This window comes from Gordionus sp. m RMFG-2023, chromosome 3, assembly GCF_954871325.1.
Source record: "Gordionus sp. m RMFG-2023 chromosome 3, tfGorSpeb1-WG-v2, whole genome shotgun sequence".
NCBI classification, from domain to species: domain Eukaryota; kingdom Metazoa; phylum Nematomorpha; class Gordioida; order Chordodea; family Parachordodidae; genus Gordionus; species Gordionus sp. m RMFG-2023.
In genome coordinates this window covers 32,847,549-32,919,637 of record NC_088777.1, presented here as the reverse complement: position 1 = coordinate 32,919,637, position 72,089 = coordinate 32,847,549, and the positions used below count along the sequence as shown (strand labels likewise).

The window sequence follows — 72,089 nt, the reverse complement described above, 5'->3', positions numbered from 1 at the left end:
TTCAAATAATAATTTTAAATTTGATCTATATTTTAGTAATGAAGTGATACTATCATACAAACTGTTCCACCTCGTTAGGTATGGAAACCTTTAGCTGATAACCACCTGTTATCTCCCTTATCTTTTCAAAAGATTTGGGCCTTCCACATGCATTCCATAATTTTGTACATTTCCCCATTACTCCATAATGAATCCTTCCAAGATTCTTTGGGCTCGATATTGATGAAATAATATCTTTAGTTGCTATTAAGGACAAAGTGTGGCAGGCACACCTGATGTGCCTGGGTAATATTATTTTGTTTATATCATCTAAAGATAAAGATTTTTAAAATATTTTAAAAAATTTGTACTAACCATCATTGATTTCATTAAACTCTAATAGATCATCCTCATCCTCAAAATCATTGTCAAGAACATTTAATTTCACACCATATTCATTAAATAACTTGACAAAATTGGATGCATTATCTGTGACGGTAGCAATTAGTTTATCAGAAATTCCATACTCTCTATAGACTTCTTCCAATAACTCAGCAATTTTATCAAATGAATGGGTGCCGGGCATTCTTCTACATGCCAAGGCTCTTGATTGTCTTTCAAGGATTTCTCGTGTTATCTTTAAAAATAATTTATTTAAAAAAATTAAATAAGATATTAATATTACCCAGTGAGCTGTTATTCCCATAAAACTAAGGGTTTTTGTAGACCACAAATCTGCCGTGGTGCATATATATGATTGAGCTTTTAAAGTACTTTTTAAAGTATGTACATGATTTTCAAAAATTTTCTTTATTCTTCTCTGCAAAGACCTCCTCGAAAAAATTTTAAATGATCCAATGTTACTAAGAATATCTAGAGTATCATATCAATATTTATCTATATATAAATTATCTATGTAACAAATTCAGGCTGTTCAACTAGGCTCAAAGGGTGTAAACCCTTGACAATAAATGCACATATCAATTTATCAATTTTATTTTGGGTAATTGTCGGTTTTATTTTATTAATTGCATTAAAGGATTCTGATATACTAGGTTGAATCATTTTTTTTATGATATTAGAATTTGCTGGTTTTTTTCTGTGCTGTTTTAAATATAGCTTGTATTCAGCATATATGCCTAAATGGCATCTCTAATAAAAAAAATATATATACTAGTTTAGTTTTATTTTATTCATTATCTTTAATAAGTATTTATCATTACTTGTTTGTGAATTATGATATTTATGTATTTTTTAAATTAGTTTTATTTTCTAATATATTATTCTGTGTTTGTAATATCATATTTAGTTAATTTATCATTTTATAAATATCATTTGAATCTCTTTCAGATTTTTTTAAAATATATCTTGCAAAATCATTACTACTTTATTATAATTATTTTATTAAGAGCCATTTAAAATTATCTAATGTTATATATCAATTGTTGCTTAAATATTTCCTATAATAAGAGAACTTTATGGTAGAATTTAACTTTATTAGTTACTTTTATTTATTTATAATATAAGTACAATTATATTACAGTATTTATTTACAAAATTTAATCAATTTAAAATGTATAAAAGAAAAATTGTTACGAGTAATATAATAATGTACACCATTTTACATATGGACTTAAGGAGGTATTATTACGTCAATAATTAAATTATATATAATAAAAAATATACCTACCTTAATGTGCTTAACAAAATTTGTTGAGGAATTTGTTGAGCCTTTTAAAAAATTTTTACTTGGGCAAATTTGGCATTCACCGTGAACCTTGTCCTTTTCCACTAGAATAACTTTAAAAAATTTTCCATCTAGAATTTTAAGATTCGGATTTGATTCAGGAGACCCTATTTCCATAATTTCATTTTCACTAACTTCTTCATGATTGTTATTGTTAATCATTCTACAAATTAAAAAATATTACATATAAAATATGTATTCTTTACTTATTTAGTTTTGGTGTTGTTATTTTTAATCTTTCTATCTTTGTGAACTGTAAAATTTCCAGCTAATTTTGGTTATCGATATATTTAAAATAAGCGGGAAAAAAATAAGGAAAATAATACATGATTCCACGAAGAAAATAAAGTTATATTCTGTGATATGTAAATGTTTTAAACATGAATATTAAAAAGAATCTGTATCTGTATCTTTTGTCAAGAAAATGAAAAAGATACAAGATTCTTTTCAAAATAAAGGATCTTAGATACAGATACTAGTATCTTATTAAAAATGTCAAAAAGATACTGAGTACAAGATACAAAAGGATCTTGTATCTTAGATACAAGTATTCGCGGTACTGCCCAACTCTGGTGGTAGTGGTATTAGAAGTATCATTTGGAGGCAACTGGGTAAATATGAAATAAACATATTGATATAAAACATTAAATTAAAAACAAAATAACCAACAGGGGAGTTAATATCAGGCATAGTTCCTTATTATTCTGGTTCCAGTAACTCTAAAACAGGTAAGGCGTTTGTTGAGAGACCATTTATTTCTTCGCTTATTTTTAATAATAGATTCATCATGTTTTGTAGCAATGTGAGAGATTAGGTTGGGTAAATAAAGAAATCAGGCAAAAATGTAAATGAATATTATTGAAATTAAACGAACATTAAAATACTGTACTGAACCTGTAGAGGGGTCAATATTAAATGCATATCTCTAGTAGTTGGGAGGGTAACATCAAAAAAATATTTTGTCTAGTTGGGGACTTATCAAGCCTATTATGTTCTTCTGAACTATTTTGTAGTTGTTCATTATTAATGGCAGATATATCAATATTTAAACAATTACAAGGAGAATATAAGATGGCGGCAGTTATCTAAAATAAAAGCAAAAGAAAATTTTTAAAAATATTAATGCGTTAAACCTGCGGAGGAGTCAATATTAGGTTTAACTCTCTAGAAATAGTTGGAATATTATCAATAGCTAAAATAGATGCAATCTAAAATATAAAAAAGTATAAGAAGAACATTTATGAACTTTTAGTATATATATAGATGACTAACCTTATGGCTTCACGATCTCTGGAACATATTTTGTTGATTTACCTGTCATCTTTTTCTTTTATCAATGATGGATAAATCAGTCATCTGTACAATTATGAGAGGTTAAGACTAGTGTTTTTAAATGGCTGAGCCAAGACGGCTTAGCCGAAAACTCAGCCAGGTTTTGAGCCGAAAAAAAAATTCGGCTCAGGCTCAAGCTGGCTCATTGAGCTGGCTGGCTCAGCCGTTGGCCCAAGCCGTTGGCACAAAACGTTAGCTCAAGCCGTTGGCTCACTCAAACCAATTATTGAGGCGAAATTTATTTATTTGAGATTAGTGTTAGTGTTGCTAAACGGCTGAGCCAAGCCGGCAAAATCCTAAACTCAGCCAGTTTTTGCGTCAAAATTGACGAAGGTTCAAGCCTCCTCATTGAGCCCCCTTTAGTTGGCTTGAGTCGGCTCAAGCCAGTTAATGAATTGCCTCAAGCCGCCTTTTAAGCCAAAATTTATTTATTTGTGATTAGTTTTGTATAACGGCTGAGCCAAGTCGGCTTGGCCCTAAACTCATTTAGTTTTTGAGCCGAAAATTGACTCAAGTCGGCTCTTTGAGCCAAATTAATCGGCTGGCTCGAGTTGGCTCCTGATTTGGCTCAAGCCGACTTTTGAGCCGAAATTTATTTAAAAACGTCTGAGCCAAGCCGGCTTAGCCTTAAATTCAGCTTGTTTTTGAGTCAAAAATTGACTATACTCATGCCAAAAGGAATATCCCATAATTAAAAAAGATCTACGGCACATATTGCACGGTATGGCAGACTCTTGTTTTTTTTCTACCCGCATTATGAAATTGCAAAATGTATATTGTATTCCTGACGATAATAAGTGTTATTTAGGCAAAACTCATTAACAAGTTGCTTAATCATTTTGAGTATAACACCTACTATTCATTTAAAAAAAAAAAATTATGGTGGATATTAAATAATCGGGATCAGCTATAAAAAAATAACATAAAAGAAGGGATATGATTACTTTTTTATATTTTTTATTTATTATTTAACTTTATTATTTATTCATCATTAAATTACAGAAGATTAAAAAATATATATTAAAATGGATATATTAAAAATTAAATATAAAAAAAATAAATATATAATATATATATAATCTATGAAGACATTAAAAAGGACTATAAAAAATATATATATTTTTTAAAAAAAAGGGGGGGGGGTATATATCATACAAGAGAAGAGTGAATACTTAAAAAATTAGACCGGCAAATTTCCAGGGAAATCTGCTGGCGAAGATAAAATCCTTCATTGGGGTCCAGATCTGTCTCATTTTTTTCCTATGATTTTAATGAAATTGAGGGCCTCGTTTCCAAACATGCCTAGGGTATTGGTAACGATAGGAATTTGTTTAATGTAATTTTATAAATTATTATTTAATATTATTTATTCTTATACCCATGCTATAAATGGAAAAAAACACAAATTTAGAATTTTTATATAAATTATACCCCTCATATATATTTTTTAATAATATTTTATTTTTTTGTTTTTAAATATTATTTGTACATGTTATTTTATTTTATAGGTATATAAATTAAAATATAAATCATTTTTTTCTTTTAAGCTAAAGATACTTTGATAAATAATCTTTCATTAAATCAACATTTTATTTCTTTATTTTTTCATAGAATTTGATGTAAATAATAATTAATTTTTTTATTAAACTATTTTAAAAGTGGTTTTTATTAAGTATTGTTTATGAATTTTTAAATGTGGTTTTTTTAAATATTAATATCAGATAGCTGCAGAGATAATTTACATGGTCTGAATTTTTGAAATAGGAAAATTTCGTCCAGGATCCTATTTTAAAAAAAAAAAATAGGCCTGGCTAGAATTTTTTAAAAATATTTAGACATAGTCTGTGATTTATATACTCAGGGCCGACCCGTCCCGTAATTTTTTAATGTTATTTTTGGTCTAACCACCATCTTTCAATCGTTTAAGTTGTTATTGATATTTCTATCTTCAATATCAACAAAGATTTTAACTTATAATATATATAATATATACTTGTTGTACATATTTTGATTTGATAAGAATTTTCTTTGTAAATAAATCATTTTTGAGTAATTCTCTTGAGAATTATATTATAAATAAACAATCTTTTAGCTAAATCTTTTATAGTTTTTTTTTAGCATCTTTGTAAAATTATTTATTTTTTTTAGTATATTAAAAGATGTGGTTTTTTCTAAATAATTTTTTTTAAAATATTTATATCTTTTTTATGTTATTTTATATGATCTTTTTAACGAAAATTTTTTAATGTGACAATTGTAATATTCGTTATTTGATGCAAATGGGTATACATATAAGTTGTAACATGTTAAATTAAAATTTCAGTGAAGATGTACTATAGATAAGTGACAATTGTCATAATCGTTGTTTTTTGAATTTTTTTAACCCAAATGGGTAAAAATATATATTGTAAACATGTTAAATTAAAATTTCATGAAGATGTAGCATATAAAAGCGACAATTCTCATAATTGTTATTTTTAAAGTTTTTGTGAATTTTTTTGACTTATGGGTTAATATATAGATTGCAAACATATTAAATTAAAATTTCATGAAGATGTACCATGGAGAAATGACAATTGTCATATTCGTTATTTTAAATTTTTGGATTTTTTTGACCCAAATGGGCAAAAATATAGATTGCGTACATGTTAAAATGAAACTTCAGTGAGATGTATAGATAAGTAGCAATTGTCATAATCGTTATTTTTAAAGTTTTTTAAATTTTTTGACCCAAATGAATTAAAATTTATTGTAAAAATGTCAAATTTAAATTTCATGAAGATATAGGAAAGTGACATATGTCATAATCGTTATTTTTTAACATTTTTGAAATTTTTTGACTCAAAGGGGTAAATATAATATTTATATTATAAAGATGTTTAATCATAAATTCAATAATGAAGATGTTCATTGGAAAAATGACAATTATTATAATCGGTATTTTTAAAAATATTAGATTTTTTTGACGTTAATGGATAAAAATATGTATTTTTAACAAGTTAAATTAAAATTTCAATTAAGATGTAACATATAAAAGTAACAATGCCATAATCGTTATTTTTAAAGTTTTTAAAATTTTTTTGATGTAAATAGCTAAAATAAATATTGCAAATATGTTTAAATAAAATATTAGTGAAGATGTACCCTAGATTAGAGACAATTGTCATAATCGTTATTTTTGAAGTTTATTGAATTTTTTTGACCAAATGGGTATAAATATAGGTTGTAAATTGTCACATTCCTACATCTTCATGAAATTTAAATTTGACATTTTACAATATATTTTAACCCATTTTGGTCAAAAATATTCAAAAGACTTTAAAAATAACGATTATGACAATTGCTTCTTATCTATACATCTTCACTGAACTTTTATTTTAACATGCACGCAATCTATATTTTTGCCCATTTGCGTCAAAAAAATTCAAAAAACTAAATAACGATTATGACAATTGTTACTTTTCCATGGTACATCTTCATGAAATTTTAATTTAATAAGTTTACAATCTATATTTTAACACATTCGTCAAAAAATTCACAAAAACTTTAAAAATGACAATTAATACAATTGTCATTTTTATATGCTACATTAGCATGAAATTTTAATTTAACCATTTTTCAACCTATATTTATACCCATTTGCATCAAAAAAAATTAAATAAACTTCAAAAATAACGATTATGACAATTGTCACTTATCTAGGATACATCTACACTGAAGTTTTATTCAAACATGTTAGCAATACTTATTTTAGCCCAATTACATTGAAAAATATTCAAAAACTTTAAAAATAACGATTATGACTATTGTCACTTATCTATAGTACATCTTCATGAAATTTTAATTTTATATATTTACAATATATATTTTTATCATTTGCGTTAATTTGCCTATTTGCGATAAAAAATTCAAAATATTTAAAAAATAACGATTATGACAATTGTCACTTATCTATAGTACATCTTCACTGAACTTTTAATTTGTTGAAATAAATTTTAAAAAAATTTTCAATGAAGGGCCACAATATTAAAATGATCTCTTTAAATATAAGATCCATGACAAATTAACTAAACTTAGGCAAGTCATGAATGATCAACATTATGATATCCTCCTTTTACAAGAAACCCACCTTAAAGTAATTGAAGTAAGGAACCTCTTAGATTATACCTTATATTGCAGCTCGAACCCTGAACACGTATGGGCTGGGATGGCGATTTTAATACATAATAAATTAATAAAATTCGTAAGCTTCAACCCAATCTCCAGTCGAATATGCTGCCTTACCTTAAACTTAGGATACAAAAAAATTCCTTTGTTTAACGTATACGCACCTCACAATGATAGTATTTTTTATATGGAATTGGAAAATATCTTAAACTACCATGTCGGGATGGTATCATCTTAGCAGGCGATTTCAATGCTTCGGTAGGCGCATTTTTAAGATTGTTTTATATATATCATTTTATTCTTTTATTAAAACCTTAAGTCTTTTAAAACTCGGATCTAGAATTAAGCCTACTGTAGTGACTGCATAATAATCTTTTAAATGAAATCTTGTTCTGTATTTTAAGGTTTTGATTATTATTGTATCACGTTCAGAAGGACAAAATTTTATTAATTTTTGCTTTCATAGACCTACTTCATTTATTGTGGAACGAGAATCTGCTCTTAGATTATCCGAGCATTCCTTAAATATTGATAAAAATTTATCTAACTCGCGTATGATGCTGTTATCAATTATGGCTAATCTATTTAATTCTTGCTTTCTAAACAAGTACACCTGTATTTCAGAATATGATTTTAAGAAACTCTGTATCATGATATATACAGAGTTCCATCTCGTTATTCTCGCTATTACATATTGTTTAAGGGTGTGGCTTAGTTTGTTATTAGCTGTGTTTGAAATATTATACTATTTTTTTACACCATATATATTTAAGGCTATTTCAGTTAAACGATTGTCTAAAATATAATGCATAATATTATTTAGTATATGGTAGTGTTGTTAAAAAGCCGAGTTTTATCGGCTCCGACCTCGAGGTCGTAGCCAAAAAATTCGCTCAGGCTCAAGCCGGCTCATTGAGCCGGCTGAGTTGGCTTGCTCGAGTCGGCTCAGGAGTTGGCTCAAGCCGGCTCAGGAGTTGGCTCAAGCCGGCTCAGGAGTTGGCTCAAGCCGGCTCAGGAGTTGGCTCAAGCCGGCTCAGGAGTTGGCTCAAGCCGGCTCAGGAGTTGGCTCAAGCCGGCTCAGTAGTTGGCTCAAGCCGGATCAGGAGTTGGCTCAAGCCGGCTCAGGAGTTGGCTCAAGCCATTAGCTCAAGCCGTAGGCTCAAGCCGTTAGCTCAAGCCGAAATTTATTTATTTGTGATTAGTCTTGTTAAACGGCTGATCCAAACCCGCTTCTTAGCTTACTAATGTTGTTAAACGGCTGAGCCAAGCCGGCTTCTTGGCTACCATGCCGGCTTATCCCTAAACTCAGTCAAATTTTGAATCGAAAATTTGTAACTCAAGCCTACTTTTAAGCCAATAATTAATTTATTTGTGATTAGTGTTGTTAAACGGTTGACCCAAGCTGGCTTCTTGGCTTATTAGTGTTGCTAAACGGTTTGGCCGTAATTTGAAGCCTTTCATTGATTTTAAATCAGTGATGTAATAATATTACTGTAAGGTATTGAATGTTTTTCCTAGGACCCTTGCAATTTATTTTACTATCTCACAGCCAATATTAACTTTAGAAATAAAATATTATGTAAAAAAAAATAATAGCATAATTTAGGATTTGATATAGAAAACTGTTTTACGCAGGCGCACCCTACCTAAGTAATAATTACACAAATTTATACAAAATAGATTATTATTTTTTATAAAATAATCATTCCTTAAATAAAATTCTTTATAAAAAATTCTCTATAAAATCATTCTCTGTAAAATAAATCTCTATAAACGACATTCTCTATAATTGTTTTCTCTGTAAAAGTTTCTCTAGAATTGTTTTCTCTGTAATGGTTTCTCTGTAATTACGCGATACCAAATATTTTCAATTATTATTTTATAAATGAAAAAAATAAATTAAACATAAAATTACAAATAAAAAGAATATTAAGTATTGTTTATAAATTTTTAAATGTGGTTTATTTTAATATTAATTATTATATCCGATAGCTGCAGAGCCGTTTGTTGGCCAGTATTTCTTAAAAAATATTTAGATATACATATAGTCCGTGCTTTGTATATTCAGATTTTAGTTTTTAAATATTATATATTTTAAGAAAATATTAAAAACAAAAAATATCTAAGATTTTTTTTTCTTTAATGCCGCTTCATCTATTTTACTTAAATACTTTTTATGTAATTTATTCAGGTAAAGAATGCATATATTTATATATTATAAATATAATAAGAAAGCAGCAGTTATAAACCTGGCAAGGGCAACCCATACATCATTAGTTTATCTCAAGTTAATAAAAATAGGAGGCTGACATGTTTGATATAAATAATTAATTTTCTCCTTTAAAATCATAAACTAATATAATAAATTATATTTATAGTCAACCCTTAGTAATATAGGAAGGGAGAGGGTTGGGAAGAAATTTAAATAAATAAATATTTTTGTAATTAAAATCAAGGGAAAAAAATGAGACAGATATCAGGTCACCCCAATGAAGGATTTTACCTTCGTCAGCAGATTTCCCTGGAAGGAAATCTGCAGGTCCAATTTTATAAATATTCAAGCTTCTCTCAGATGATATGTACCCGCTTTTTTTAAAATACTTTCTCAGTTCTTTTTTATGTATTAAATTTTTTTTTTCCAATTCATTTTTTTAATATATATTTTTAATTATGTTGTGTATATTTCTCATTGCGATTTAATATACAAAAAATTGTTTTATTATATTTTTAAAATTCTTGGTTAAATCTTTTCCATTTTTACTTATATACTTAATTTGATATCCAATTTTAAAAAAAAAATTTTTTGATAAAGTAAAAAATAAAATGAAGGATAAATAAAAAATTTAAAGAATAAAAATTTTTGCTAAGTATTATTTTAAATTTTCCAACCCTCCTCCCCCCACCCCACCCTAATTTCTCTTGTTTTCTTGTTCTTTAATATTATTATTTTTTAAAATTTACCAACCCCCCCTAATTTCGATTGTTCATAATTATACTCCTCTTTTTTTTTAAATTTTGAACTTTTTTCCCCCCATTTTTCTTGTTATAATTTTATCTAACTTTTTATGAGCCATATTAAGCGAAAATAATGGGGGGAGAAATTTGTTTATAAAAGAAAATATTTCTTTACACAATTACTAAAAATAAATACTTCCGATTTTTTATAAAATTATTATATGAATATTTCTAAATATAATATTTATGTAATGTGTTATTTGAATAAATATAATTATTTAACCCTTAAATACATAGGTGAAAAAAACTCCCGCGGTTACATAGGTGGGGTCTATTTTACCCCAAATTTTAAATAGCTATATCTCAGAAAATAATAAAATTTAAGAACTAAAATTTTATATACTTATTGTAAAAATATTAGAGATAATAAATACAAAATTTCTAGATTTACATTTATTTCTAAATAAAGTTATGATATATTTACTAAAGCTGCTCAAAAAAAAATCTTTTTTTTGGAACTTTCCTTAATCATGATATGACCAAAAATAAATGAATGGAAGCAAATTTGATTATATATTTTATTAATTCAATATTTTATAGTAATAATTAAATAAATTTTATAATAAAACATCAGATATTAAAAAAAATATTTGATATTAAAGTTCATGCATTTTTTTTAAAAAAACATTCACGACATGTTACATACATATGATCTTTGCATATAAATTTGAACAAATAAATGAGGATTTCTTGTTCCTAACCCTTGGACAAGAGGAGCACCTTCCTTTTTGTTTGGTTGAAATAGGTTTTAATTCCTCTATATTTAGCATGTTCCCAATATTATCCCTTAGTAGTTTATTAACATGTGGGTTTTCATATCTATTACTCATTAATAGAGTTATTAGCTCCATTGCTAATAATTTTATAAACTTTGATCTATTAATCTCCTTTAAATTATTGGATTTATAAATTATTAAAGAATTTATGCAAGATATATTCAACAAATTATAAAAAATTGTCATAGGCCATCTATTTGTTATTCTGGATATTGAATAATTTGAACATAGCTGATCCACAACATCAACACCCGTTTTGGTAAGATTGTAAAATGTGATAATTTCTGGTTTTTTCAAATCCCCAGTTGATGTATCAATATTGTTATCATAGTGAAGGGTAGAAAGCATCATGCTTATACTTTTTTGGTACATATGATACTAATGTCATATTATCTTAGCAGGCAAATAAACTTGAACAAATATCTTTCTTTTTAAAATTAAATGATGTTGGAAACTGCTATTTATTTTTTCTTAAAGTTCCTACTATTGTTAATGAATGGGAATTTAATAAATGTATAGCAAGTTCATAACTGGTAAACCAGTTATCTGTGGTGACATTCCTATTACTCTTAGAAATGGGCTGAATTAACCTTTCAACCACATCAAAAGGCTTATTTCTCAATTTATAAGGTCCTTCAGGCTGATTGCCAGCATATAATTCTATTTTCAAAGTATAAAATGTCACTAGAATAATTGAAATTAAAAATCATATGTTAAATTTATGATTTTTAACTACACCGAAAAAATAAATAATATAAAATTTTCAAATTTAAAGTCATATATATCAAAAAATAGATATAATTATATTTTTTTCAATTATATTTATTAACCTGACATACATAAATATAATTAGTAACAAAAAAAATTGGATTTTAAAAAAAAATTACATCATTACATAGGTGGGGTATATTTTACACCAAGCTCAACAAATAGCATATATCTCAAAAACTATCAAATCAATAATCATGAAATTTGGAAGTTGTATTCCTTGTTACAAAATATTAAACTACTGAAAAAATCAGGTCGGAATATCTTCTAGCTTTTGTATTACAAAGATTATAAAAGTTGTGGGGTCCTCTTTACCCCACCTTTGTAGTGAAGGGTTAAATGAAATTCGTTAAATCGATCACGATTTGGCCGACCCCTTTTCAACAGGGTTTTGAACCATTAAGTATAGAGGTTCGGTTCGTTACGGTTTTTAGTTTAAAATTTTATAAAGGTTTTGTTCCATTTCGGTTTTTTTTTGAAAAAATTTAAATCGGTTCGGTTTATAATTTATAACGGTTCTTTTCGGTTTGTTCCGGTTCTTATAAATTTGATTTAAAAAAAATTTAATAATAAACCATATATATTAATATTAGAGAAAAATCTTTTTATAATTTCTTATTTAATTTAACCATGCTGAGATATAGCTATTTAAAATTTGGGGTAAAATAGACCCCACCTATGTAACCGCGGGAGTTTTTTTCACCTATGTAGTGAAGGGTTAAATAATTATATTTATTCAAATAACACATTACATAAATATTATATTTAGAAATATTCATATAACAATTTTATAAAAAATCGGAAGTATTTATTTTTAGTAATTGTGTAAAGAAATATTTTCTTTTATAAACAAATTTCTCCCCCCCCATTATTTTCGCTTAATATGGCTCATAAAAAGTTAGATAAAATTATAACAAGAAAAATGGGGGGAAAAAAGTTCAAAATTTAAAAAAAAAAGAGGAGTATAATTATGAACAATCGAAATTAGGGGGGGTTGGTAAATTTTAAAAAATAATAATATTAAAGAACAAGAAAACAAGAGAAATTAGGGTGGGGTGGGGAGGAGGGTTGGAAAACTTAAAATAATACTTAGCAAAAATTTTTATTCTTTAAATTTTTTATTTATCCTTCATTTTATTTTTTACTTTATCAAAAAAATTTTTTCCCATATTTTTTTAAAATAAATAAACAAAAAATTTTTTAAAATAAATTTTATGGATTCAACAAGTTTTGATTTACCATCTACATCTACCTCAATAGAAGTACTACAATATTTCTATTTATATGTTCAAATATTAGCTAATCGTTTAGCTAAAATCGTTCTTGACTTCTCAATAGAAGTTTTTTAAGAAGACTTATTTTACTACTAATGATAATTATATTTTTGATCTGAATTTTAATCAATTTTTTCGTTTAGCCGAAATCTTCACTACGCAATATAAGTTTTTTTTAAGAAGAATAATTCACTAATTATAATTATATTTTTGATCTGATTTCTAATCAATTTTTAAAATAAGATAAGGTATTTTTTTTATTATTAATTACATCTTTACTTAATCGAAAACGTTGAACTTTATCTACGCAATAAAACACGAAAAGAAGGAGTGGCTTTAGGGTAGATAAATCTTCTTTCGAATTCCATTTATTTGAGGGAAATGGAATATAAAACAAATTAAAATTAGATATACAAATTGTTTTTTAAGATTTCGAATGAGAGTCATCTTCGGAAATTCCTATCATCCAAACTAACTAAAAGATACTTTTTAATTTTAAATATGATTAATCTAAATCGATTTCTTTTGTCCAATAGCTAATATATAGGAGTCCATAATCTTCGTTATTCATGTAAACGGTAATGATCTAGAAGATGAAAAAAAATATATATATTATTTATAATGTTTTTTTATTATCTAACAGCTGTTCTTTAGACTACTTTTTTTAGCTTATAGGTAGTATTCTTAAATGGCTTGATTTTTAAAAATGGCTAACCCGATATTTTAGCAAAAACTATTTTGGTTACCCATGTCATTATTAAAAAGGCAAACAGATTAAAGAATGGTTTCAGATCATCGAGAGAATAAGGAAGCAAGTTATCAATTTAATAATAGTTTTTAACATGAGAATAATTAGTAATCTTTTTTATATTTTGAGTCAAAAAAATAAAAGCCTTAGCCCTATCTTAAAATAAATTTTTTTAGACCCAAGCCCATCTTTAACTTAATTTCCACATTAAACTAAATGACCGATAAATATAAAATTGTCTTTCAAGTAAAATAAAAGATCTCTAAATTTTACATCTATTTATTTTAGTAAATGTATAATTTTAATTTTTTGAATAATATTTAGACGCAGCCTATGTCCAGTCCAATAAGGGAAATTGAAGAAGGATATAAAGTATCTAGATCGGATAATAGTATTATGATAGGAAATAATTATAAAATGACTCCCAAGAAAACCAGACGAAAATGTCGGTTCTGCGATAAATACTACCTAGTTAGTACAGCATCTAGTAATTTAAAAAATCATTTGAAAAGATTTCATCCGAATGCCTTACATGAAAGTCTTCAGAATGCATCCTCATCTTTGTTTGGAGTTAAAATACTTTCACCTAGTGAAAATTTAAATCTTAATAAATTAATCCTCAAATATTTTGTTGATGAAAATATATCTATCAATTCATTCGACAGTGATTCATTTAAAAATATATTAATAAATACGCAAAAATTTGGTGTAGACAAAGCGCTTCCAAATATTTATCTAAAATATATATAACAGCCAAGAATCAAATGATTGCTAATCTTAAGAAGGTGAAGAGCCAACTATCTATTACGACTGATTTGTGGACCGGTATAAATTCTATATCATACATGGCTTTGACAATCCATTATATAGATAATGATTGGTCACCCAAAAATTATTTATTAGATTTTATCGAAATACCTCACCCACATACGAGTGAGGAGATTTGTGCAATAATTATAGATTCCCTAGAAAGATTTAATATTATTAATAAAATTACATCTATTACTCATGATAACGCTTCCAATATTTTATTGGCATCCGAATACATGAAAAAATATTATATGAAAAATTATAGTAAAGAATTTTACAGCCATAGATGTTTGGCACATATTTTGAATATAGTAGTGAAAGAGGGATTAGATTCATTCTCTTCCCTATTAGAAAATGTAGACCGATTTGTCAGGAAAATACATAGAAGTCCTAAAATGATGCAAGAATTCCTAACCTTAAGTGGTGGCACGAAAATACCAATAGATGTGGCTACCAGATGGAACAATAAATATTTAATGATACGTTCAATCAATCAGGTATAATTATTAATTATAAATTTTATTTTTTAATAATGTTTTATATTTTTAGAATATTGATGCGGTCTTTAAATTTTGCAAAAAATTTGATGATGAGTACCACATTAACAATGAGGATAGTATTTTTCTCAAGGAACTCGAATCATTTTTATATCCATTTTATAAGATAACAAACGAAATAAGCTCCGAAACAATAACCACGGTAGGCTTATCTGTATTATACATTAATACAATAATGACGTCACTGGAACGCACAGAGATATCAAATGCAAGCACTCAAATAAAAAAAGCGGCTTCTAAAATGAAAGAAAAATGCAAAATATATTCAGAACATATGGCAACTTTTGCAAATTATGTCTGTGCATTCCTAGATCCTCGAATAAAAAAAAATATATACCAACTTTTCTTAATAAAGCTACATATTTGGATCATTTCAAATTTTATATAACCAATATAATCCGGAAAATTTAAATGTTTATGATATCGATAACGAGCTTAATCCATCAAATCTTATGTCGGTAACGATATTTAATGACCTTAGAAAGTAAATACAAAAATTTATTATATTTAGTCATATATTTTTATAATTCGCTTTTAAGGGAAGCATATCAATATCCAGATCCAGCGAGAGAGGAGATGGAAGATTATATTGGAGAGGTTGTTGCTAAACCTACAATCCATGTTTTGGATTGGTGGAGTTCGAACAGCACAAGATTTCCCAAATTAGCAATGATGGCTAGAGATTTCTTTTCCCAACAATCAACATCTGTACCTAGTGAAAGAACCTTTTCACGTGCGGTTGACACATTGACAAAGAAAAGAAATCGAATTTCTTCTACAAAATTAAATGAATGTTTGTCATTAAAATCATGGAAATTTAATTTTTTAACTTTAAAAGAAGATTTTTATATATAAATTTTAAGTATATTATATATTTGTTTATACTATAATATACAAATAAATCAATAAATTTTATGAAAAAATGTGTTCTTTGCGCTGATATAAAATATCTTATTTCAATAATCAAATAGGGTTTATGGACCTTAGGTATGTTGGAAAGACTCTTGCATAAGAACGGTCAAATAATATATTTGTTAGCTTTATTATTTAAATATTTTATCATATATTAGATTTATTTTGGCCTAATAGTTTTTATCATAATAATTAAAATAAATATTTCAAGTTAAAAATAAGTGAAGATAACTTTAGTGGCTATTTTTTATTTTTTTTTAAAAATTGGATATCAAATTAAGTATATAAGTAAAAATGGAAAAGATTTAACCAAGAATTTTAAAAATATAATAAAACAATTTTTTGTATATTAAATCGCAATGAGAAATATACACAACATAATTAAAAATATATATTAAAAAAATGAATTGGAAAAAAAAATTTAATACATAAAAAAGAACTGAGAAAGTATTTTAAAAAAAGCGGGTACATATCATCTGAGAGAAGCTTGAATATTTATAAAATTGGACCTGCAGATTTCCTTCCAGGGAAATCTGCTGACGAAGGTAAAATCCTTCATTGGGGTGACCTGATATCTGTCTCATTTTTTTCCCTTGATTTTAATTACAAAAATATTTATTTATTTAAATTTCTTCCCAACCCCCTCCCTTCCTATATTACTAAGGGTTGACTATAAATATAATTTATTATATTAGTTTATGATTTTAAAGGAGAAAATTAATTATTTATATCAAACATGTCAGCCTCCTATTTTTATTAACTTGAGATAAACTAATGATGTATGGGTTGCCCTTGCCAGGTTTATAACTGCTGCTTTCTTATTATATTTATAATATATAAATATATGCATTCTTTACCTGAATAAATTACATAAAAAGTATTTAAGTAAAATAGATGAAGCGGCATTAAAGAAAAAAAAATCTTAGATATTTTTTGTTTTTAATATTTTCTTAAAATATATAATATTTAAAAACTAAAATCTGAATATACAAAGCACGGACAATATGTATATCTAAATATTTTTTAAGAAATACTGGCCAACAAACGGCTCTGCAGCTATCGGATATAATAATTAATATTAAAATAAACCACATTTAAAAATTTATAAACAATACTTAATATTCTTTTTATTTGTAATTTTATGTTTAATTTATTTTTTTCATTTATAAAATAATAATTGAAAATATTTGGTATCGCGTAATTACAGAGAAACTATTACAGAGAAAACAATTATAGAGAAACTTTTACAGAGAAAACAATTATAGAGAATGTCGTTTATAGAGATTTAATTTACAGAGAATGATTTTATAGAGAATTTTTTATAAAGAATTTTATTTAAGGAATGATTATTTTATAAAAAATGTTAATCTATTTTGTATAAATTTGTGTAATTATTACTTAGGTAGGGTGCGCCTGCGTAAAACAGTTTTCTATATCAAATCCTAAATTATGCTATTATTTTTTTTTACATAATATTTTATTTCTAAAGATAATATTGGCTGAGAGATAGTAAAATAAATTGCAATAGTCCTAGGAAAAACATTCAATACCTTACAGTTATATTATTACATCACTGATTTAAAATCAATGAAAGGCTTCAAATTACGACTAAACCGTTTAACAACACTAATAAGCCAAGAAGCCAGCTTGGGTCAACCATTTAACAACACTAATCACAAATAAATTAATTATTGGCTTAAAAGTAGGCTTGAGTCAAGGTCAACTCTTGAGTCTAAGTCAAATTTTCGATTCAAAATTTGACCGAGTTTAGGGATAAGCCGGCATGGCAGCCAAGAAGCCGGCTTGGCTCAGCCGTTTAATAAAACTAGTAAGCCAAGAAGCGGATTTGGATCAGCCGTTTAACAACACTAATCACAAATAAATAAATTTCGGCTTGAGCTAACGGCTTGAGCCAACTCCTGAGCCGGCTTGAGCCAACTCCTGAGCCGGCTTGAGCCAACTCCTGAGCCGGCTTGAGCCAACTCCTGAGCCAGCTTGAGCCAACTCCTGAGCCGGCCTGAGCCAACTCCTGAGCCGGCTTGAGCCAACTCCTGAGCCGGCTTGAGCCAACTCCTGAGCCGGCTTGAGCCAACTTGTGAGCCGACTTGAGCCAACTCCTGAGCCGGCTTGAGCCAAATCCTGAGCCGGCTTGAGCCAACTCCTGAGCCGACTCGAGCAAGCCAACTCAGCCGGCTCAATAAGCCGGCTTGAGTCTGAGTCTAATTTTCGGCTCAAAAACTGGCTGAGTTTAGGGCTAAGCCGGCTTGACTCAGTTTTTTAACAACACTAGTATATGGCATATACATGCTAGCGTTTCGTCATCTTTGAATGCACTTATAAGATTTGTTCCGTTATCAACAACTATACATTTATTTAAGTAATTTTCTACTTCTGTATATTCTCCTAAAATTGAATTGACTACACTTTTAATTTTGACGTTTTTTTCATCCATTGCCCTTGTGGCCAAAACAAATGTTTTTAATTAAAATTCTTAATGATAATATGTCTTATAATGGTTAAAAAACTTAGATTTTTATAGTCATCCGTCCAAATATCAGTGATTATGGGCAAGTAATTATTATCAGGCTTTTAATCTTAAATTTTATTACATGATAAATTTTTGGACCTATAGTATTCATGAGAGTTTTCCTATTCACAACTTTTATATTTTGTTATCCATATGTAACCCAACATTTATCTCTTGGCATAGCTTGTAAAATCCTTCACTATATATAACTGACTTTTCAGTAAAAAGTTTAAGCAAAATTTAGCAAAAAGTCTAGCGATAAAAAATACCTAAACATAAAAAGAAAATAGAACTAACAAAATGATACCGGATGTTGTTTATAAAATGCGCAAGATTTTCAGTTTTCATAAATTATTCTTTTTTAAAAAAGAACTAAATTAAATATATAATATAATTATAAAATTGCAAATATATAATTATAAAATTGCAAATTTATATTTATAAAAAACAATTTTAAAAATTAAAATTTCCGTGATTCACGGGAAATTTATGTTCACGCCCGATCATGTTCGGGGAAAATTTTAGAAAGGCCCGTCACGCCCAGTCACGCCATGGAATTTAAAATTTATTAACACTCACGCCGTGACCCACCGTGACACGATGGGTCACGCCTAATTTCACGGCCCGCGCCCACCTCTAATTCACATTAATTAAGAATTGTGAATTATAAAAGTTATTATTCCTAATAAATTTATGCTTAGTATTTTTAATTAACAATAATATTTCTTAAAAAATTTTATTATCCCCCCCCCCCCAGAACAAATTCCTGCGTACGCGCCTGCTTATTTTAGCCCATTTACATCAAAAAAAATTAAAAACTTTAAAAATAACGATTATGATAATTGTCACTTATCTATAGTACATCTTCATGAAATTTTAATTTAACATTTTTACAATATATATTTTTACCCATTTGCGTTAAAAAAATTCAAAAAACTTTAAAAATAACGATTATGACAATTGTCACTTATCTATAGTACATCTTCACTGAAATTTTAATTTAACATGTTTACAACCTATATTTAAACCCATTTGCGACAAAAGAATTCAATAAACTTCAAGAATAACGATTATGACAATTGTCACTTATCTAGGTACATATTCACTGAAGTTTTATTTAAACATGTTAGCAAATCAATATTTTTAAAAAAGTAATTTAGAAAAAACCAATTCTTTTAATATACATAAATTTATAAAAAAATTCTCAAAAAATTTCCTCAATTATAAAGAAAATTTAAAATTCTTATCAAATGTTTAAAAATCTTTTTCAAAAGAATTTTTTTGCTTAATATTTTGGGCATGACATGAAAATTACTAATAAATTGTAACAAAAATAATATTACAATATCAGCATAGCATTTTTTTTTATTAAAAAAAACATCAAATAAATAAGTCTATTTTCATAATATAATAATATAATATAAATTATTATGTTTTAAAAAAAATTTAAAAACAAAAAAAATATTTATTATATTCTTTTAAAATATTTAAATTAATAAATTTTGGCTCAGTATTAGACTCGAGCCAAATTCTGAGCCGGCTTGAGCCAATGAGCCGGCTTGAGCCTAAGCCAATTTTTCGGCTCCGACTTCGAGGTCGGAGCCGTATAAACTTGGCTTTTTAACAACACTAGTTAAGACAGGGCTTGTTATCTAAAATAAAAACAAAAGGATAATAAAAAATATTAAAGCCTTGAACCTGAAGAGGAGTCAATATTAGATTCAACTCTCTAGAAATAGTGGGAATATCATCAGTAGCTAAAATAGATGTAATCTAAAATATAAAAAAATATAAGAAGAACATTTAGGCATTTTTAGTATATATATATATATATAGATTACCAACCTTATTTAGCATTGTTAGTATTTGTTGGCCTTCACGATCCCTGAAACGTTTATTTTGTTGATTTACCTGCCATCTTCTTTTTTTATTAATGACGTATAAATTAGCATCGTACAATCATTAAGGGAGGTTAAGATGGGGCTTGTTCTCTAAAATAAAAACAAATGAATAATTTAAAAAAATATTAATGCATTGAAAATAGAGGGTTCAACTCTCTAGAAATAGTTGGAATATCAAGAAGCTAAATTAGATGTAATCTAAGATGTTAGAAAGTATAAGCAGCATTTTTAGTATATATAGATGACTAACTTTATTTTACATTGTTAGTTGGGTTACACGTCATATGACTTATTAGAATTGAATTTACTTTAGTATGAGTTGAATTTAGAATTGAATGATTTGAAGAATATTTATTTTTATTTTTTGATATCAGCCCAGCCTTAGGCCGGTGGTAGTGTAGCTTGGGAATTACAAATGGCACGAAATCAATTTCCGTGAATCAAAAATAGTGCTGAATAACAAATGGCGAAGTATCAAATCATGAGATATCAGAGTTTAAATAAAAATATAATATGGATATGTGGTTGATGGATATTAAAAAAATATTATTAATTTATGTATTGCCATAATATAAATGACTATATTTTCAATAGCTAATTTAATTGAGCAGGAACAATGAGAAATAAAAATTACACAAAATTTACTATATGCAAAATTCTTCTTCTCCGTTTTATGGCGATATCCAGGTTTACCCGGGTAGGCCAGTTTTCCCTCTGATTTTTCTTTTCCATTTTTGACGGTCCTGAGCATCAATATTTGTAAGATTCATGCTTCTCATATCCGCCGCTATCACATTTGTCCACGTCATCTTGGGTCTTCTTCTAGGTCTTGATCCTCCTATTTCCATCAAGGTGCATCTCTTTACCCAGTCATCTTTTGTCATACGTTCCACATGCCCAAGCCATCTTAGTCTATTTCGTCGCATTATCACTCCGATCATTTCTATACCCAATCTTGCTCGCAATTCTTTGCTAGTTTTTCTCTCTCTCAGATATACCCCACACATCCATCTAATCATCCTCATCTCTGTTCTTTCTAATTTGGCTTTATGAGTCGCTTTCATTGCCCATGTTCCGCCGCCATAAATTAAACAACTCCTCACACAGCTTATGTAAACTTTCCCATTTAACTTCAGAGAGACTTTTTTATTTGTAAGAATAGACGACATCTCTCTGAACTTCTTTCAAGCTTGTCTGATCCTTGCAACAATGGCAGAATTTACACCACCATCTGCGTTTAGCATATCACCTAAATAACAAAACTTATCCACTTTTTCTAGGGTTAACCGATTGCCAATATCCAGACCACCATTTTCTAGGTTACCATTATTATGTATCCCTTTCATGCATGTTCTATAAATAAAGGTCATTCTTTCTAACATCAAACTTCCCCTTTTCCAGCTACATCTATTATGTACCCATTTCTGGCATCTGGTGCATTGGATAGAATTTCTAGCAACTCCTTTCCCACATACACCACAAGGCCACTTACCGGATTCCTCCATCTTTAGATTTTCTCCACCACAATCATCACCTTTGTCTTTAATGCATTCATTTTCAGGCCCTTTACTTCCATAGTCATCTTCCATTTACAAATTTTATCCCTCAATTCTTCCTCACTGTTTGCCATTACAAGGTCATCTGCATATAATAGCTCCAAGGGAAGTCCTTCACGCATTTCTCTAGCCACCACATCCATTACTATGATATAATAATGGACCCAGCACGGATCCTTGATGAAGTCCTACCTTCACCTCAAAGCTGTCACTATCACCATAATCCGTCCGTACTGCTGTTTGTGCTCCAACATACATTGCCATCACTGCGATAACCAACCCTTCCTCCACACCTGATTTTATCAAGGCCCATCTAGTAATCTCACGCGGCACCCTATCAAATGCTTTTCCCAAATCAACAAACGCATAATAAAGTATCTTTTCCTAGGCAAAATATTTCTCCTGCATTTGTCTCACCACAAAAATTGCATCTGTCGTGCCTTTTCCCGATGTAAAACCAAACTGCATTTCATCAATTTTAGTTTGTTCCCTTATCCGCTTCTCTAACACCCATACTTTCATTGCATGTTCCAAGAGTTTAATAGCTCTGTAAGACCCGCAATCTAAAGGATCACCTTTCCCCTTGTATCCTGGGATAATTATACTTCTTCGCCAGTCCTCGGGAGTAGTTCCTTCTGTGATAATTTGATTGGCTAAATACATTAACTATTCAATCCCTAAATCATCAGAACCTTTAAACATCTCTGATACCACCATCGTTAAACCCGATGCCTTCCCTTTTCACCTTTTTCACTGCTCTCTATATCTCGTCCTTGCAAAATTTACACCCTGGACCTTCTATCTTTGCACAACTAACATAATTATCCCATTCATTTTGCTCATTCAAAAGTCCTTTAATATAGATCTTCCAGGTGTTCTTAATATCACTACTATCAATCATCATTTTTCCTTCCATATTTTTCAAACATTTAACACCACATCCTGCCTCTTTTTTGCCATCCTGCTTTGCCATTCGAACCATATTTCCCATTCCATCAACTCATCCCATTTCTTTAGCAAACTCCTGTCTTTTTTCTTCTTGCGCCTTCGCTATTAATTCCTTAGCATTTCATTTCGCCATCTTGTAAATATCGTTCACTATTATCCTTACTATTATACCATTCTTTAAAACACCTGCGTTTCTCATCCGCAGATTTCGCTACCTCCGGGTTCCACCACCAAGTCTCCATATGTCTAGGCGGCCCTTTTGTCCATCCACATACCTCCTAAGTTGTCATCACCCAGGCTTTTTTCATGGCTTCCCACTTGTTCTTTACACCAGATGCTTGTGCCACATCCGCCTACCCTAATCGCCAATGTCATATTGAATTGACATCTAACACTCCCCTCCTTCAGTTTCCAAACCTTCAGCCTTGGCATAAACTTTCTTTTAGTGATCCTGGCACCTTTAAGAGTGAGATCTCCTACAACTAGTCGATGTTGATTTATACATTTCCCGGTATCACTTTCATATTTTTTTATACATCGATCACATCTCCTTAATAACAAATAATCCACTGCACCTTTGGTACTACCCGACTTATAAGTCACCAGCTTCTCAGATTCTTTCTTAAACATTGTATTACAGACAATGTTATCCATAGCATCACTAAAATCTAAAATCCTCTCTCCTTCCAAATTTCTCATGCCGTAACAGAACCCTCCATGTACTTCTTCAAAACCCTCACTACTCGCTTACACATGTCCATTCAGATCAGCAGCCAGGATAATCCCCTCTTCATTTGCCAGTCTTGATGTCACCCCCAAAAGACTGTCCCAAAATATATCTTTCTCTTCTTTACATCTTCCAACCTGAGGAACATATGCCGAGATAATATTATATAGCTTTCTACCAAAAATCATCTTGATAACCATTATCTCGTTATCTAGCCTTCTCACTTCGACTACTTTGTCTACCAATTTCGCTGCAACCAATACCCCAACTCCAACCTTACCATCAATACTTCCTTGCCAAAAGAATTTATACTTTTCACTAGATCATTCGTGTGCAATTTTCTTTCCATCTAGTCTCCTGTATGTAGCACACATCTATATCTTCTATGCAATACATCGACCACTTCTCCCGCTCTTCCCGTCATACTTTCAACATTCCATGTCACTACCCTAACTCGATCCCCAGTAAACTGGTTTCTCCACTTATTATCAGGTCGTTTATGGCCGTCATAAGTTTCATTTTCATGAATCGTGGTTCCACCAGGTTTCCCATCCTTCTTTTTGTCGTAGGCGGATGAGGATGCCCACGGGGTACTAATGAATCGTGGTTCCACCAGGTTTCCCATCCTTCTTTTTGTCGTAGGGGGATGAGGAGGTCCACGGGATACTTTGGGCTGTACCCCGCCCATGCTTTGTTGCAACCATAGGGAAATTTTGTAGCAAGGTTTTACAATCGGATGCCCTTCCTGACATCAACCTCTTTAAGAGGTTTTTATACCCCGTCAAGGAGACAGTGATCTTATTCTAGACCCAGATCACAGTAAACCTTTTAGACCTCCGTTAGCCGCCAAAAGACGTTGCCAATCCCCCGTCACTATGAGGCTGAAGGTAGGATTTTGGGAGAGACTATATGCACAATAATAGGTATATATGCGAATTAAGATGAATATTGTTTGGAGAACCATTTTGGAAAGCTTTCTATAATGTGAGATCCTTGAAAATATAATTTTTTCTTAAATTTAAAAAAAAACGATTTCCCTTTTTGAATTAAAATTTTCCCCTTTTAATTCGATCTTTTCTTTTTTTGATCGAACCCTTTCCTTTTTTGATCATACTTTTAACGGGAAAATACTTGTACTTTAAAGAAAATGGCAAGCTAGAATCAGTTGGGATTAAATATTTTATAAGAATGAAGAAAAGAAAAAAAAAGAAAAGAAAAGAAAAGAAGAAGAAATGAGAAGCAGGAGAAGTGAAAGGAATTTGGAGGGAAAGAAAAAAGAAAGATGAAGGAAATAGGAAAGAGAAAGGAAAAGGAAAAAGAAGGGAAAAAAATGGAGAGAAAAGGGAAAGGAAAATGGAAAGAAGGGAATAAAAAGGGGTATGAAAGAGGATTAGTATAGAAGATGGAGAAAAATAGGGAAATTAAAGGGGAAAGGAAGGTAAAAAGAAAAAAAAATTAAAAGGAAAAGAAAGGAAAAGAGAAAGAGAAGGAGGAAAGAGAAAAAGGAAAAGAAAGGAAAAGAAAGGAAAGGAAAGAAAAGAAAAGGAAAAGAAAGGAAAAGAGAAGGAAAAAGGGAATAAGGAAAGGAAAGGATAGGATAGGGAAAGGAAAGGAAAGGAAAGGAAAGGAAAGGAAGGGAAAGGAAAGGAAAGGAAAGGAAAGAAGGAAAGGAAAGGAAAGGAAAGGAAAAGGAAAGGAAAGGAAAGGAAAGGAAAGGAAAGGAAAGGAAAGGAAAGGAAAGGAAAGGAGAGGAAAGGAAAGGAAAGGAAAAGGAAAGGAAAGGAAAGGAAAGGAAAGGAAAGGAAAGGAGAAGGAAAGGAAAAGGAAAGGAAAGGAAAGGAAAGGAAAGGAAAGGAAAGGAAAGGAAAGAAAAGAAAAGAAAAGAAAAGAAAAGAAAAGAAAAGAAAGAAAAGAAAAGAAAAAGAAAAGAAAGAAAAGAAAAGAAAAGAAAAGAAAAGAAAAGAAAAGAAAAGAAAAGAAAGGGGGAAATGGAAAGAAAAGAGGAAAGACGAAAGGATAAGGAAATTAATAATATAAAAGATTAAATAAAAGAGGAAAAGGAAAAGAAAGGGAAAAGAAAGGAAAAGGAAAAGGAAAAGGAAAAGGAAAGAGGAAAAAGGAAAAAGGAAAAGGAAAGAGGGAGAAGAAAAAGGAAATAGAGAATGAGAAAAGAAAAAAAAAGAAAAAAAGAAAAAAAAAGAAAAAAAGAAAAAAAAAGAAAAGAGAAAGAAAAAAGAAAAGAAAAGAAAAGAAAAGAAAAGAAAAGAAAAGAAAAGAAAAGAAAGAGAAAGGGAAAGGGAAAATAAATATGTAAAGGAAAAGAGAAAAGTAAAAGAAAATTGGAAATGAAAAGGAAATAAAAAGGAAATAAAAAAAGGGAAAGGGAAATAAAGTAAAAGTCAAAAAAGAAAGGGAAAGATAATAAGAGAGAAAATAAAAGGGTAAGGAAGGAAAAGAGAAAAAAAGGAATATAGAAAGGAAATTAAAAAGGGAAGAGGGGAAAAGAAGATAATGAAAAGGGTAATGAAAAGAAAATGTTAAATATAATGGGGGGGGGTGAGGTTAGGAAAGGTAAAAGAAAAAGGGAAAGAATAGAGGAAGGCGAAAGGAGAAGGAAAAGGGCAAGGAAAAGAAAAGAAAAGGAAAAGAAAAGGAAAAGGAAAAGGAAAAGAACAGGGAATAGAAAAAGGAAAGTGGAAGAAAAAGGCAGGGAAAGGAAAAGAGAAGGGAAAATATAAGAAAGATAAAGCGAAAAAAGGAATATATAGAAAAGGAAATGGAATAGGAAAAAAAACAGTAAAGGAAAGGGAAAAAGAAAAGAGATAGTAAAAGAAAAGGTAAGAGGAAAGAAAAAAGAAGAGGGGAAAAAAATGGAAAAAAAATAAGGGAAAGAAAGGGGAAAAGGGAAAAAATGGGGGGGGGGGATAGAAAATATAATGGTAAGTGTAAGGCGACACAGCAATAGAAAAAAATATGCAGGGTAGGAAAAAGGGAAATTGAAAGAAGGAGTAAACTACTAAAAAGGAAGAGGGAAGAAAAGAAAAGGGAGAAGTGCAAAAAGAGAAAGGAGAAGGAAAATGTAAGGAAAAGTAAAAGAAAATGGAAGGAAAAGCGAAAGAAAACAGAAGGAAAAGCAAAAGAAAAAGGGAAAGTGAAAGAAAAAGTGGAGATAACGGAAAAGCGAAATAAAAATTAAGAGAAAAACGGAAAGAAAAGGGATGAAAGAAAAAGGAGGGTAATGGAAAATAAAAATAAAAAGGAAAATAGAAAAGAAAAAGAAGGGAAAAAAGGTGGGAGAAGGGAAAAAAGGAAATAGGGTGAGAAGAAAAGGAAACGGGATAATGGAAAGTAAAATAAAAAATAGAGAAAAGGGGAAAGTGAAATAAAAATAAATAAAAAAGGAAATGTGAAAGAAAAATGAAAGAAAAAGAGGAAAGGAAATAAAGAGGGGAGAGGTAAGAAAGAAGAGAAAGGAAAGAAAATGAGTAAGGAAAAGAAAGAGCAAGGAAGAGAAAAAGGAAAAGAAGGGAAAAAAATGTAAAGGGAAAAAAAGATAAAGGAAAAAAAAAAGGAAAGGAAAATGAGAAGGAAAAAAAATGCGAAGGAAAATTTGGAAAGTAGCAGGGAGAGGAAAAGGTAAAAGAAAGAAAACGGGAAAGGAAAGAAAGGAAAATCTGGAAAGGAGCAGGGAGAGGAAGAAAAGGAATGGAAAGGAAAATGGAAAGCAAACGCTTGGAAAAAGAAGAAAAATATGAAATGAAAGAGGGAAAGAAAAGGAAAAGGAAAGAATAGGAAGGAAGGAGAAGGGAAAAATAGAAATGGAGTGAGAAAAATAGGAAAGAAAGCGGGATAATGGAAAGTGAAATAAAAAACAAAGAAAAAGAAAAAGAGAAAGAGAAAATGAAAGAAAAATATAAAAAAGGAGAAGTGAAAGAAAAATGAAAAGAGAAGAGGGAATGGAAAGAAAAAAGGGAAAGGAGAAAGGAAAGAAAATATGGAAAAAGCAGGGAGAGGAAGAGGGTAAAGTAAAGAAAAAAGGGAAGGCAAAAAAGTAAGGAAAAGAAAATGGGAAAATATGAAATGAAAAAGGAAAAGAAAAGAAAAAGAAAAAGAAAAGAAAGAGAAAAGAAAAAGGGAGGAGAAGTGGAAAAAGTAAATGGGGTGAGAAGAAAAGGATAGATAAAGGGATAATGGAAAGTGAAATATAAATATTACAAAAGGGAAAAGTGAAAGAAATAATAAATAAAAAAGGAAAAGTGAAGGTGAAAGTGAAAGTGAAAGTGAAAGAAAAATAAAAATAAAAATAAAAAAATAAAAATAAAAATAAAAATAAAAATAAAAATAAAAATAAAAATAAAAATAAAAATAAATAAAAATAAAAATAAAAATAAAAATAAAAATAAAAATAAAAATAAAAATAAAAATAAAAATAAAAATAAAAATAAAAATAAAAATAAAAATAAAAATAAAAATAAAAATAAAAATAAAAATAAAAATAAAAATAAAAATAAAAATAAAAATAAAAATAAAAATAAAAATAAAAATAAAAATAAAAATAAAATAAAAATAAAAATAAAAATAAAAATAAAAATAAAATAAAAATAAAAATAAAAATAAAAATAAAAATAAAAATAAAAATAAAAATAAAAATAAAAATAAAAATAAAAATAAAAATAAAAATAAAAATAAAAATAAAAATAAAAATAAAAATAAAATAAATAAAAATAAAAATAAAAATAAAAATAAAAATAAAAATAAAAATAAAAATAAAAATAAAAATAAAAATAAAAATAAAAATAAAAATAAAAATAAAAATAAAAATAAAATAAAAATAAAAATAAAAATAAAAATAAAAATAAAAATAAAAATAAAAATAAAAATAAAAATAAAAATAAAAATAAAAATAAAAATAAAAATAAAAATAAAAATAAAAATAAAAATAAAAATAAAAATAAAAATAAAAATAAAAATAAAAATAAAAATAAAATAAAAATAAAAATAAAATAAAATAAAATAAAAATAAAAATAAAAATAAAAACAAAAATAAAAATAAAAATAAAAATAAAAATAAAAAATAAAAATAAAAATAAAAAATAAAAGAAAAACAAAAAGAAAAAGAAAAAGAAAAAAAAAAATAAAAAGAAAAATAAAAAAAAAAAGAAAGGGAAAGGAAAATGAGAAGGAAAAGAAAATGGGAAAGGAGAAAGGGAAGAAAATATGGAAAGGAGCAGGGAGAGCAAAAGGTAAAGAAAAATATTCCTTTTTTTGCTGAAGAAAGAAAAGAATGGAAAACAATTTTATATTCTATTTATAATAAAATATATCCATTATTTATTTTATATAAAATATTCTTTATTATTATAGTATATGTTAAATATATTTCATACGACCTTTTTGACTTTTCTTTTTGTTAAATATATTTTGTACGACCTTTAAAAAGTTATCCTACTTTTCTTTTTTATATGTAAAAACTTTATTAACTTAAAATGTTCTTTTCGTAAAGTACCTTAAAACAAATCTAAATTGTATATATGAAAACATAGGCGTAGCCGAGGGGGGGGGGGGAGCAGGAGAAATTCCCCCCCCCCCCTTCAGAAATTTATCACTTTTTGTAAATATCATTTTTAGCTAATAAAAAAATATCCCCTTAATCCTCCTCACTCTGACCTCAAATATGTATGCATATCTTAAATAATAATTTAATAGGAAGAATGAAAAGTTGATATTTTTTATAAAACTATTCATCATAATTTATAGATTTTTTAGAAAATAAATTTATAAATATGTAAAATGAACCAAAAATGTTTTTAATAAATGGAATATAAGCCAAAAATAAGTCTTAAGACAGAAGTGAAATGTATTATAATTATTAATAATAGATCCATAAAATTATAATATATCAAATATAATTTTTTATAAAGTGAGTAATTTTAATTTATTTATCTTAATAAAAGTAAAATATAATTATAAAACTATTGATAAAATTAGAATACCTTAGGTAAAAAAATATTAAAGCACAATACGAACAGTGGAATATTATATGTAGTAGATTTACAGTATATCTAATTATCAAATGACAATCAAGTAATTTTTACCAATATAGCCAATTATATATTTTACAGAAAACTCTAAAATATTGATAAGGACATCAGAAAATATCTTTTAAAGACATTGTGGGATGAATAATATGAAGATTAAATTTAACTATGATTTTTACTTAATATAAATAGATGGCGTTAAATAATTGAATACAAATTGTTGCTCTATTTAAAATCAAGAGCATTGATTAGTAAAATTTGTTAAATTAATAACTGTAATATATTCTCTAACTGTCAAATATGTCTGTAAAGTGGGAATTTTACCTAGTATGTTATAATTAATTCTATATAATAAGAGTAAAATCAACTATATGTCTATTAAATTTTATAAATAAATTTCTTATAATTGTTTGGAATAAATGATTACCATGCTTTTATATTAAGGCATATACAATGCAAGTAATTTATTATATTTTTATTTTATATAAACTAATAAAAATATATTTCTCTTCTATTCCAAAATATTTTTTATTAAAATTTGTAAAATATTTTATGACTATATATAGACTAAAGTAACCCGGCCGCCCAAAACGGGTCTGAATCCCCCCAGTAATTTTAATTCCCCCCCCCTTATGAAAATCCTGGCTACGCCTATATATGTAAATGTTTATAAAAATAATATATATATATAGTATTGAAAAATTGCAAAAAAAAGTAGATTAATAAAATATTTAAAATCAAATTTATTCGTTGCCTTCCGCGAATTAACAGTATACATATATCTTGAATTACTAATCAAAAAAATAATTATTATTTTTGTATTTCCCTTATTTCATCATGCATACATATATTTTTTAACTATATTTAAAAGAGGGGCTGAGTTTTAAATAATCATAAGTAATAATGTGTAGCAGGTATTAAAACTATCATTATCCTAAAATATCTAGTATTAAACATTAATTCTCATAAATACTTCAAAATAACTGGCATTATTATTTTTAAAATATTTTTATTTTATTTTAGATTTTTTTTTTCCATGATGTAAAATGTTTTTAAGATAAATGGAAAATAGAGATAATTATTTTCTATAATATTTTAAAAAAAATTTTTACTTTTTGATCGAAATCGCATTTCAACGAAAGGCAATATATCCTCTTCAAATACCGATATATAGACTTTTGAGGCTTGATAAAATAAAAAGTTGATTTACAAAAAAAATATAAAATAAATAAATACGTACCATTACATACCGATGGCATGGCATCACGAATAGTGTTGTTAAATAGTCGAGTTTTTACGACTTTGAACTCAAGTCGGAGTCGCAAAACTCATTTAAAATTGAGCGGCTCAATGAGCCGCATGAGTCGGCTCGATGAGTCGGCTTCAAAGTCGGCTTCAGAGTAGGCTAGTGTTGTTAAATAGTCAGTTTTTTACGACTTTGAACTCAAGTTGGAGTCGCAAACTCATTTCATTAAGCGGCTCAATGAGCCGCATGAGTCGGCTTCAGAGTCGGCTCGATGAGTCGGCTTAAGAGTCAACTTGATGAGTCGGCTTCAGAGTCGGAAAAAATTTATTTTGAATCCGCCTGCTATTATAATTTACTCCACGATAAAAAATATTTAAAATTAAACCACTATGGTTCGAGAATTTAAATATTTTAAAATTCAAAATAACCTTATATAGTATTATTTGTTTTTTTTTTTTTTTTTCAAAAGATTATGGAGCTCAGGCATTAAAATCTAACAATCCCCGGTCTCCCCTATAATATATTTAAAAAAAATCATACCCAGTCTGAATATTTTTTTTAAAAAAATCTTTTATATATATTCTAAATAATTGTATAGGTAGTCTTGTTAAACGGCTCGATTTGAGCCAATTTTAAAACGGCTAACTCAATATTTTATCCAGAAAGCTATTATGTAAGCTTTAAGAAAGTTTAGACATCTATCAGCGAAATGTCGGGGTTTAGATGAAAATATTAATAATAACATGGTCATATTCTTAAAATAATACATTTCGAATTTAATAATATTTAAATTTTCGAAACATAGGGGTTAAATTTTTAATATATTTATCGTGGAGTAAATAATAATAGTAGGCCGATTCAAAAATAAACCTTAGACGACTCTCAAGCCGACTCATCGAATTAGACTCAGAAGCCGACTCATGCGGCTCATTGAGCTTTTTTTATTGAAATGAGTTTTGCGACTCAAACCTTGACTAGATTTTAAGCTGTCAACTCGACTGAGCCAATTAACAACACTAATCACGAATGACGTAGTGAGAACATCGAAAAATTATAATATAGATTTTTTTAAACATAAGATAATATCCAGATTAGACATAAATATTTTTCATAATTTTCAATTTATTTAAATGCAATGTGTTGTATATATTAAAATGCTAAATTTTATCGCTTTGATGCTCAGAATATGTGTAAATATTATTAATATCAACAAATCGGATAAGTCAAAAATAAATTTTTCCAGTCGTAACCAGCGTCTACATGACAGGATTTTCACTGGATGCAAACCCCCTTCAAAAACCTTTGCCTACCCCCCTAAAAATCCCCGCCTTTGGCGGCAGTATCTCTTTATCATTATTTTCACTTATTTATTTATTGATACTCTTTTCAAAGAATTTATAAAGGATAACTTAAATTAATTTATCTCTACTACCAACTATCGATATTTTGTGAATATAAAGATTTATTTTTTAGATAATAAATTCAATTAAAACCTCCATTATTTACAAAGAATCAATTATTATGGCATTATGAGCTTGCTAAAATATCTAAACCTTTTAAATTACATTTAAAAGGATAGTTTATTGGAAAACAATGTGTATGATTGTTTGCAATATATAGATTTGGTCGATGAATGTATTATAATAATACTATAATAAAAGTATTAATTTTTACAGCAATAAATTTTGTCCTATTTCATCTCAAAATTCAATAGATAACCCCCAAAAAAATTTATCCTACCCCCATTAGAGCAGCTTACCCCCTACCCCCTCACAAAAATAGGATGCTTGTTCCTACCCCTCCCGCTCATGTAGACGCTGGTCGTAACGATTCGCAATTATTCGGTTTGGATTGTATTCCATATTGGGATATGGAATCCATAGGAATTTGGAATAATTTAATTTTAAATCATTTACTGAAGGCGATTTTTAAATTTGGAAAATTTGATATAGCTGATTTCAGCAAGTACGGAGTATCCACACTGAATTTCAGACAATCTTGCCTAAACAATCGAGTCTCTCTCATAACATATCTCTCTATATATGCTGGAATAAATTTCCTGTAAAATCAGATTTCCCATTTAAAATCATCCTCAATAAATGATCTCTACCAATGCTGGAATAAATTTCCTGACAAATCAGTCCATTTAAAATCATCCTCAATAAATGATATAAAATTGAGATATTCCGAATCCAAATAGATCCTACTTTTTATTTATATCAGAAAATTAATTTAATATAAATACTGACAACTATATTATTTTACTTTTTATATTTATCGTGTCATATTTTATTATTGATCTTAATAGTAATGAATATTTTATAACAATCTTAAAAAAAAATATTTTATTTGTGAAAACAACTTTTGGCAAATTTATATAATTATTAAATTTCGTAAGGCGCAATTTTGCTTTACTGAAGTTTATTATTTTAACAATTTTATGATGCCTAGCTCATTAGATAATAATATTTGGGTCATTGAAAAACCTCTTCATCAAACGTGATAATCTTAATATTTTTTATACTATATAGTATTTTTCTTTTAGGTATTTAATAGAATTTCGTACGGAGCAATGTCAACTATTTCTCAAACACAAATGCAATAAACATCGTCCATATACTTGCTTTTACTGGCATTTTATGAATCAGAGAAGGAGACGGCCAATAAAACATGAATCTGGAAATTTTAATTATCACCCTGACATATATTGCACAAAATATGATGAAGCAACTGGAGTTTGTCCAAATGGTGATAAGTATATATTTACAAATTTATTCATGATGTTTAATTGCTTGTAGCTGTCCATTGTTGCATAGAACATCTGGCGATACTGAAAGAAGATATCATCTTAGATATTACAAGACAGGTTAAAAAATATTAATTAAAAATTATATTAAAAAATTTATAGAAAATTGTGTACATGAAACTGATATGAAAGGTAGCTGCTCAAAAAATGGAATACACTGTGCTTTTGCTCATGGCTTGTTTGACATAAGAGAACCTTTACTAGGTTCAGATGAATCCATTTTAGATGAGTTTATTCATAGAGCAATTACAAAACAACTTTTGGTTAAAAGCTTTACTAATATCATAAAAGATAATGGAGAAAACAAATTAAATAATATAAATGGTAGTAATTCAGAGACAATGTTTGATATTGATCACATTTTACCTAATGGCCAGATTCTTAATCAAAATAATACCAGTGATATTGATAAGGAAACTTTAAAGTTTTTACTCTCTTCAGAGAACAATAATGATGAATCAAAGTCCATTCCATTAACCAAATTATTTGAGGTTATAAATTCCTTGATTAAACACTCTTCTATGTCAACTACTAATAATGGAGAATCATCTTGTGCAGCCAATAATCAATCTCAAAATGGTCATTTATCAGTTAATTTAGAAGACTGTAATTCTAATCAAGTTTATAAATACAAAATGGTTGAAAAATTAATCAATAGAAATGCTTCACCAACTTCTGTTCTAGTCCTGCCCACTACAATTCCTACTATCAATGCTAAACAACTACAAAATTTGAAAAGACGTTTGCAAATAATATTTATGAAAGAAACTCTAAATGGTGGGAATATTGAATCTTTTGATTCAATCAATTCCAAGGCCAATACAAATTTCAATGGGACTATTAATCATTTTAATGGAACCTCTCCACTGCATTTTACTAATGGTGGTATATCTAAAAATATTAATCAAACAGATAATAATGCAGTTATGCTGAAATTAAATAAGATATGTCCAATGTTATTATTAGAAAAAGACAGGGTTTTGCAAAATGAAGATATTAAATGGAAAGGTAAAATATTTTTTAAAATTCTTCTGATTTATGATTATACCTTAATTTAGGGATGTACTTATATTATTTATTGGATTGGGTGGGCATGACTGAATTAAGAATCCTCTATTAAAAAACCTTAAATTTAAAAGATAAAACTATAATGTATAACTCTTCAAGAGGATTCAGAAAATGTTAATATTAATATTTTTAAAAATTTATCATTTTGACTTAAACTAAAATAAGAATTAGCGGTGGGTACTGGCCTAATTTTTTATGCCTGCTCACTGGAAATAAAAAAATTTACACCTTTTCACACTTACTACTAAAAAAAATTGACCCAATCTGTCCCCTCACAAAAGACAATATTTTTATCACAACTAAAAATTCATGGTGTTATTAAATTTTTCAAAACTTTATTGGTATACTTTTGCACTTTTTTAAATTTATTCTGTTAATAACACAAGATTATTACAATTATTATTTAGAAAAAGGAGAATGTCCATATTTTTTTATTACAATATGTTTGACTTTATTCTATTAAGTAATTGGTTATATATAACAACATTTCAATAGAAGCCAAGCTTGTCAGGCTGACAAAATTTTACTAGCTAAATTTCTCTAAAAAGAAAATAAATTTTCTTGCTCCCATAACTTAATATTGTCATTGTTATTTAGTTTATGAGCATGAACCTTTTAAGTTCACATAACGTTCTTAGGTAGATGTTGATGCTTTGTCAGAATCATCTAGAAATGCTCTAAATGTTTCATTTAGAATATACAGTTTTTTTTATATGTGTAGGATAAAATAGGTAGGTTATAAATGATAGTTCACATTGGCTTAGGCGTATCATAATTTTATATCTTTGGGTGACCAGGAGAAACATAATAAAAGTAAACTCCTATTTAGTAGGGGTAGCTGGATTGTTAAGGGGATCTGCAAAAGAAAAATAAATTGTTTCTTTGAGACATTGTCTATGGGATATGCATACATTAGGAATAATTAAAAAGTATGTGCATAAGGCTACAATTATTGCATTAAGTATATTTATTGTGTCGTACCTTCAAATAATTTTTTATTAAGGTCAGACCCCTTAATATACACTGTTGAGAGGCAATGGGAAGCTTAAAAATAATATCCCAAGAATGGATATAGAGAAAAGACAAATTAGTATTTAAATGGCAGGCCATTCCATATCAAATGAGCAAAAAAACTGAGATTTTTGGCCGACCCCCTTCGATTTTTTTAAATTTGGTAATCAAAATCAAAGAAAGGTTAGTGTAGTTAAGAAATAGCCAAAATTTTAGTCTCGTAGCATTTATATTTTTGGAGATATTAGGGTTCAAAGTGGCAAAAATGACGTATTTTTACCATTAACTGCCTTCATTCAATTATGCATATCTTAAAAACTACATAATTGTAAATAACAAATTTAATATCAAAATTACGTACAAAGATTCTACTCTTTCAATTTCTGGTCATTTTAAAGGACTAGAGGGTCATTTCAATCACTTTTTGGCCGACCCCTTTCGATTTCGATGAAAAATCGTAGGCTGGTTATATATGTTCCCATTAGATTATAAACAAAATTTTAGCGCATTAGCAACTATATTAGCAGAGATATTTGGGGTTAAAGGTCTAAAAAACGTCTTTTTTTGCTTTTTACTGATGTTAAATAACTAGTTTTTAATTTTAAACTAAATATGATCAAATATTGAATATAATATCAATAGCTAAGTTAATAATTGATGATTATGGCGAAAACATCAAAATTAATTTTTGATAAAATATGGGTCATCTTATGGTCAGTTGAAAACTTGAAATTAATATTTCGAAATGTATATGATCTCCGATTTTTAATTTTTTTAAGAAATATTATCCGTTTAGTATTTTTTTAATAATTTCTTCAACAATTAGCATGGCTGGATATTTATTTTAAAAAATATTGCGATATTTATACTTTTAAAAAAATAGATGGCGCTATATATAATAGTTTCAATATGTTAAAATTCATTTTTTTTATTGATTAAAAATATTTTAATGTATATATAACATACTAAATCGATTACAATGTCCATTATATATATTTATTTGTAATTCAGATCATAAATTTTTAAAATCTTCACAAATTTAGCTTAATTAAGATAGTTTATAAATTAATTAAATCTTACTTCATCTAAAGGAATACAAAGCCTGGCTAGCTTGTGAGATTTCTTCAGGAGATAATATATATGTTTGACTGGTGGGAGTAGAAGGATTGACCAGCGAGAGAATATGAGATTTAGGCAACACTAAAATATCATCCTTCAGAGGAAATTTAAATGAGGCTGAAGGTCCACAAGGTGTAAAATCGGATTTTTACTTTATTTATATCATTTTTATCGATTATATATCCTAACCACCACTTATCATCATATACACATGTTATATGTCCATTAATATTTTAAAAATTAATTTTCTCATTTAAAAACGAAACTTGTTTTATATTATATTTTTTGGAATTAGAATATATTTTGGTTTTTAGTCTATTTTGATCAATGGGAATAACCCCGTGAATTTTTTAATCCCATGTATAAGCAGTGCATTAAATCTTTTACGAAGGGCTAATTCCTCTTCGATATATTCTTGATTGGATACATATTCAAATTGAATTCCATTAATATTTTCTTTAGCATAATTATATAATTCTAATGGGGTTAGGATTTGATTTTTATTTGGCCTTTGAAGACTAGCTCTGGCAACTAATCTTTTGACAGTTCCTCCGATACCGTCACATGCATTTTTGCGGTGAGCAGTGGCAAAGAAATGCCATTCGGCAGGAATATTAAAATCGTATTTATGAAGACATATGTTCAGAAAAATTTTGCCATTCTTGTATTGAGACGCCGCTTCATCTGAAAATATATTATTTTTTCTGGTTTAGAATTAAATTTGGATAAAATAACAAAATTTATATTTTTTAATTCTTCTCCAGATTTATAATATGCTACAAATGGATGTATAGTGGCCTGCACGTTGTTCCATTGAAATCCCTGAACTTCATCTTGTAAAATGAAGGAATAATTCTCAGAATAATCTAGAATTGTTAAAAATTCCCCATCTTTTAAATTTTTCTACATTTGTCATTAATTTCACATTCTGATGAATGGCGCAGACACAAACAGTGTGTGTGCCACTAGCTCCAACTAAAATACAGTTTTTTGGTCTAAGTTTGGCAAATTTAGAGAATCCAATTGATATATTTGGGTATTCTTCCTTAAACATCTTGAATATTTATTTAAGCTTATTTAATATAAGTCTTTGGACTGATTCTTTCTCGCCTTTAACAGATACACAATCTTTTATTCCAGGCATGAGTCGGCTTATTTCATCAGAACTATAATTTTGTTTATTTTTATTGCTTAAAAAATTTTTCAAAATCTTCGAAATTTTCTTTATCTCTGGTTATTTTAATAATTTAAGATAATGACAATTTCATAACATTCTTGATCTTGATGGGTATGACTTAGTCTGGAAGGGGGGAGGGTTGGGGGTACGCCTGGTAATTAATGTGATTTTCGATTTTTCCCTTAATAATTTTCCTACACTCCTTTAATCCTGCTTTTTTGTTCGTATACTAGTCGGATTTTTTAATTATTTATTCATTAAATATTAAAAATATTATTAAAATTTTTTATCGCTGCGAATATCTCAGGGGAATAAGGTTTACAAAGTTATATAATCCAATTTTATGATATATTATACATTAAAATATTTTTAATCAATAAAAAAATGAATTTTAACATATTATAAATAGCGCCATTTATTTTTTTTAAAGTATAAAAATCGCAATATTTTTTTTAATAAATATCCAGCCATGCTAATTGTTGAAGAAATTATTAAAAAAATAGTAAACGGATAATATTTCTTAAAAAAATTAAAAATCGGAGATCATATACATTTCGAAATATTAATTTCAAGTTTTCAACTGACCATAAGATGACCCATATTTTATCAAAAATTAATTTTGATGTTTTCGCAATAATCATCAATTATTAACTTAGCTATTGATATTATATTCAATATTTGATCATATTTAGTTTTAAATTAAAAACTAATTATTTGACATCAGTAAAAAGCAAAAAAAGACGTTTTTTGGACCTTTAATCCCGATTATCTCCGCTAATATAGTTGCTAATGCGCTAAAATTTTGTTTATAATCTAATGGGAACATATATAACCAGTCTACAACTTTTTATCGAAATTGAAAAGGGTCGGCCGAAAATCTTGATTTTTTTGCTCATTTGACAGCAAATTGTTGGAAATAATGCGACCTTCAATTTTTTTAAAAGATTTAGTATACATTACTAAATTCTTCCTTTATATTTATAAAAAAAATTAGTCTAGGATGTGGCCATCTTCATTCTTAAAATCGAAAATGTTTAGAAAAGTGTATAAATATTTTTCCGAAAGAGGGCGTTTTTGTATAAAATTATATTTTAATTAGTTTTTAATGGTTTTTTTGAACTATTTTATATAATTTAAAGGATTATTTATCTTGTAAGTCAAAATAATATAGAAATTGTCTATCGACATAAAAATTCAATTTATTACTTTATTTATAATTTATTATAAAATTTTTTGCCCATATAACATATATTTAAATATTAATAAAATATATTCAACCAAGTTTATAGTTCTTGAATATAGTTTAATTAAAATATCTAGTAGATTATCATGGTTAAATTAAATAAGAGATTATAAAAATATAAATTATTTATAATTATTATTATTTTTAAATTTATAAAAACCGAAAAGAACTTAATATAAATTTGATTTTTAAAAAACCGGAATGGAACAAAACCTTTATAAAATTTTAAACTAAAAACTGAAACAAACCGACTATACTTAGCGGTTCGAAACCCTGCTCTTTATAAATATAAAATAAAATGAAAGTTTAAAATTTAAAAAAAGCCTGGACCCTGAACCCTAAATTTTAAAAAAGGGTTCGGGTTTGGGTTCAGCGAAATATCGAGAGTTCGGTTTAGGTTCGGGTTCTCATCCCTGATTTTAAGAGTCTTGTAAATAATCACAAAAGGATGAATGGTAACTTGCCTTTTGTTCCAAAATCCTTGTACTTTATCTTGAATAACAAAGGCATATTTTCAACAGAATCTGCATGAAAGATATATTCTTCTTCATTTGAAATCATTTTAATAGAATTTATGCTTTAAATATTTTTGGAGATATAAACAATTTTAAAATATTTTCGCACCTTTGAGGCTCTATATCCCAGTTAACAATAATTTGTAGTTTTATAGTGTCATCTATTTTATACAAATAAAAATTTATTTTTGGTAAAAAATGCTTATTTCGGAAGAGCCGATAGCGTCGCCAAAGTTTTCACATCCTATATATATTTATAAATGGTGTCTAAATAAAAGGCAAAAATTTTTCGAAAGCCGTCTCCCTTTATTTCTTAAAAACAAGGGTAAAGAAATATAGGTAAACTGGAAATTAAAGAATCAAATTGGCGCCTAATTTCTTTTTCTTATGAAAGGCTTCTAGAGATTTTTTACCTGCAATTTGATATATTATATTCATTTTTACTATAAATAGTTTTTAAGATATAAGCATTTACAGATTTGTCGCACCTTTGAGGCCCTGTAACTCGGGAACCAACTGTGCTAGGGAGCTAAAATAAACCTCTTCTCATTTTTTTTACCTATCTAAGCATTCCAAAAAAATTTATAAAGGGTAAGCCGAAAATATGCTGTTTTTGATCGATTCCTAAACCTCTTATAAAAATTTTATTTTTAAAATTAGCTGCGCATTCTAATTGTATATATTTTAAAATGCTTCCTTCTTAGACATCTGTATACAAATTATTGTTTTATTGGTCACTAGCCCAAAAAACGGTTATATAAAGAAACTTATAGGGTAAGAGAAATGTAACTCGTTACTAAACAAGCTTCATAACTCAATAATAAATATTAGAACAATTTGCATGGTACCTAAGTTTATAAATAAATAACTATAAAAGAGAATTTCAGATTCAAGCTGCCTTTGCCCCAAGTTTCAGGCTTAAATTATTTAAATTTAAGCTCACTCAAAAACTGGGGGGTTTATGTAGCAGAATCCATGCTTTTCCTCTTTGTATGAGTTGAGCCAAAAGAATGCATCCTGTTATATTTTTCTCGTGATTTCTTAGCATGTGTCCTAGTGGATCAATTCTCTTCCTAACTGTTATATGTGTTATGTATTTTTCCCATGGTTTTTTTTATCTGATATGATTTTGATTTTGGGATAAACATACACTTAAGTTGCCTGAGGCATTTGGTCTGTACTTTCCTTAATTGTTTTATTCATGTTCCACATATGACTAGCAAGACTGGTTACTGTAGAGCTTAAGATTTTTATGCTAGTTTTCACAGATATTTCTTACCAATAGTATTTTTTGTATGTGAAAATTATATTATTTATTCTATTTCTATTTCGCTCTGTATATTTCGTTTGTTGTTCATTGTGACTACCAGATATTTAAAGCATTCAATAGCTTTTATGACCCTCTATTCAACTATGATAGTATTGATTTGGCGCTCAGTGACGGCATAATGAAAAAATTAATGCTTAATCCAGCTTTTTGACAGTATTTCTATTATTAATAGCTTCTGATTTTGCGATAAGAACTGTCATTGGCATATTAAATTATTTGTCTATACACTTTATAATTAAATTAGAAGATTATAGGGGAAAGGACACAGCCTTATATAAATTCCTCTCTTACCCTGAACTGGAGGATTGTGATTATCCAATTTGGAATGTGACGAAAATCAATGTAATAAAAAATAATTTTGTAAGCAAGGCTAAATTTATATTAAAAAGAAAAATGCCAATATCACATACAATAAATACTATAAGTTTAGTAACATTATTTCAAAAGTAATTGATTACCATTGTAAGTTACTTTATAAATAAAAATTATATCACCCATCATTTTTAATAGGGATGTATCGATATTTTTTATCGGATCGGGCCGATATTTCGCCCATTTTAAAATATCGTTTGTCGGCCATTTTTATAAAATTTCCCGATCCGATAAAAAATGGCATTTTTAACAAAAATAAAATGTAAAATTTTTAAAAAGTTTATCTAAAAAACTATTTATTTTTATAAATAAAATCTAAATTTTTAATGTTTATTTTTTTAATAATAATAATTAATTAATAAACATTCTACCATATTGTTACTATTTTGCGCATTCTGTTACAATAAAAGTGTGCGATAATCTATTTAGAATCTGTTTTTAGTGAAGCTGGTTATATAGACACTCTGCATTGGCCGGCTGACCTCTGATAAATTGGAAATTTTGGTATTTCTAAAAAGAAATCTTAGATATATTAATTTAAATATTTATTTCAAGTTTCATAATATATTTATTTCTTATTATGTAAATAGATTAATGTTATTACTTATATAAATAAGTGATTTTCAAATAAAAATATTTTATATACTTTTAAAATTGCAGAATTGAATATAAACTATAACTGATCATTATAATATATTTAAATAATATATGTTATGGTATAGTTAAATTATAGATGTTTTAAATAGTATATTAAAAATTAAAACCATTGGTATCATATCTTTACAGAATACAAAATAAGATATGCTATCGGATTGGTAATCGGCCAATATCAATTTAATATTGGATTGGCCTCCAAAAAGTGGTTTCGGTACACCCCTAATTTTTAATATATTTTTTTTATTATATAATATTTTAAAAATTTTATTCAAAGGAATTAAATAAAAACACGATTTAAATAACTGCACTGAATAGAATTACCATATTATTATTTGCATTGAAAAAAAAAATATCATAATTTATATTTGCACTGAAAAAAATATAAAAATAACACAATATAATATTTTTTTTTTCATGAAAATTTGATCTTAAGAAATTTTAATTTGCTTTAAATTAAATCATTCTAAAGATAGGTTGGTTAAAAATAAGTTTAAACAAATGTTCTGCAAGATCACTTCATAGTAAACATAAATTTTATAACTCATAAAAATAAATGAGTTATATATTAAATATTTTAAAAGTAACTGTTTACTCACAATATTCTCAGTGGTTGGGTTCACAACCCTATATTAATTAATTCTTGAACAATTTCAAAATGATATAATAATCTTAAAATTCATTTTCAAAATCTTTGTATGATATTTTTATTTAAATAATGTCCTTAGATTTTCAAGTTCAAATTTTTTTTGTTTGATTCTTAAAAAAATCTTTTCGAAAAAAATTAACTAGTTCAAAATCTAGTTACTTTAATTAAGAAAAATTAAATGCTTAAAACATCAAGGCTTTAAGTAAAATCAAGGGTAGTGTTAATAGACTACTCGATGTGGCCTATTTTAAATCAATATTTTAGCCAACATAATATGCAAGCCTCGAGATTTCATTAATAGATTTCCAAACCTTTCTACCAAAAACCGGATAATATTACCTAGCCTCAAGATTTCACTAATAGATTTCCAAACCTTTGTACCATCCTTGATGAAAATTTTGAGGCTTGCGCAATAATTTTCTGGATAAAATTTGTAGTTAGTTGTTTATAAAAATCGGCTCAAATCGAGCCGTTTAACAACACTACCATCTATGAGCAAATTCTCCAGGCTTGCATAATATTTATACGTAAATATTGGATTAGCCGGTTTAAAAATCTAAAACTAAATAAGGTGGAGTGACACTAAAAACTTTATTCAAATTAGATAAACTGTATGTTAAATGATTCAAACCAGAATTTTTTGAAGGAATTGAGAGTTAAGGTAGAACACCTGCAAAAACAAGTTCGATCAGGACTCTAGTGTTAGGTATTATTTTAAGAACTTTAAAAAATTAGAAAATATAACCTAATTAATTGACCCCAATAGATTATTTTAATAAAAATGCTGAGGATAACACTAATTAACAAGTAATAGGATACTGTACTAATATTAATGAATTTATGTATTTTAATCTTTTTAAGACGTTTCTTACGTTTTGACTCATTATAAAACTGAATGCTGCGAAAAACCACCTAGACTTTGCCGACAAGGTTATGCTTGCCCTGCCTATCATAATGATAAAGACAGAAGAAGGTCTCCCAAGATTTACAAATATCGGTTCGTTTTTTTAAAGATTTTTCTATATTTTTCTCTCCATTGTTATTATTCTTTATGTTCTTACTTTTTTGTAAATTCAGTTTCCTTTAGTTAATCATTTCTTATATCTACCAAATTTTCTCCTTAAATTAATATTCAGATCGAAATTTTAAATCTCAATAATAGGGCTGTGCCGATATTAAATATAGGATCGGTACCGATATTGAGCGTTTTCCGAAAATAACGGATCGGGCCGATACCTGTAAAAACCGATCCGATTTTTTTACTTTTTTTTATGTTATGTATATTTATTTTACATTATTATGATATTTTCTAAATAATTTTTTTAAATTTATTTCGTTTTTAAAATAGATTTATAGTATTTTAAAAGTTTTTTTTATAAAAATAGAAAGGAATACCCAAAGTTTTATTTATTTTAAATCTTTTTAAATAGAAGAATTTTTTTAAATATGGTATCTGAATTATGGAAATATTTTACAAAAGATAATTTTGCAAAATGCGTTGCGGAATCATCTGAGTCTGCCTTCAGCACGGCAGGAGATATCGATAGTCCATATCGTAGAAGCTTATTCCCAGAAAATCTAGAGGCTCTCATGGGTAATTCCATATCAAATCGATAACTTTTCGGCCCGACCTTTTTAATTTCGATAAAATTTTGTAAGCTGAGAGAATATCATTTGAAAGCATCGAATCCAAAATTTTAGCTTCCTAGTACTCATAGTTCCAGAGATATCAATGGTTAAAAGTGCCAAAAATGGCCTTTTTCGAAAGATACGATTTTTTAAAATTAAGATAAGTTAAAAAATAATGATTTTAAAAATATAAGTTATATGTCATTTTGTAACTAGGCCTTTTATTAAATATTAAGGATTTTTTTGAAATAATATTGTTGCGGTTTTTATTTACGTTATAAATTTTAAACACGAAAACTGTGTTTCGCTTTCCAAAATTTTTTGAATTTAATATTTTTTTATTCTCTAACCTTATATCTATTCATAAAATAAAATTTAAACTTGGGACAGCCATGGGTTTTTTAGTTATTACGATTTAAAAAATCATAAAATAAATATTTTTTTCAAAAATAGATGGCGCTCTTTTATAAAATAACTTGTTTTGTTATAATTATTATTTTTTTAAACTTTTTTTCATTTTTATACATGAATAATCAGATTTTCCAGCATTAATATCAGGAAAAAATATTATATAGATCGTTTGATAGGCTTACTTATTATTATTGTTATATTGATAATTTTTAAAAATTAGTTTTTATAATAAATGATTAAATTTCCTAAAAAGATAGTTAAAATTCCGATATCTCCTACAAGAAAATATAATAATTAATTGTTGAAAGATAAAAGCAAGTTTTCATGCACCTGCCCTAAAATTAATTAATTTTTATTTTACAAATATTTTGATATTAATTATTTTTCTTCTTAAAATTATTTATAATGTATAAATATAAATGCGTACTTTAATTATAAAAAGAACCTGCGTAAAGTCATTACGTGGATGACACAATATCCAAACATAGTGGCGGAACACTATATTTGTGATAATGTCGTAAACGGTTATCACAAAAAAATATTGAAAATATAAATTCTGATAGTGAATATGTAAATAACAGCATCAACATCAATAGATAAAATCAATATAACTTTAAATGATATTGGAATATCTCCTATTAAGAAAAAAAAATTATCCAAAAAAAGGTAGCAAAAATATCAAAAGCTATTTCAGATATAATAATTAACAATCCAGAATCGGATACAAAAGATAATAATAATATATTCAATAACATGAAATTACAATATCCTAATTTATCTAAAAATAAAAAATATCAATTGCTGACCATTCTGCCACCTAATTGGAACGCTAATAAAAAAGGACAAACGCTACATATTATATGACATATAATTCCAAAATCATTTTGGAAGAAAGGGGGATTCTTTTAACTCCAAATCGAAAGCCTGCAAAATATCTCAATCAAAAAACAGTTGATATTGTTAAAAAAAATTTTGCAGTGATTTAGTTAGTAGGGTATTACGGAAAAAAAGATTGCATATCTATCATTGAAAAGGGGGAACGAGTGAACGCTCAAAAAAGGTTAGTTTATAATAATTTGAAAGAATTATATAATCATTTTAAGGCGAGTAATTCAAACTTAAAAATTGGATTTTCGAAATTTGCTAGCTTAAGACCAAAAAATTGTAGATTAGCAAGGGCTGTCGGAACACATAGTGTATGCGTTTGTAGCATACACCAGAATATTAAACTTATGATTTTAGGCTGTGAATTAGCAACATTGACTAAAAATGGTGAGGATACATTAACAACTTATAGAGATGTTATAGGCAGAATGATTTGCAATCCCCCATTACCCACCTGTTATTTTGATGACTGCAACGAATGTCCTGGCTCGGCACTCTTAAAAGAACGCATCAAAAAATTATTTATAAAAAATGATATAGCTCTTGTTACGTTTAAACAGTGGGTTTCGGTAGATAGAACAACTCTGGAGTAGTGAAGGTCACGGTCCGCTCTTTGATCCGGACTGGACCGATACCCTCGGACCGGACCGGACCACGGTCCTTAAGAAAAAAATCGATCCGACCGGTCTTTTTATTTGTTTAAAAAACATATTTTTTTAACCTAATTTGATTTGTTTTATCATTTTATTAAATATGAGAGTATTATATAAACAATAAAATTTATCCAATGGTATTGAAAAAAATGATTTTGTGCTTGTAGAGGGCATATTAAAATTAAGAGTAGATTGTGTTTTTTGAGATATTTTCATTTTCATCATTAGAAGTATATATTATATGTTTTATCAGATGTCTGCTTAAGGTACCTAATTATTTTATTAAGAATAAGGTTAAGTAATTTTTACAATAAATTATACAGACAGTTTCTTTAAAAATAATAGAACTATATAATAACTAAAATATTTTAATAATATTGCTTATTTTGATTAATTTATTGCTTAAAAAATTATAAAGTAAAGCAAACTTAAACAATAATAAAAGACCGGCCGGACCGCGGTCTGGACCGTTTAAAATAAAAAGACCGGTCCGATCCCGGTCTAAGATCGATAGGACCGGACCGTTGACCTTCACTACTCTGGAGACTATTTCTCAATTTTCAGACGAATTTATTAATTATTTTTTACGATAAAATGAATATTCTCATACGCCATTCATTTATTTGTGAACAACAAAGTTCATTTCACAATAACCTTAAAAATTGTTTAGAAAATAATCACTGTCTAATTATTTGTGACTTTTCAGAAAATTATTCCTTTATTGTCCAAGACGAAGTTCAGGGTTATCATTGGACAACTTCGCAAGTTACGTTGTATCCATTCTCAATTTATTATAAAATAGGAGATCAAATAAACAATCTAAGTTTTGTGGTAATATCGGAATCCTTAATTCATTATACTGTTCATTCCATTTATTCCAAACGCATTTGATTCATTTTTTTAAAAATAAATTCGAAACTCCACCAGAAAAAATTCACTACTTTTCTGATGGTTCAGCACCACAATATAAAAATATGAAAAACTTCATCAATGTTTGCTATTATGAAATCGATTTTAGTGTTCAAGCAGAATGACATTTTTTCCTATGGCACATGGTAAAAGTGTCTGAGACGGCATAGGCGGCACAGTAAAACGGTTAGTTGCCAAGGCAAGCTACATAGACCTTATACTGATCAAATAATTACACCTTTACAATTTTATAAATATGCGGAAAAGCATATAAAAGGTATAAATTTTTCTTATGCCACTATTCCAGAGTATGAGGAAGAAGAGATTTAGTAAATCTATCTCAATACCTGGGACACAAAAAATTCACGCAGTGTTTCCGATTGGCTTCACTAAACTATATTCTAATTTGCAGACATTTATTGTGGAGAATATAGTATATCCACGTGAGGATTCTTTGATTGAGAATCTGTTAATCGATGAGATTAGAGGATATGTAACATGTGCATATGAAAACGATTGGTGGTTAGGATTTGTACAAGAAGTGAATATAATTAGAAATGAAGTAAAAATTAATTTTCTTCACCCTAAAGGCCCAGCAAATTCTTTTATTTATCCAGCTGCACAAGATATCCTTTTCATACCAAAAAATAATATTTTAACAATAGTTAGCCCATCAACGGCTACTGGGCGTACATATAATTTATCGCAAAACGAAATTATCATGGCGTCAAAAAAACCAAATTTAATGAAAACCGAAAATAGGTAATATCTTTCATGAATTTTAATTAATCTATTATATTTAAAAAAATTTAAATAATTTTAAGAAAATTAAAATTTTTACAAGAAAAAAATGATTATAACCTCAGCTAAATAGCCTAATTTCATGATATTAATGCTAGAAAATCTAGTTATTTATGTATAAAAATGGAAAAAAGTTTAAAAAAATAATTATCTTAACAAAAAGCGTTATTTTATAAAGCCATCTATTTTTGAATAAAATATATTATTTTTTAAATCGCAATAACTAAAAAACCCATAGCTGTCCCAAGTTTAAATTTTTTATGAATCGATATAAGGTTAGAGAATAAGAAAATATTAAATTCAGAAAAATATGGAAAATGAAACACCTGGAGTTTTCATGTTTAAAATTTTTTCGTAAATAAAAACCGCAAATTATTTTAAAAAAATCCTTAATATTTAATAAAAGGCCTTTAATAGAGTTACAAAATGACATATAACTTATGTTTTTAAAATCATCATTTTTAACTTATCTCAATTTTAAAAAATCGTATTTTTCGAAAAAAGGACATTTTTGGCACTTTTGACCATTGATATCTCTGGAACTATGAGTACTAGGAAGCTAAAATTTTGGATTCGATGCTTTTAAATGATATTCTCTCAGCATACAAAATTTTAACCGAAAAGTTATCGATTTGGTATGGAATTACCCTCATATTTATTAAAAAAATCTAATATATATTTTTTTATTATAATCTTAATTGTAGAAATAAAAAAATTAAATTCATAATTCGATTTTTTGCCTAAAAAATGTTGATTTCTTAATTACATTTGGTTCAAACGGGGTGATTAAAAATCAGTATAAATATCGGGTCGGTTTTGAAGCAATTTCGGATCGGAGCGGTGAAAAATATGTTGATCGGCAAAGCCCTACTCAATAATCTCCCTTTTGGTTAATTTTTAATTAATCGCCATTTTCAACAAATAATATAATAAATTAATCACTTTTATAGTGTCTAATTACCTTATCAACTCAGGTAGGAATAGTTTAACTTATTTTCAGAGTTGCTAAAAGATACTTTTTAAAGGATCTAGATACAGATACATCGTCTAAAAAATTATCTAGATACAGTTACAATTTTTATTATACTCTTATATAAGGTTTGCATAAGCCTAAATTAGGATTCTATTGTGAAAATTCATGAAATGAGCTAAAAAAAATTATTGACACAATATCACATTTATCAAAATATAATTAAATAATGATTTTTAGATTTTAATACAATATATGATTAAATGATTATAATCACCAATAAAATATTTTCAAAATTTTGGTCATTAAGGCATCCTCGTTTATCTGTAATGACATTCTACCGGGGGTGCTTGAAGGAATTGCGGTGTTATATTTTATGAATAACAATTTTATATCAGGAATTCTTTAAAAATACTAATATCTTGACATTCATTTTTGAAATTGTTTAAAATTTGTTGAATATAAAAATATAAATCATTATTATCAATCATACTATTGGCATCCACAGTGGCAACAAGATTCAATGTGTGACTGACACAACATTGATGATTAGGTAAACTATATGATTCTGATATTTCAAAATCCTGAGCAATAGTATAAAGACTTAATATTGATATTGGTACAATTGCTTCTTCATCTTCAAGATCATCCATGGATTCATTATTATTTTCAATTGGCTTGAAAACTCAATAATAAATAAGTAACCCTAATCATATATTTATAAAAAGAAATAAATCTAAAAACTTTGAGAAAATTTTTGGCATTTTCAGTAATGGTCTTTGAGATTTTATTTTGAATGCAATAATCCTTTGCTATATCTTCTAAATTTTATGCTATTTTGCCATATGTATGACTACCAGTCATTCTTTTACAAGCCAACGCTACATTTTTTTTTCCAAACTTGTTGGATATTTCTTAAAACTGTTCAAATAATTTGTTCTTAATTAATTATTATACAAATTTTAATGTTAGTTATGTGATAGGCACTCCAACAATCTGCTGTTGTGCATATTAGTGATGGTTCTATTAGACTTTTTATGATATCTTTGTTTTCATTTTCCCATCTTTGGGAAATTCTACCAACCACCGTCTGTCGGCAAATTTTATTTTTTTGTGGACCTAATGTTTTGATCATTTTTATAAATAAAGGATTTTCAACAATTGGAAATGGCTAAATGCTAGCTATAATATAACAGATATTAAATCATCTAAAGTGATTTGTTTCAAGTCTGAGCTCTTGGCAAAAATATTAGTGGATGATGAGCCTACAATATTTTCTTTAATAGATTTATTCTCCTTTCCCTTTTTTATTTTCATTTACATTGTTTGATGTTTTACAATGTTGCAAGTTGAGGTAATGCTAACTGAAATTTTCGTATTCTTTGGTAAACATGGCAAACATTTTACTATTTTTCCTTTATTTTGAGATATTATTTTAAATATAAAATCTATAAATTGTCCATGGAAAAACAATGTCTGAACTTGTTGATGCTTCATTGATTATTACTTCTTCCTCTTCATCACTATTAATATTAATCTAAAATAAATATTATAGTTTAATAAAATAAAATTAACCAATTCCATTGAAAATAAAAATGGCAGATTCCTTGAGATGGATTATCAAAATTTGCCTGGTTTATTAATAAACTCGGACATAATATTTAATGAATATATATATATATAATATTTAGTTATATTAGTCTTAATATTTTTTAATGTATATATTTAAATTTTATGCTCATGTGAAATAAAATAAATTTTGCATTCTTTTTATTTATAATATAAAAAAGCGTTAAATAAAAAGTATATCAAAATGATTTTTAAAAGTATCTAATAACAGGTACAGATACCTCTAAAATAATATCTAGATCAAATACTTTTTAAATCTAGATACAGATACCACATTTTTATATCTAGATACTTTAACAACTCTTATTTTTATATCTAGATACTTTAACAACTCTTATTTTATGACCCTTTAAATATCACATATTAAAATTTTTCTTCTATTTTGCATTATTACTTATGATTTCTAATCTATCCAATGCCCAATTATCTCTTTTTCCATCTATTCCCTTTCTTTCTTTTAAAAAATGTTTATTTTATTGATTTAATATTTTATTACGATAAATTCAATATACCATACCAAATAAATAATATCTTAGATTTATATTTTTCCTTTTTATGTATAATTATTTGTATTTTACGTTCGCATCTTCCTGCTATTTATCGCAAATGAATAGGGGTTTCCCGAATTATATTTGATCTTTTTATTTTCTATCTTTCCTTTATTTTTTTGATCTTTTTATTAAAACATTTTTTGTCGTAACCAATTCTATTATTTCAGATCTACTCCGTGTCCTACCATTAAACATGGGGATGAATGGGGTGACCCTAATAGCTGCGCGAATGGGGATGAATGCTCCTATTGTCATACAAGAACTGAACAACAGTTTCATCCAGAAGTAACAAATTATTTAATAATTATGATTTATCAAATTTAAAACTTTCTAACAATAAAGTAAGATGATCAATAAATATTGAATACAGATTTTGAAACCTGGATTGAAAAATGGCTCCAGTTCATACATATTAATCTATATATAATTTGAGTGAAGTTGAACATTAGTTTCTTATTTTTCCAAAATATTTTTTCCTTTAAGTTTAGAGGAAGACTATTTAAAAATTTTTAAATAGATTTCTATTACGAGCCATTCTATATCGACGGTTAGTTCACTTAAATTTTGGCCAAGTAGTTAAAAGTGATAATTAGCCTATAAATTTAAAAAAATTAACTTGTATTCATCATTATGATGAAATTTTCTAAAACGGTAAATAAGAAAGAAGTTGCTATTCGTTATTTCATAATTAAATTATGAATTATAAGTAAAAACTGCTTATTTTTCAATAAATATAATACTACATTGCTATTTTTGGCTATCGGTATAATCTAAAAAGGTGATATCGATGCATCTCATTTTTATTGATCTAAAAGTGCATAACTTATACATTTGATTTTTAAATATTTTTAATTTATTTTTTTTAAAGATGTTTATACTATGATTTTTTTATCAATAGTGATGTTTATTTTTCGAGATATTTAGATAACTGTTTGTTACCTTTATCGATCAGTTTACTAAAATATTACCTTTAAAAATTTTTAGCTTACTTAACAGTCTGTGTTAATAATAGATATATGGATAAAACACTATTGTTAGGAAGTTTTTTCTTTTTTGAAAAATCGGGAGAATTAGGATTGACATTCTCCATCACATTTCTCAAGGGGCCATAACGTTAAAATACGAGTGACTAACGAAACACCTGCTCGTCCTAAATATAATTGTGCCATTGATTATTTATTAGAAAAATATATAAAAAATTTAGGGATTTACCAATATTTTTTATTTGATCGGGCCGATATTTCATCCTTTTTTGGATATCGGTTATCGGCTGATATAAAATTTTCCGAACGGATAAAATGGCATCCTAATTTTTAAAAAATTTATTTCAAATTTTATAATATATTTGTTTATTACATATTATATAAATAAATTAATGTTATATAAATGAGTGATTTATCAATAAAAATAATTTTATATACTTTTAGATTCATGAATATAGACTATAACTGATCAATATAATATATTTAAATTACTTATGTTATGGTATAGTAAATTATAGATATTACACTATTAAAAATGATATGAGATGAGTAGATTTATGTAGTGATGCAAAATCGCTCCATTTGAACCGTTTTTAAAAACGGTTAACTTAATATTTTAGCTAGAGAAATATTGCCTAAATCTCAAGATTTGCTAATAGATGTCCAAACCTTTGTGACATTTATGAGAAAATTTTACAGACTTGCGAAATAATTTTCAGACAAAATACTGATTTAGCCGTTTTTAAAAATTGGCTCAAATGGAGCGATTTTGCAATACTAGATATATGCATTAAAAATTAAAACGATTAGTATGTTTACACAGAATACAAAATCAAATTATACTGGATGAAAAGAGATATCTGGAGTGATTTGTAATGAACCATGAAACCATTATAAATCTTTATAAATATCTGAACCAGTAAAAAGAAAAACAGTTAAACCAATTTTATATTCTTTTCTTTGTGGTGTATTACATATTTTATTATATCTGTGTCGTTATTTATAATTTGATCAAAATATTTGCTTAATATCCTTTTTCACTATGACTTAAATTGATCCTCTCTTTTAACTGCTTTATAGTATTAGAGCATTCCTATTTTCTCTAGTATGCAAAATAGCTATATAACCAACTTGTAGATTTTTGATTTAGTTGTATTTAATTAAATTAAATATTCACCACCTATCCATGCGTAATTTGATAGAAGGGTCACTATTCCCGTGAAAATTTCAAAATAACCAAATTTATATGGTTTTAATTTTATTTATTATTTATAGAATTTAGGCATTTGAGTATACTTAAAAGCATTAGTAGTTATAGCCTTTATTATGAAAAATATCTGTCTTGAAATGCAAGTGTTTGTAAATTGTTCTAATCTGTTTTTTATATATGATTTTTTAGGTGTGAGGGATTGTAAATTTCCTTATTCAATGATATCCATATATAATGTGGCTTTACAAATTGATGATTAATTCTAATTAGTTTATCACATTATTTGTTTGCTTTAACCTCATGTTTTTTTTATTTATTTATATTTCTATTTTCTATATTTTAGTATGCAAATATCTAAATAACTTATTGTTGATTTAGTTGCATTTATTTAATTAATCTAAAAAATTATCAGTATATATTGGGAATCAAAAAAATTTGAATATACAGAATTATATAAACTTGCTCTTACGCTACTTGTGGTTCCCACAACACATGTTTCTGTTGCAAGGGCCTTTTCGGGGCTAAAATTTATATTATCATCAGAACTAAAAAAATATGAATACACTATATTACTTATACGTTCAAATAATATATTTAAAAATGAGTTATGATTATTATAATTTTTTTTATATATTAATAGCTTATTATAAAAATAAATTAAATTTATTTTATAAATAAACAATACATTAACTTAAGTGATAGCAAATTTTATTTAATAATATTCATAATTAAAATCATTATATGATGGTGTTGCTTCAATAAAAATAATTTCATACCGTAATGAACCTTTGTAAACTTTTACAATTTGCTGTACCAAACCTAAAATTGTAAATTTTTTCTTAGAACCGTTGCCATATAATTTTTTACATACTGAACCGTTATAAAAAAAATTGGGATCCATGATCGGTACACCTCTACAAAAATATAATCAAAATAATACCAACCTTGATGGAACTTGCTCCAAGACCGTTTGGCTTATACAGAAAACGTTATTGAAACTGAAACATATTCAGCAATTTATAAAATAAGAATAACATTTATACTTTTTAAATACAATTTTCTCGTTCACAGATATTTAAAACGACCAAGTGTAATGATATGATGCAAACCGGGTATTGTCCTAGGGGACCTTTTTGCGCATTCGCTCACGTTGAACGTAAAATTTAAAAAATATTAAATTTTATGAAAAGCGAATTTTAAAAACGATTTCTTTTTTACATCATTTTTTTTTATCAATACTCATAAAAATTAGAACGAAAAAATGAAAGTATAAATTGATAGAAACGAAAATAATTTGTTTTAAATTTTATAAACTACATGCTAATAACAGAAGAACTTTGTTCAGAACGTAAACTAATTAATCAACTTATGATGGGTGTCGACGGTGTTAATTGTCTCAACTTCCCAAATCATTTGGTAGATAATTCTTTGAACTTTCATTCTTCACATACTTGTGCTAATACTATATCTTTAAATATTAATAATGCGAATCAAATAATGATGCAACAGGCTCCTCGTCATTTATCCACTGTTAAAAATGGTTATAATCATACGATTAACAAAACTCACAACCATAATTCGATAATGAATAATAATAACTTTTGCCCTTCCTTCCCTCCCCCATCTCTCGATTACAAAGAATTAAGACATTCGAATAACACTTTAGCTTTCAATCAATTACAAGCACAACAAATACCTTTCAATAAAAATAACCCAAAAAATATGGATAATTTTGAAGCAAGATCAGAAATTAACAATAGAGGATTCCCGGTTCATAATTACGGTATACCTGGTTACAATGTTGTTTTTAATAATAACAAAAGTCATCTTATGCCAAATAATGCAAATGGTGCAAATAATGGGTGGGGCAAACTGGATCAGCCTTACGATAATTTAAATTACTTTGAAAATTCAAATCTACAAAATGTGAACTCTCATCACCATAATCTTAATGCGTTTAATCTCATTCACAATAATAATTTGCCATCTTATGCCAGTAATAGTTTCGAGGTTGAATTATCAAATCAATCACAGCCAAATAAATTTCCTATGATATCATATAATGAACCTGAAAGACATTTTGAGAAGATTCAAGACAATAATGGGATTAACAATCAAGGATGTGATGGTCAGGTTTTTATATAATACAATATATGTCACTTTATTTGTTTTATTGTTTAAGGAATTTAATTTATTAAAAAAGATGCTAATTTTATTTATTTTTAATATAAGTTAAGAAAGGGGGTTAAGAGGATTTTTTAATATTTTCTTAAAAATTTTGATAGGCAAATTGTGTTGGTCCACAAATTTATCACCGATCCAATATTATTATAAATAGAATCAATATTTTCTTATATAAAAAAACCAACTAACTTTTATGAATGATTAAGTTATTTTTTTTTTATTTCCAAAAGTAAATAATCTCATTTAATATATGGGCAATGTTTTTGCTGAATGTAATGATGTTAAACAGAAGTACTTGAGGAGATACATTTATCAAACTTCTCAGTATAGTTTGTATTCACTCTATTTTTAGCTGGATACACAAACGCCAAACTATTATTAGCCAAAAACTATCACTTCAAAATTTTTTTAAAATATATACAATACATCACCACAATGTCAAGCTAATTTGAGGCGAATTTTGCTCATTAGCCAAGTATATTCCTTAGATTGTTTTTACAAACAGCTTTCAAAAAAATTTATATAGTAATATTAATTCATGTAAATTAGGATTTTTTAAAAATGTTTTTTTGTCTCGTGAACATTACATTTAAAAAGCTGTGGTCTTGCAGTGAGGGCGACGATATGCTGAAACTAGTCAATTCATAATTTCCAAATTTAAAAATCTGCCTCAGCATGTTATTTAAAATAGATTAAATTTCCATGGATTTCTTATTCCAATATTATTTTTTTTATTTTATACATCCTAATAAAAATAAGTAAATAAAAGGAACCAAAAATCAATTTGCTTATAAAACTAAAGAAAATGTAATTTTTTTTAAATCGAATTGCTAAGTTTGAATTAGAGATCTGCAAAAGGTTTAGGCTGGGTCGGATCGGGCCTTGGAATTTTTTTTAAATATATCTAAATTTATCAATTTTATGTTGAATTTTTTATATGAAATAAAAATGTTTGATATTATTTATAGACGCTAAACGCCATATGACATGTATCTTTTATTTTGAGTAATTATAATTTTTTTTAAAAAATTTCTATATTCAAATAAATTCAGGCTGGGCTTGAATAATTAGGCCTGATGCAGATCACTAAATTTGAAATTATCTACAACAAGAAAAGGATTTGTACCAATTTAACAAGTTGTGTTAAACATTGTCTAGATAAAAATACACTTAATCATTCGTGGTAATGCACCAAATATTACCTCGACCATGAAAACCCAAAATATTTAGTGTTTCTTGCCCATGGTTAGGCAGTTAGTTATTTTTTCGTTGAAAATATTAACTTTTCATGACTGGTTCAAAGTGATGGTAAATAAAAATCAATCTAAATATTGGGTCGTTATCTGATGAGTTGCATGAATATTGGATTCGTAAAAAAATATATGAATCACCATAGCCCTAATTAAGTGAATGGTAATTTAAAATATAATAGATACAATATCGAGTGTCCTTTCATAATGCTAGTTTGTAATGAACTTTTTGATACACGATTGTAATTTATAATAGAGGTCAGCACAGACTGCAAACCAATAAAACTGCAAAATATTTTCATGGGATAAGTTGAAGTTTTGAAAATGTTCATAAGGCTGAGAATTAGGCAATTTTAGGTCGTTTTTTTCATAAAAAATAATAATTAAGTTTGAGAACTTGTTAAAATTGTTTTATGAGCCTGGTCAGCTAGAAATCATTATAGGTTAGGCTGAACTTTTCAAAAAGTTACATGGATCGGGCTGCCTATACTTCGATTATTATAATAACTAATAAATATGAATTTCTTTTTTAAATTTAAAGGCACAATTCATAGCCCCTATTGGCACAAAATCTATCAGCAAATTCGAGGAAATTCATTTTGAGAAAAATATTGATCACCATGACCTAAATCTCGATAATAACATGGTTATCAATAACGGTTACAGTCCAGAAATATCTACCTTCCTGACTCTTTTCCCGCCTACATCTGGTATTGAAATTTTTTATAATCAAATTAAGATTAGAATTAACTTAAATATTTTACTACATAAAAAAAGAAATCCGCTCTGAATGGTGGATTATCTATAAAAAAAATTCTCAATTGATTTTAACATTCCGAAATTTTATGTTCTCATTTGTTATCAAAGAAAACGAAAGGTTATGCGATCCTGATAACGATTTAGCCTTAAAGCAGCAAATAATGTCGTCCCAGGGGTGCAATGGTAAATTATGGGATAGCTCTTCTCTCCTTCCCACCCTAGATGTAAAAGAAAAATAATTTTTTTATTATATTCATTAATATAGAAAAGATAATAATTTAATACAATTAGGTTAATTGCTGTCTTTTATAAAAAAAATTAATTAAATATTAAGAAAACCTTTCTATCAAATCTCTTTCAAACTGGGATCCTGAGTTCATGTTTCGTCTGAAAAAAATTACATTCCAGAATATGTGCCTGAAAAAATATTTAATTAATATCCAATTTTTATTCATTATAATAATAGATCAGGAAAAACGACATTTGTGTTCATTTTTAGCGAAATATATTTTATTTTTTAATTGTAGACTAAAAATAAAATTGTTAATAATTACTCCTTAATTAATAATCTATATAAAAAATTACCTGTAATATTAGTGGGTTTGGTTATTATATTATATATGTTAGCGTCAATGTGTTTTTCCTGCAATATGTTATTTTATAAATTTAAATCATTTTTTGAGCGCTTTTTTAAATTTAAAAATGGGGAAATATATTCAATCATGTTTGGAATACTTATCTTTTGAATCGTAGACAATTTTGCCGTTCTGAGTCCTTTATAATCTCTATAATCTAATATAAATTATATTAAGCTTAAAACTTTATGGAAATATTTTTAGAAATTCATAGGGTAGGTATTTCAAAAATACATTTCTGGTAAAATTAGATATTTAAATTTTAAAAAACGCGCTCAAAAAATAATTTAAAGTTGAAAAAACACGTTGACGCTGACATATATAATAACTAACTATTTTTATAGTTATATAATTTTTAACTAAAAAATATAAATAAGTCTCCCAATATAATAACTAAGTTTTTGCTTTAGAAACATGAAATTTTAAAAATTCGGGCTGCCGTTTTATAATTTTTGGCCAGGGTTTATAAAAAAATATCTTGGCCCATAATGAAAAAAAAATTTTTTAGACTTACCTAGGTTTTATTTTTAAAACAATTATATGCAATATCAAATAATTATTTTAACAAAGTTTATATTCCTAAAAAATAATCTTTTCGATTTTTAATAATTTAGCATTTTTAACCCTTGATTACCTAATGGTGTCAGTACACAAAGTTTTATTAAAATTAATAAGTATTGGGATGAAAAGGTGATCACTTGAAATTCGGCAATAATTATCTTGAAAATAAATATTATTTATTTTCAAAAATAATTATGATACTTATAATATTAACATAAATAGGGGAAATCCGAGAAATCTAAACATTTTTCCATTGAAGAATTTTCACGCCATATTAACGATAGCAGCCATCAAACTTCTCTCTTTCCCAACATAGATGCTTTGCTAGAAAATTTGCCTGTAGATTCTATCAAAACTCACGTCGATAAAATCCGCACTTATCTGGAAAGAGTTGAAAAGGTAATTTCTTATTTATTTAATATATTAGAGAGAATAAGTTTTTGGACCTAACTTATCGATGTATTTGCATTAAGAAATAACTTAAAAGAGATCATAGGAAAAAAGATACTTTATTTGTTTAGAGAAATGAGATTAGAAATCTGCATACCATTATAATTTTGCCAGCCAGAGTAGTTATTTAGACCTTATCTATGGCAAATAAAAATTTTGTAAAAATATAATTGTAATTTTGGAATATTCTTTGGGATTAGGGCAAGCAATTAGTAATTTTAGGTACCTATAAATATGTGTATTTAATATTTTTCGGTTAAAACAGGCCTGAAAATAAAAATTTGGCATGACCATTGTTTGTATGGCTTTAACGAATTGCTTGGCCATTTTTTGTAGTTAATATTAGTTTAAGTTTTATTTTAAATTCATAATGTTAAATAGTTTTTCACTATTGTCAAAAGTTGTAATAAAAAATAAGAATCAAATTAAATGAGATTTTATGACAACTAATATTTACTAGTGTAACTTGGCATTCTTTATTTAAATATGGGACCAATCTAATTATTTTGATCAATTATTTCCCAATTAGACTCTCACCCAAAAGCAGAGACCGCCAAATGCAACTTTCAAAAATATTAACCAGGGTCTTCAAAGTTTATGTCCTGCCTGTGGGATCAAACCTACATATATGGATATGAATACAGGCATTGATGTATTGTGCTCTAATTGTGCAAGTTCGAAGGAAATGGCTCATATCAGATACCTGAGTTCTAAAATGGATAATAATGAATCCACTATCAATGGTGCCATTTAGGCAAAATTATCTACTTTTCTAATGCAATTTGTTATTAACTTAATAGAGTTCTTATAAAATTAAACACTTATATAATATTTTTTTAAATTGCTTAGAAATTTTATATTGTATTTTAAAAATTTTATACACCTTACATTACAAGTATTTAAGAAAAAATAATGATAACAATGCAATCTATCTTTTTTATATATCGGGACTAAAATTTGAGCAGTTTTTTTATAAATAATGCTAAAATAACGACATAGTTTATTATACAGCATTTCATTCATAAGGTATTTTTGAAACTGGGTTGCATTACGATAAAATTTATTTAATTAACTGTAATTAAAAATGACTTGTATGTATATCATTTGCGAATCCTTAACTTTATACAAGAACTCCTCATAAAAAAATATATATCTATAAATTACCCCTTTAATATTTTGAAAAATAAATAAATTTTTACTAGCATCAAAAAACTTAAAAGAAAATTGTGATAGCCATTTAAAAAAATAAATAAAATAATTATCAAAGTTTATATATATTTTTTATCATTTTCTAAACCCCCATCTCCCCACCCAATTAATTGTATACTCAAAACAAATATTTTAAAATAGTTTTTTTTTAGCAAAGAAAATTATTTTTCAAATTGTATCATTATGTATTTTTCCTCACACTCCTCTCCTTTATTTTATATATCAATCAATGCAATTTAAGCGCTATATTAAGCAAGTATTATTAGAATATCCAATGTTTCAAAAATAAGTATTATATTCATAGTTTTTTTTTTAATTTGCAGTATTTTCTCTTCTCTTGTTTTATTGTAAATGCTAATTTTTAGACAATGTTGAATATTTATTTTTCTACAAAATGTAGATAAACACATTAATTAACTAAACTATTTACACCGTTTATTAATCAGTTGCCTGTGTAACTAGTTAACCCTCCACTCTAACCCAAATTTTATTTACATTCTGTAGTTAACGAGTCCTTACTTATCATATTATATATTATTAGCTTATAAGATTTAGATTATACATAAATTTTTATATATTAAATTAGTAGATTTATTAAAATATTTAAAATAACATATAAATCAAATTATCTTTAATTTTAAAGAACAATGATCCATTATAACCTTTTTCTTCCTCTTAGATTTATAGTGATAGTTCTTATGAAAACTAATACCTTATATATACACTCACTTTATAATAATGTTAGTTAGATATAATATATTAACAAAATTACAAAAAAAACAAATTTTTTAAAATAAATATCTTAATTAATTTGATATTTATATAATATAGATATTATTTTAGATAAAATTATAAATGTTCCTGATTACGCCCTTCCCTCCCATATGGTCGGCTTTATATTAAAGTTTTTACTAACTTTAGTATTGTTCATTTGTCAAACTTATATTTTACTTTTTTTAAATGGGTTTGTGTTGACTTTTTGGATGATTTGTTTACTAAAATCTATTAATATCATGTATTAATCCTGCATTTGCCAATTTTTTTTCAATTCATATTATATCGCTCATTTATTTTATATTTATCAACCTACGTTTATTATATTTTAAATTCTTTGGCTTTTATATATAAAATAAAAACACCCAACTCACAAATAATTTTTTTAGCTATTTGAAATAATCTATTTTAAAAAAAATTATATTATATAGTTTATTGGTATATATTTTCTGTGAACACAATTAAAACGTTTTTATATTGTTAATTGAATATAATAAATTTTAGTAGCAATTAAATTGGTTTTATTATTATTATATTGATTTTATACAGTGGGGATGAGATATATTAAGTTGATATTATAAGCAATTCATTTTTATTATATCTTTAATATGTAAGCAAATAAATTATATGTGAATTCACTCTTTCATTGCTGTATCGATATTAATATGAACTAAAATCGACTTAATATTCACAATAATTATTATCTATTGTCCAATTTAATTTGCATAAATAAGGTTTTAATAATTTTATAATATTGATCTAAAAAAAATTTTATAATTATATGATGGTAATATTTATGTTATAAGAACTTATTTTTGGGTCTGAACACTCCATATGGCAAATACATTACTGGAATTAATACAGAGAAAATATCTATTAAATTGTGTGATTTTTAATTTTTCAATACAGGAATAGGAAAATTTTTTTAGAAAAATATTTATATACAGATATAAATAATCTTTAAAGATAAGTATTTAAGATACAGATACTTGATAAAAATATTGAAAAAGGTATATAGATACTTAAAAAATTGATATAATGTGAAATTTTATTTTGGACATTGTGCTAAATGATGAATTAATGCTAAAACACTATATTCATTTCTCTTAATATATTTTCATATAAGTATATAATATATTATAATTATATATGATAAAAATTTGTTTATAAATTTTATAAAAATATTTTATTAGGACAATGTGATAATTTGTATAAAAAAATTAAATTAGTACATTGAAAATTTTATAAATAATCATTATTTTTTATAATAATTAATTTCTTAATATATTTATCTAATAATCTATGCCTATTTGGCTATTGATAAGGTTTGCAAAATTAAATAGCCTTTCAATTGGGGCTGAAGCAAAATAGTGTTATACTTTTTAAAAAAAATATTTTACCTGCTTATATTTATTATGTAAGTTGCTAGTATCGAAACAATTGTTTTTAATATTTCCAGTTCAATTTCATTAGCCTCATTATTTTTAGAAAATCTATTATTAAAACAAAAATATTCATCCTTCAATAAAAAAGAATGAATTTATAGGTTGGTCAAGTGCATTAACCATCAAAGCAACCTATTTTGCAAATATTTTTTTTTATATCAAACCTTTTAATTTTAAAATAATTTTATATTCATAATTGAAAATATTTCAGAATCGTTTATTTAACCCATTCGATGACCTTAAGAAGTAGCAAAAACGTACGTCGGTTGATCATTTCCTTTTAAAACCAATAAAATTAGGACTAAACAATTATTATGGCCCTGCAGTTTATAATAGGGGAATTGCTTTAGTATATTTTATTTCAATATCTTTCAACTCGTAAAATTAAGTTTTTTACACAGTGTTGTAAACTCAGATTGAATTTTAATAGAGACATACAATGTTTGAACTATTCCAACCAATGTGTTATAAATAATATTATTGGTTGGGAATTTTCAAAAAATGTTTACTAGTTTAACTCGGATTTAAATTAAATAAACATTTAATTATATCAAAAAATATGAAAGATTAAAAGTAACTTTTGCATAGGTACTCATTTTTAAAAGGGTATTTAAGATATAGATACATTTTCATAATGCACAAAAAAATATATTTTATCTTATATTTAAGATATAATATTTGCGATACTGCCCAACCCTGAATGTATCTACATTGTTTAGAATATCTGGAATCTCATTTTTATTATTTAATATTAGCGCCAAATAAGTGTCTAAGCCAGAAATTTCCCATATGGGAGGGTGAGGGGTAAAAAATTTTTGGGAGGGCTTCGCCCTAAAATTCAATTGCTTATATCTTAAGCTAGGCTATGTTAAATTTTAGAGAGTATTTCATAAATTTTATCAGATAAAAATGCTTTAGCATGAATAACATTCCTTTATTTAGTCATGTATTTATTTTTATTATTTAAAATAAATTTCAAAATATAGATATTTAATACAGAATATAAAATTAAAAATTTTATTGTATAAAAACTATTTTAAAAAAATGTAATTTAACAATTACATAAAATATAGTAATTCTTATGATAATGGTATTAAATATGAAGATATTATCAAAATATAAATAATACACAGTAACTTTTGATTAAAAATAGTATTAATTGCATAAATTTTAAAAGTTATAAATGTTATAACTAAGAATTTATTTTATGAAAAATTATAATCATATTGCAATTTTTTGATTTGAATTTATAAAGAGAGGTCTACTTTTCTCTGAGTTTTTGCTAATGCATCTAGAATCAAATTTTTATCTAGAATAATCTCCTTATAAATTTTAATAGAGCTAATTCATTTAAACGTTTTTCATCGGTGGTATTTTTTAAATAGGTGAAAAAGACCTTCCTTTCATTGCAGGTATCAATTGATAAGATAGCTAAAATAATTAATGTTTTGTTACACAGGGAATTTAAATTACACATGGAAAGGGCCTGCAGAGCATCTTTTGGTCTCAAAGAATACTTTATTCTGTTAAGATTTTTGCACCAAAATCAGACTTCACAAAGCAACTTATCATATGAGCCTACTAAATCATCAGCGTAAAACTCTGAAATTTTCTTAATATCCTCTCTTGTTTCAAGTGTAATCAACAGTTTATACTCTACTGGCAAAAGAAAATAAAAGCTTTTTAAAATAAAATTATGACTAATAAATTTTTCATTTAATTGAAATAAAAATGTATCAATAAGGGAATAAAAATGTTTATTTTATAAAAATCCTCAATCATAGATGCATCAATATTTGAGCGATTTGATTGTCTGGTAACTATTTCAGGTTTAAAAATTTCAATTTCAAACATATTAGCAATCTACTTTACTTTCTCGTATATTTCAAGAAATTTTTCATCCACATTCTCTGATATTTGTTAATATTTCAACAATATCCTTTGCTCTATTCATAACCTCCCTTAAATCCAAATCAATTTTTTGTAGCATTTTATGTATAATTAAATAACACAAAGAATTGATATTAAAAATTGTGGCTTAATAATAGCCTGCAATAGATTCTCAGCGTAAGCCTGCCCCCTATGCCTACGCCGCGTCAATGTGTGTTTTCCGGCAATGTGTTATTTTTTCAACTGTAAATCATTTTTTGGGCGCGTTTTTTAAATTTAAAGTCATTTATAATTATATGGAAAAAAACTAATATAAATTACATAAAGTTTTAAGGTTCATGGCAAAATTGTATGAAAATTAATAGAGTAGATATTCCAAACATGATGGAATACATTTATGGTAAAATCAAATTATTAAATTTAAAAAAAAGCGCTTCTAATGATTTAAAGTTGAAAAAATAACACATTGCCGCTAATATATATAAATCATTATAAAAGCTATTTTAACTTAATTATAATAAAAAATTTCAATTGAAATCTGTTTGCACAATCATTTTCCATCCTTTTTTTAGATGAAAATCCTCGTTTTCACTTGCGTTTTTGAAGTCAAAACTAGGGTGAAAATTTTTGATTTTTTCACAATTTTGTAAAATTGGTTTTGGTTATCCTGAGGCCATTTTCAGACAAACGTCTTTTCAAAGCAGTTTTTGGATAATGTTAAAAGCAATTTTTTTTTATTTTTAAACAAAGGATATTAATTTGTCGAATTAATTTTCCCCAACAAAGGATTCTACCTTGGTCTCTCTCGAAATCTGCTCTAATTTCCGAAGCATTCACTCCTCTCTAGGGCGATGTGTACCTTATTTTTACAGTTCTATTTAACGTTTTTTTATATAAAATTCCTATATATTTTTTTAAATATATTCTTATTTGTATTTTTAAATATTTTTTTATATAGTATATATTAGTATTTAATTTTTTAAATTGAAAGACTTTTTTGAAATAAAAATACACCATCATATAATATTTGAAAATAAGACGCCAATTAATCGTAAATAGGAAACAAATTGGTTTGATTTATTAACGATTAAATGACATCTGTGAAATGGAGATCTTGAGTTTTATTTCAAATATTATATTATATAAAAAAAATTAATTTGACAAATCACTATCCTTTGTTTGTAAATAAAAAAATTACTAGTAAGATTGCCCAAAATGGCTTTGGAAAAACAATGTTTGAAAATGGCCTAATACGTATTTTTAATAACAGCAACACGATTCAATTTTGCTCTTAAAAAAAATGAATATTCCTAAAAATAAATTTTTTTTTGTTTTCCCCACATTTATTTTTAAACATAAATACAACACATTCGTATGATATTCGATTTATTTTTTAAAAAGAAGCAATTTTATATGATGACAAATTATTCATGCAGCTATAGGCGGTAATGTTAATCAAAGGCAGTATTTTAATTAAATGGGCAGTAGGTAAATTATTTGTTAGCTATTTCAAATCTTTGGTCAGTTAATAATTAATTTTCAAGTTTTTTATTGGTATGGGCAGTATTTAAATTATATGAGCAGTTTAAAAATTATTTTAATTTTAAATTTTTGGTCAGTTAATAATTAATTTTTAAGTTTTTTACTAACGTCTTTTAAATTTTTTTGAACCTTTACTTTTAAAATGGATAGCATATACTTAACAAATTGAGGATGTGTAATGTAAAACCGAATAATCAGGCATATATATTGGGTAAAGAAAAACTAGATGTATTAGTAGTAAAAAGCTATTCACAATGGGTATACTTTGCTTAAAAATACATTGTCATGTGCTGGGATAATATATAGAAATGTATCTAAAAAGATATCTCTAGTATCAATAGATACCTAAATCAATTATATTAAGTTGAGAATATAGATTAAATAAATCAATTGCAATTAGCTCAAAAACAATTTATATTTAGCAAAGCCTCTGAATTACTTATTGAAATAAGAAATTGTTGTCTGTTAAATGTTTTAAAACATAGCTGTATTTATAGTAAACGCACTTTGTTCAAGCGTTGCGTTATTATTAAATAAAGCCAATAAATATGGAGCGTTATGGTTATAAAGCTATGCTAATATTTGTAAATATGTTGTGATGCATTGATAAAAAATATGCGATACGATTATAAAAGTAATAGCGAATTCGATAAAAAGATATATGATTATTTTATGAAATAGTTATCTCTATTTTAGTTTTATCTTAAATTAGTTTTAAAAATTGAAGCTGTAATAAGGATGCGTTAAATAATGCAACGCTTGAAGATATTGCTTTTACTATAAATGCAGCGTAAATGAATAGATAGAAAAAATTAATAATTGGTGCTATAAAAACATTATCGAAAGTAACGTCCCTACTAACGATCTTACCTTTTTTGAGGAATAGCAACTCCATTCGTTACTTATTTAAAAAGATAACTAGTAACGCATTTCTTTTTTTGAGCAATATGTTACTTTAAATTTTTTCAGAATATAGAAAAAATACTTTTTTTTTAATTTATAAATAATTCAAGCCAAATTTTAAATATCGAATCAAAGTTCGGTCTGTCTTGGTGTAAGAGATAAAAACAAGAAAAAAATAACAATGCCACTAAACACTTGAAATAAACCGAAATAAGGTATCCTAGTTCAAAATCTGTTTAGTCTATAATCTAGTGTTGTTAAACGCCCGATTTGGGTCAATTTTAAGGCTGGATTAAGATTTTAGCCAGAATCATGGCCCCAGGGTTGTCTTGGGGGAACAAGGTTAATGCCCCCAGACTCCCTTTTGGAGGGTCTTATAGTTGGAAAATGTTTTTATATGAGGTTAATTTTAATAAAAACAACTTATTATCATTATTTTAAATGTACGGAGTTGGTTACCAAGAGATGATATCAAAAATTAAGTTAAGTCTGTAACAAATAGGAAATAAATTTTTATTAGTTAAAATATAATAAAATTTATATATATACATTAATACAATACATTTCTTTAATAATATTTTTAGTTTATCACTTTTTTTATATATAAATGCTTTTTCCCAAAAAATTATTTCACTAGTTTTAGTTTAAAAAATTATTAACTTTTACATTCTATCTTTCAAATTATTGTTTAATAAATATGCATACATTTTTGGTGGACAGGGTGTGGGGAAGGGGCTAAGGATAATATTTTTTATTATCCTCAAATGATACTCACAAAAGATGACATATTTCTGAGGCCTTGAGTTTGGGCAAATAGAGGTCCAGACTTTTCCGCCATTTATGAGCAAAATCTCTAGACTTACTTATGGGGCAAAATTTGGATTTGTATTATATTTTATAAATAAAATTTTTATAGGGAATTTATTAAGAATATTTAAAGAATGATGTTTAATTTAAAAAAATATTCAATAGCTCATCTCCATAATTCAGATTCTCATCATTTTTTTTTCTTTATCAGAATTTAATCTTGAATTTATATTTTTCCCTCATATGTTGTATTAAATTTGAGCTGCTTGACATCGAGGTTTAAATATTTGAATTTGGACACAATCTATACTTACAAATTGTGGACTTAATGCATTAAATTTAATTTATTTGTGTAAAAAATATTTCATACCGAGGCCATGGTAGAGTTAAATCATATATATCTGAAGAAATAAGTACTAATTGACATATATTTTTATAAAATAAATTATAATATTAGAGAGTATAAATTGAATCTTGATTGAATCAATATTAATAGATTAACAATCATTTTAATGTATAAAATTCAATAATCACTATGTCCTTAAGACTCGAGAAGTGGAATATAACATTATGAGGATATGATTTTAATATAAAGTATAAAGCCGGTAAATATAATGTTGTTCCTGATTGTCTCTCGAGATTACCACAAGAATGTCATGATGAAGCTGTAGAAAATATCACTGTATTATTGAATTTTATACATTAAAATGATTGTTAATCTATTAATATTGATTCAATCAAGATTCAATTTATACTCTCTAATATTATAATTTATTTTATAAAAATATATGTCAATTAGTACTTATTACTTCAGATATATATGATTTAACTGTACCATGGCCTCGGTATGAAATATTTTTTACACAAATAAATTAAATTTAATGCATTAAGTCCACAATTTGTAAGTATAGATTGTGTCCAAATTCAAATATTTAAACCTCGATGTCAAGCAGCTCAAATTTAATACAACATATGAGGGAAAAATATAAATTCAAGATTAAATTCTGATAAAGAAAAAAAAATGATGAGAATCTGAATTATGGAGATGAGCTATTGAGTATTTTTTTAAATTAAACATCATTCTTTAAATATTCTTAATAAATTCCCTATAAAAATTTTATTTATAAAATATAATACAAATCCAAATTTTGCCCCAGCTTAATATGTTTATAGCACAGTTAAAGCCTTGTTTCCCTAATCAAAATTTTGAAAATCAATTGTTAAAAATAAATATAAAAATGTAAAAATAGATAAAAATAAAATTTATATATATTTAATAGTTTTTAAGTAACTAATAACGCATTTCTTTTTTGAAGTTAGGGTTTCTAGCAGTACTTATAATGCATTAGAAGCAAGAAATGTGTCATTAATGATGAAAATATTTTATAAATATATTCCCAGTTGTCTTTTTTCTATCATTACTCTATTGCATAAAAATTTGACCGGAGGGTGGGGGTAGAAATAATTATATAGGCCATCGCTTCTTTCGGTATATCATTTTTTTGTTTATTTGTACTGGTTAATTTTTATATAAATATATTATTTTTGAAGTATTTATGAAAAAATTTAAAATTATTTAGGAATTTTTAATATTTCTTTGGGAATTTTTAATACTATTTAGGAATTTTTAAAATAATTTATTATAATATAAGGGTTCTTTGTCATACATACAGCGTCTAGATATGAAGAGGGGGGGGGGCATTTTCCCCACAAATATTTTGAAGGGGCTATGAGTAAGGTAAAATTTTGGTAGTTATCAATTAAATTATTGGATAAACAGGGCAAAAATATACTGCTGTAAAGTTATATAGAAAATAGTGTTGTTAAATGTCTCATTTTGAGCCAATTTTTTAAAGCGGCTAACTCGATATTTTAGCCTTAAAAAATATTGCCTAAGTCTCGAGATTTCGATTATATATGTCTAATTAGTTCCTTCTATGAGCAAAATCTCCAGGCTCGGCTGATATTTTTCTGGATGAAATATTGAGTTAGCCGTTTTTAAAAATCGGCTCAAAACGAGCCGTTTAACAACACTAATAGAAAATTGAGTATTAAAATTTATACAATCTTTTAAAATGCATAAAAATATTAAAAAATTTGTCATATTTTTCATAAAATTACTAAATAATATAATATATCAAATATAATTTTTTATAAAGTGATTAACTTCAATTTATTTTTCTTAATAAAAGTAAGATTTATATAAAATTATTGATAAAATTAAATTATAAATTTTAAAAAAAAATTAATGCACAAGAATATTATGTGTGATAGATTTGCAGTATATCTAATTTTATTTAATATCGTAATCGTATGACAATCAAATAATTTTTACCAATAGTAAATTATATACTTTACAGAAGATTATAAAATATTGATATGGACATCAGAGCAAATTTTTTTTTAGATTATACGTTCAAAAGACTCAAAAGTAACTTTATATCAAATAAATACCATGAATATTTATATTTTTCTGGTTTTGATGTTTGTGGAAAAATTATTCTGGATAGTATTATTATAAAGTCATTGAGAATATTTTTTTTAGCTAAAATATTGAGTTAGCTGTTTATAAAAATCGGCTTAAATCGAGCCGTTTAACAACACTAAAAAGATCAATAATTCTAGGACTTTTATATTATAAGAAAAACAAATATGATTTTTAAAATAAGCCCGGCCGAAGGTCTGGCAAAAGGGCCGAAGATCCGTTAAAGGGGGGTCTGGGAGGCAAAGCCCACCAGGCTTTTATATGTAAGGACCCCCTCTAAGGAAAATTCCTAGCTACGCTACTGCTTTTAAAGAATGTAAATGAAAAAAATAATTTTTAGTTGTTAAATTAATAAACATATCTATTAATATTTAATTTTTTACTAGAACAAAATATAATTACTATTATTATTTATCAATGTAAATTCTAAGTGGGAACGATGGATATTTGGATATAAAGAACTAATTTTTTTTACTGATGAATAATTGTATTTGTACTGGTATTTTATATTTAATTTAATCATATTTTTATTTCGAGATTCTCAGTTCTCGTAGGCTAAATAATAGTAAAATTAACATAGCCAACATATTTATTCCATAATAAAGTTTTTATTTAATCGGACATGGGCTTTTTACCTCTCCTCTTATTTCCCATGGAATGAGCGTTTAAGTAAGTAGCTATGGCTCTTGATGATTCAACAAGAGTGATTATGCTAGAGAAAAATGATCCTATAATTCAAATAGTCCAAATAGGTAGATTTTAACATAATATTTATATATTTTTAAGTTAATGTTGATGAATCCAGTAAATTTTATTATAATAATTAATTGATCAATAATAACATCTTATAGTGGTTAATACATTCAAAATTACAAAATGTGTAATCTGGTTAAATTTGCTTATATTTTAAAAATATGTATATAATTAATTTAGGAACTTTACCATACTATTTTACAAATAAGAAAGCAAGATTTTTAACATGGCTCAAAAAAAAGGTACATTCATATAATATGATAATAAACATACCAAGAATTGTGAAAAGATAAGTACATAATAATATTTCCACATAATGTTGAGGAGTATTATAGAATTACGATTTTCATCCTATGGATACATTTTTAACTCAAATTAAAGAACACTTATTGAATTATAAACTGTTGCTCAATAACTTTCAAATTTTGTTATCCTCTTCCAACAGTGAGCATCTCGGATGAAATTAGAGATAAAATTCACTATTTATATACGTTTTATTTGCAAAATATAGTAAGGACATAATTGGAAGTTATTTAATTTTAAATATTGGTATCCAAGCTTAAAAAGAATGAACATTGAGCCTGAGAATGCATTAAGTGCGCTCAATGTTTGTAAACACACATTAATAAACTTTTCAAATATTTCAAAATTATTTCAATAGAATGCCTCCAATACGACATGTATTATCGAAAGAACTTTCTCGAATTAAAGAAAGCAAAAAACATATTTGAGAAATACTACCTCGCAAAATAGATTAAATGGCTGAGCGTTCATAAGTATTTATCTGGAATTAACAACCGTTAATTCTAAAACAATGAATAAATTATCAAATTCTATTA

General features: G+C 26.6%; 3 protein-coding genes across 3 annotated transcripts; 2 read left to right on the top strand and 1 right to left on the bottom strand.

The window, feature by feature from the left end:
* Positions 1 to 21,202: 21,202 nt before the first annotated feature.
* On the bottom strand, positions 21,203 to 21,577 carry LOC135926906 (uncharacterized). The gene has a single exon (XM_065462840.1). The coding sequence runs from the start codon at positions 21,575 to 21,577 to the stop codon at positions 21,203 to 21,205; it is 375 nt and encodes a 124-aa protein (XP_065318912.1).
* A 2,903-nt stretch (positions 21,578 to 24,480) lies between these two features.
* On the top strand, positions 24,481 to 26,529 carry LOC135926905 (putative uncharacterized protein DDB_G0271982). Its single transcript, XM_065462839.1, is given in 3 exon segments — positions 24,481 to 24,511; positions 25,797 to 25,990; positions 26,353 to 26,529. Coding segments are annotated over 3 exon segments (402 nt in total).
* A 6,863-nt stretch (positions 26,530 to 33,392) lies between these two features.
* Positions 33,393 to 61,725, top strand: LOC135926033 (uncharacterized). Its single transcript, XM_065461684.1, has 12 exons — positions 33,393 to 33,527; positions 33,574 to 33,783; positions 33,827 to 33,894; positions 33,937 to 34,842; positions 43,834 to 43,969; positions 51,578 to 51,695; positions 54,675 to 54,759; positions 54,934 to 55,736; positions 57,579 to 57,747; positions 57,905 to 58,020; positions 59,215 to 59,391; positions 59,972 to 61,725. Exons 1-12 carry the CDS (start codon positions 33,472 to 33,474, stop codon positions 60,194 to 60,196), a joined length of 3,069 nt encoding a protein of 1,022 aa, XP_065317756.1. The 5' UTR covers positions 33,393 to 33,471; the 3' UTR covers positions 60,197 to 61,725.
* The last annotated feature ends 10,364 nt before the right edge of the window (positions 61,726 to 72,089 follow it).

Bases quoted from the DNA above. Each gene is read 5' to 3' on its own strand.
- LOC135926906 (XM_065462840.1), bottom strand. From the start codon at position 21,577: ATGAAAGCGACTCATAAAGCCAAATTAGAAAGAACAGAGATGAGGATG.
- LOC135926033 (XM_065461684.1), top strand. From the start codon at position 33,472: ATGCCTAGCTCATTAGATAATAATATTTGGGTCATTGAAAAACCTCTT. The intron at 55,737-57,578 runs GTTTTTATATAA...TTAAATTTAAAG, and splicing joins ATCAAGGATGTGATGGTCAG to GCACAATTCATAGCCCCTAT. The intron at 57,748-57,904 runs GTATTGAAATTT...TTGTTATCAAAG, and splicing joins TCTTTTCCCGCCTACATCTG to AAAACGAAAGGTTATGCGAT.